At 45.1% G+C, this 72,089-nt stretch overlaps 2 protein-coding genes and 1 pseudogene across 5 annotated transcripts in view; 1 reads left to right on the top strand and 2 right to left on the bottom strand.

Moving 5' to 3' along the window:
- INTS6L (integrator complex subunit 6 like) overlaps positions 1 to 3,455 on the bottom strand; it is a 49,279-nt gene extending 45,824 nt beyond the window's left edge. For all 4 annotated transcript variants that reach the window (XM_065900339.1, XM_065900340.1, XM_065900341.1 and 1 more), the window contains exons 1-2: positions 3,345 to 3,455; positions 3,126 to 3,203 (exon numbers count right to left, since the gene is read on the bottom strand). In XM_065900339.1, coding sequence (XP_065756411.1) covers positions 3,126 to 3,203; positions 3,345 to 3,455 — 189 coding nt within the window. The remainder of the gene's footprint in view (positions 1 to 3,125; positions 3,204 to 3,344) is intronic.
- Positions 3,456 to 51,276: 47,821 nt separating this feature from the next.
- On the top strand, positions 51,277 to 52,678 carry LOC136142260 (myosin regulatory light chain 12B pseudogene; annotated as a pseudogene).
- A 16,768-nt stretch (positions 52,679 to 69,446) lies between these two features.
- LOC136142961 (small integral membrane protein 10-like protein 2A) lies at positions 69,447 to 69,680 on the bottom strand. Its single transcript, XM_065901259.1, has one exon. The coding sequence runs from the start codon at positions 69,678 to 69,680 to the stop codon at positions 69,447 to 69,449; it is 234 nt and encodes a 77-aa protein (XP_065757331.1).
- Positions 69,681 to 72,089: the final 2,409 nt, after the last annotated feature.

The raw sequence follows: 72,089 nt of genomic DNA, 5'->3' as shown, positions 1-72,089 counted from the left end.
TTAAGAAGCTACTAAGTCCTGGGTGAAATACTATATTCACATGCTCAACAGTATACTTTAGTGAAGAATTCCAGTCACAGTAACTTTTCACAACAAGATTTATTGTCAGAGCTTGTAAGTGGATATACTGGGAATAGTTCCACGCCTATTAGGAAAAAAACCTTCCAACCAAATGCACAACTCACGCCTGTTACACCACCAGCAGAACTGAATCTTCTACTAGGAAAAAAAAATCGGTTTTGCAGTGTTTAGAGTTGGATATAACCAAGACCTGAGAAATAAGTAGGCAGTTACTTTGACAAGAGATAAACAATGGCCCTCCAACTGTACAGAAATCCAAAAATACACTTCACGTTATTCTGCAGAAAAACAAGTTAACAAATAAAACCCTATCTAACATCACTTTGCTGAAAGGACCTCAGGCTCCTAGCGAAGAGTGCAGTTTCAAGTAGCAACTAAGACGCCTGCTGACAGTCAAATAAAGACCTATTTGATAATCAGTGTGACAGAAAACAGACATTTATGGCTCCCAGCTATTAGCAAGGGAAAGATTAGACTAAATTTTAAGAAAAATTCACCAAATGTTCTAAAATTTCAGACCTTCCAAAATGGCTAGATCCTAAAAGCAAAAGAACAAATAGTTACCACATGCCGAGGGGAGGGACGGGGGTGGGCAGCAGGGAGTGACCGAAAGGGACTCACAGAAAGAAAATGCTACCAAAATATGGCATATCATTAGAAATTCAGGTATAGACAGCAAAATGACAAGAACATCATTAAGATCACTGACCATTCCCTATCACGTGTAGTTATCATGTAAGATTAAAATGAAAAAACCTGAATGACTTTAGAGACGCCTAAAGACTAAAGAAGATAACTCACGATTAGCAACTGAAAGTATTATACAAGGTATCTTCCCACACCTGCCCTGCATAAGAAGAGAAATATCAAAGTCAGCTTGGAAGAGGGTTTTTTACTTTAGGAAAAAATGTAGTGTAGAAGATGGCAAGATAAAAAGAGCTGACAGATGAAATTTCCACTAAAAACAAAATTCAACTTTTCCCCTCTGTTCACAGAACTATCTGGAGCCTCTAAAATACCATGGATAAGTTACATAGCCACTAAAAATTTTAAGTATGAAGACTATGTGGCAACCGGGAATAATTCACAGGACAAAATAGGTGGAAAAGGCAGAACTCAAAGTAATATGTACATTATGATTACAATGCTAGGTAAAACGCTGTAATGATGGTTGTTAAGAAGGGGGCCAGACTTTCTTTTTCTTTTCCAAAGATTCTGTAAATATTGCCATAAAAGTTTTATAGATCAAAAATCATGTTTAAACTATGAGTCTTGGCATTCAGGAAAATGTTAAATAAGTTATTCCTTTCAAGAAAAAAAAAGGCACACTGCTTTGTAGTTTATCCTTTTAACTACTTCAAATTAAGGAGGATTTCAAATGGCCACACTACAAACGGTGGGTTCTTATCTGTATTAGTACTCAAAGGGTGTAGACTTTCATACTTAGGATGGACAAACATCTGCTTTTCTATGTGGAAAAAATGGTCACACCCTTGGAGGAAACTGACATGTTTAAAAAGCTTATGGCATTCTTAAAGATGTCTACTTGCTCCATTTTTCTAAATAGATAAATCAAAAACGGAAAACAAAGCATCAAAACCAGACCGGCTTTCAGGGGAACCTACTAATCAAACTGTTAACCGAAGCTACGAGTTACAAAAGTAAAGCCTCTGGTTTTATTTCTGAAGGAACGCTCTCTACAGCCAACTATTCAGTTTGGTAGGTTCCATTCTTTCAAACACCTCACTCGGCTAAAACGGATTACAACACATCCAGTGCCTCCCCGACCCTGTTAAGAGAATTCTGAGAAAAAGAGGGTATCTAGCGAAAGACGTCAAGGATTATGGTGATGTATTTTAAAATTTTCAATATGCAAGCAGGACTCTTATGCAGGTTGCTTTAATAGTCTGAGTTCTATTTTATCGGGCCACTGCAGGCAAAGCAGTTCTTTATCTCCTCACCATTAGGACAAGGGTAGGGAGGTGAAATGCTCCCTACTTCTCTCCTGTAGGTCAGAACCCTGTGGATCAAGTCATCGCATTTGACTATTGTAACCGCGCTCAGCGAGTCCTCCCCTTCCTTCCTTTCTTTTCCCTGGACAAATCCCTACGTGACTAACACAAACCTAATTTATGATGTCAGTAGGTAGGCCAGGTCCCTAAAAAGCTCTGTCCCCGCGGGTTCAGACTCTGCATCTCCCCGCCCCACCCTGTCGCGGCTTAGGTGGAATCGCCAATGAAACACTAACAGTAGCTAAGGTAACAGAGCCGTGCTTAACCGGACCGATGCCGGAGAAGAAGTAAAAAGAGTTTCTCCGGGCCTGAGGGTTGGGAGGCTGGCTCCGCGGACTGATTTTCCATTGGGTGGGGGTGGGTTAGAGACCACAGAAGCGCAAAAGCAGTAGTCTAATCTTTGAAGGCCGGCGGCCGGCTCTGCCACGCTCTCAGCAGGAAGGGGAGGGGAGCTGGAGGAAGAGGGGGAGGAGAAGCGGCGAAGGAAGGGGGGGGGGGAAGGAGGGGCCGGGGGCGGAGCCAGGGCTCCAGGAAAACCCGCGCGCGATCCCGCAGCACCTCGGGGCGGAGTCGCCGGCTCCGTCCGGCCCCTCGGCCTCCGCCGCGCGCGGTGCGCCCCGAAGGGGCGGGCCCGCCCGTAGCCTCCCTCCGGGTCTCGGGCCCTCCTTCCCCTCTCCTCCCTCCCCTCCCTCCTTTCCATCTCAGCAGCGCCCTCGGTCTCCCTCTCCGGCTCATACAAAAGCAAAATGTCCGCCATCTTCCGAGGCGGCTGCGCTCGTCGCCGCCACCGGCCCGGCTCTCCTGCGCTTTCTCCCCGGGGCCGCCCTTCCCCCGGCCCCCTCCCCGACCCCCGGCGCTGCGGCTCCTCGGAAGCCGCGGAGGCGCCACTCACCCCCGCCCTCGCCCCCACCTCGCCCCGCCCGCCCCGCCGGGCGACGCAGGACCGCCTCGGGCGGGGGCAGGGGGGCTCGGCTGCCCAGGCCGACCGGCTCCCGCTTCCCGCCCGGCCCACCCCCTGGATGGCCCCTTTACCTTGATGCAGTACGGGGGTTCGTCGTAGGTGACCAGCATGTACCTGTCTCCGCGGCTGGCCGGGTCCCGGGCGCGCAGCTGCGGGACGAGGGATGACGGAGGGGGCCGCGAAGGGAAGGGGGGAGGAGGGGGCGATACCAACGTTACAGAAGCACCTAAATCCACCACCACCCCCATCCCTAGGGAACTCTCCCCATCTCTCCCCTCCCCTCCCTTTACCTTCAAGAATAACTCCACAGCGCCTTTGGCAATGTCCAAATAGGAGGTGCCCAGGTCAGTGCGCTGGTTCATAGAGGCGGACGTGTCTATGAGGAACAGCAGGATGGGCATCTTCCCCCGTACCCCTGGCTCCGGTCCCCACTCTCCTGGCCCTCTTGCCCTCACTGCCGCGTTCTGCCACCCGAACCCTCAACTCTCGCAGAGCCAGGGTGCAGGGAGCAAGAGTAAGAGGGGGAGACGGGACGGGACAGATGGAACTGCTCCTGGCCTCCTCTTTCTGCAGCCCCACCTCTTCTCCCTCCAAGGGAACTTGAAAGTGTGAGCGTGTGTAGCCCTCGGGGCCCTCCCCCTTCCTCTCTTCTGCCACCACTACTGCCGCCGCCGCCGCTGCTGCCGCAGGGACTATTGCCCGAGCATCGGTCCAAGCTCACTGAAGCGCTCGCCCCAGACTGAGAGCTGTCTCTGTTCACCAACACACAACTTCTGTCCGCTCACCTACCATGGGCACCATGTGACCAGAACCCACGCCATTGGCTGCCAATTATATGTTATTTGCATATTCATTAGATGACAGGGCAAGGGGAGGGACTTGGGCGAACCCTGGGAGTTGAAGTTTGAACCCAGGCAGGGGGTAAGGGGAAATGTTAAGGACCCTCCTTTAAAGGACTTGGAAGCTGTTAGGATACATAGGGTGGTTTGGGTGGACTTTTCTCTTGCTCTTCAAAGATGATAATTCGAAAGGAAGAGTGAATTTGAGCAACAGTTGTGCAGAGGTACAGAAACAGATGCTTGGACAGGCTGTACAGAAGACGCTTTGCTAACTGCAATCGATCAATCCTGCCAGTGGCTAAGACCAAAACATTTCAGAAGCAGCAAACTTCTTTCCTGGCAAGACCTACTCGCATTCCTTCAGATCCCTCCCCACGCTTGATCAGTGTTTGTAAGTCGGTCGCTGGCCTTGCATTCCGCGTATATCTACTGAGAAAGGAAACTAAAACTTAAACACAGTTACCTAAACTGGCCTTTTGTGTGCACAAGCTTCTTCAGTTTCATTGAGCACTTTGAAGTCTTGCCCTGCCTGTGATAATTCCACCCACCGTTGTGTCTGCGCAGCCTTTACACATGGAAGGTTTGCCATTCTGGATTCTGATTCATCTCACATTTATTGAGCACCTATGAAGTGTCAGCCACCCACGTTAGTCTCATTTAGTCTTTGAAATAATTGTGGTAGGTAGCATTATGTTCAATTTTCAGTAAAGGAAAGTGCAGCTCAGGGAGATGAGGACAACACTGAGGGACGTTCTCAGGTCTGGCTCTACGGAGAGTCTCAATGAGTGGCCAACCACGCTTGGCTGACTGCTTCATGTAACTCGAATTTTAAATATGGAGGTGTGTATTCCCAGCAGTATGCTGTGCACAGCGTGGAATCCTGAACTTCAGTGAGTTTACAACTTCATTTGATATGTTCCTTGTAATATATATAAAATCCATATTCAATGACATTTTCATAAAAATAAGATTTCAGAAGAGGCCATATAGCAATGTATGAATCAGGGACAAACAAGTGGTGCAAATAAAAAGTGCAGTGGGGGAATTTCCTGGTGGTCCAGTGGTTAGGAGTCCATGCTCTCACTGCCGATGGCCCGGGTTCGATCCCTGGTCAGGGAACTAAAACCCCACAAGCCATGTGGTGTGGCAAAAAAAAAAAAAAAAAAATGCAGTGGAAGCAACGGTCCAGTGGTCTCGAAGTTCAGAAGGTTTCCTAGATGAGCCACTTAGCAGGAAGGGAGGGATTCTGGATTGAAAGGAATGGTGGGAACAAAAATTCAGCCAGAGATACTAACATGTATAGCACAATTCAGACCCATCTGGGATACAGCTGGTGGGAATTAATGGGGAAATAAGGATGAAAAAGACACATTTGTTATCTCACAGTTGCCATGAGTCAGAGGTCTGGGCATGCTGTAGCTGGAGTCTCTGCTTAGTCTCACAAGACCGCAATCAAGGTGTCAGCCAGGCTGTGTTTTCATCTGGAGGTGTGAGTGGGAGAGAACCAGATTCCAAGGTGAAGCTGAATCCTGAATGGATGTTGGCAGAATTCATTTCCTTGTGGCTGTCTGCTTGGTGGAGGCCACCCTCCGGTCCACCTGCACTTACCTCCCTCCCGTAGGTTGTTCACAGTATGATTGTCTGCTTCTTCAGGGCCATCAGGAAAATCACTCACTGCAGTCTTCTAAGATGGAGCCTTATATGATGTAACTTAATCATGAGAGTGCCATCCGTCACCTTCGCCATATTCTATTGACTAAAAGCAAGTCACAGATCTTACCCACACTCCCTCAAGGAGAGAAGATTACACAGGACATAACATCACGCAGGGGAGATCATGGAGACCATCTAAGAATTCTGCCTCGCATTAGGTGGGGATGAGATTATTACCTGGAAACAAACTTTGCCTCATTCACAGTTTTTGTTGAAGTCAACTCCAAGTCATAATATAGCACTTTCAGCCCACTGGATCACATGCATGGGGTTGATTGCTTGTTTAGACTATCCTTTGGTGAAGAAATACAAGATTTCCTATTAGGAGCTATATATGTACACACACATATATTTATAAACAAACATATTTATTTATATAATAAATATAATCAAGATATTTAATTATAAACATATAAAAAATATTTCTGTATTATGTATATGATATATTATAAATGTGTATGGACTGTGATATGCCCCAGTTCACAGTGTTTATTTCTTTGTTTGTTTATTTCTTTGAAGTATAGTTGATTTACAATGTTGTGTTAATTTCGGCTGTACAGCAAAGTGACTCAATTATACATATAAATGTTCATTTTCCTATTCTTTTCCATTATGGTTTATTGCAGGATATTGAATATAGTTCCCTGTGCTATACAGTAGGACCTTGTTGTTTATCCATTCTATGCATAATAGTTTGCATCTACTAACCCCAAACTCCCAGTCCATCCCTCTCCCATTCCCCCTCCCCTCCTTGGCAATCACAAGTCTGTTCTCTATGTCTTCACAGACAGTATTTTAAGATGACATTTTAAAATCTTCTTTACAATTTTCCCCTAACTTTTACAATGAGTATGCTTTGCTTTTATAATCAGGAAAGAGGCTATGTTAAAAATTACAAAGTATCCCAAATACAAATTACAAACTTACCAAAAGAAAAAAGAAAAAAACCCTCCAAGGTGAATACTATTGAAACAGTTTCCCAAAAAATGCTAAGGAAGCACAAACAGTCTTAGTCACCCAGTGCTCCAGTGGGACAACAGCCATGTCTTCATTATGAACTACAAAAGTGACAATATACAAAAAATAACCGGGGGGAGGGGTAAATTGGGAGATTGGGATTGACATATGCACACTATTATATATAAAATAGATAACTAATAAGAACCTACTGTATAGCACAGGGAACTCAATACTCTATAATGGCCTATATGGGAAAAGAATCTAAAAAAGAGTAGATATATGTATATGTATGACTGATTCACTTTGTTGTACACCTGAAACGAACACAGCATGGTAAATCAACTATACCCCAATAAAAAAAAATAACCATCTGGTGGATTTACGAGTTTATTCAGATTAAACCAAATTCCAAGCCCTTAGCCTGAAGCCTCTCTTCTTCACTTCCTAGGGGAAAGTAAACCCTGCATTATGCTGGGATGGGTACTTTTATGCGTTTCTTTGACACACACCAACACTAAGACCCCCAGAGCCCTTTCTACATCTTTCTCTGCTACAGAATATCAGCGCCGCCCCCCTTGTTATAGGTTGACTTGTGCTTTGGCTTTGCTGCTGTTGGAATGTAAACTCCTGGAGAGCAGGCTGAGCCTATAACCAATGCCTGGTGCCAAGTACCAGCTCAATCGTTGTTGAAAGAAACAGTTGTATGTGCTATGGCTGCCCTTCTTTCATCGTCTTCCCAGGTGCCCCTTTCCTCCGGGTGCCCGGCCCTGCCTGTCACCCCACCCCAGCAGCTCCCTGTCCCTGTGGATGCAGGGTCTTTGGGATTTGGGGCCCAGTAGGCCCCTTCAGACCAAGCCCTGGAGCTGACCGCGCCCCCGCCCCCGCCCCCGCCCCCGGGCAGAACCCCTGCAGCTTCCAACTTTCAGGCCCACTTTCGCTGCCACCTCTGGCCAGTTAACAGAATTCTTTTTTCGCCGCAGCTCTATGACCTACACCAATGTCCCTGTCTTCTTTCTGGTTTTCTCCTGCTTTTTTGAACTCCTGAGCTTTTGAAAATAGTTTCCTCTTTTCTCTTCATGTCTCTACTCTTCTTTTTGCTTTTCTTCCACTCGTAGCCTCTAAATCAATTCACTTTAATACTTCACCATAGCCCCTCATTCCAGGCCTTTCTATTGTACCTCGTGTCTGAGGTTACCAGGTATCTCTCAGGAAGGAATTCTTATCAAGCACTGCTCTCCTGGCCTTCATTCTGTTCACAACAAATGTTAGCATGCTTTGTGCATGTTTCCATTTCTTGTGGCTGGCCTTGGGGCGGTCCACCACCACACAACAGACTCTCTGTTTTGGTGAGGGCTGTTTTGATTTCTCACTCGCCAAAGATTTGTTACCTCTTGCCTTTAAGCAGGCCCTAATCGCCGCATCTTGACAAAAAGACCTTACTTAACCTGATCACTACCCCCTACCAAATTCCAAATTCCACCATCTACTCCCTCCTCAAGGCCATGCAATCTGGTTTCTCTCCCTAGCACTCTTTGGAAACTACTCTGAGGTCCCAGGGGCCAGCTCCTGGCCAAATCCAATGGTCTGTTCTATATTTTCCTTTGTCGACTGTAGAGCCATTTGTCACTAGCCTTTCTGAGCTTCCCCTGCCCCCTCCACCTTGCCTTTCATCACCTGCCACTTGTCCTGGAATCTTCCTTACCCCTTTTGGACTATTTGCTTTCAACTTCTCTGACTTAATCTCTGTCTCAGTCTTTTCCTCCCACTGGTCCCACAAAGGACTGTGTTATTTCCACAATCTTTATTCATTTAGCCATTCTTTCTTTTATTCAAACATTCCTTGGGTGGACCTTCTATATGACAGGCAATGAGAATATATTGGTGAACAAGGGACACAGCACGTTATAACAGTTTTAAGAACTTGGATTTGGGGGTTCGAATCCCAGCTCTACCGTTTACTAGCTCTGTGACCTTGGGCAAGTTACTTAACTCCGCCTCAGCTTCATCATCTGTATAATGGCGGTAACAATAGTACCTCGTAGGATTGTTATGAGGATTAAATGAATTAATATTTACAGAGATTACAGAAGTGCTTAGCACAGAGTTATCTCTGTGTAGGCATTAAATAAAAGAATAGATATAGTCCATGGCCTCATACATTACATTCTAGTGGGGAAAATAATCGAAAGTGTAGATGCAATGTTTTATTAAGTGTTATGAGAGAGGAAATGCATAGTGCTCTGGGAGCAGTGGAAGGAACGTGTATTCTAGAAGGGCTGGAAAGGTCAGGAGGACATACAGAGAAGGTTTCCTGAAGGATATGACTTGCAGGAAATGTAGGAAGTAGCCTGGTGAAGGAGGGCTCGTGGAGGTAAGGAATGGGGCAGGCGAGGAGGGAGAATGTTCTAGGCAGGCAATGGTGAGGTGGTCAGATGGTGAGAGACATTGAAAGAAAACCAATGGAAAAAAGAAAGTTCTGTATTGCTAGAGTGTAGGGGAGCGGGGTGCGGGGAGAGTAGGATGAGGAGAGAGGTGGCTAGAGATGAGCTTGCGGGGGGGGTGAGAGGAATCAGGTCATGTAAGGCCTACTAGGCCCTGCTGAGGAGTTGGGATTTTATCCGGCAATGTGGAAACTGTGGGTCCACTCGCTGACACAGGCGACAAAGGAAGAGATGCATATTTGGAGTGGGGGTGGGGTGTGTTCATTCAACAAATGTTTATTAAACATCTGCTATGTGCCGGGAGTTTTTCCAAGAGGCAGATATACATCAGTGAACAAGATAGACCCAATGGGACTTCCCTGGTGATCCAGCGATTAAGAGTCAGCGTTGCCAGTGCAGGGGACACGGCTTCCATCTCTGGTTGGGGAACAAGGATCCCACATGCCGTGCGGTGGCAAAAAAAAAAAAAAAAAAAGCCCAGTGCCCTGCACGCAAGGGCACAAGCTGGCCGAGTGGGGAGAAGCTGCCCCCCTCCGACTAGAGTCGTGAGTGCTTCATTTCTTAAGCACTATGCGCCAGGGCAGACTTCCTGCGAGGTAAGGGCTATTATTTTTCTTTCCATTTTGCCAGGGGAGGAAACTGAGGTTGCTCAGGTGGTCAGCCGCCCGATGCCGGAGCCCAAGCTTCCCTCCCCGACTCTGCAGGAGCAATACCAGAATGAGAGGGGTGTGCGGGGTGCCTGAGAGCCTGAACACATTTGAAGGAGCCCAGCATGGGAGCAGCTCGCCAGCAGGGTGCAGAGGGGCCAGAAGAGAGAAAGGAGGGTGGGAGGGAGTCCACCAGCTCCAGGCAGCACCACAGGCCTGGGAGAGCGCTCTCTTATTCCCTGACAGATTGGCCTTGGATAACCCATCCTGTGGGATTGTGTGGGACCTGGCTTTGCTGTGATCTGCCTCCTGACACCTATTGATTTGGCCTGTGCTCAGGAAGCCTGATTGGAGGAGAGCTGGTGAGGGGTGATGGCTATGGTGGGATGCCCAGAGAACTGAGGGCAGTGGCCCAGGAGGTAACCTGGGGCACCAGAGATCCAGGCATCTGCCAACCGAGGGCAGCGAATTTTCCAGTACAAGGCCTGGCACAAGGCTTTTTAGCTGCTCCCTTCTGCCCTGGGCCCAGGCACAGCAAGTGGTATGGACATTTATAGACCTGGTTACTCTGAGACGTGGCGTAGGCTAAAAATAAAAAGAGCTGATGATGAAACTTGGCCCAGGGCAGCCCCCAGACAAGCTCCCCAGCGGGTTTTGCCACTTGGATAACCTCTTGTCACCAGTCAGGGGGTAGGAGCCTCTGGGTGGCGATCGTGGAATCTCCCTCTTTTCCTTTCATATCTTCTGTGATGCCCCCCTCCTTCTATGTCACCGCCCTGAGGCCACCGCCCCATGTCCCCTGTGGTATGGGACTTCAGTGAGGAACTCACAAGGCAAGAGCATCCTCACTCCTTCTGTGGAGCTCCAGGGGGCACGTCACACACAAGGAGTAACCACAGCCAACTGGAGCCCTCCGCCCCGCCCCCATCCACCAGGCCATCAGGTACTGGGGAGTTTTCACCTTGTAGGTATAACTCAAATTCATCTCACTCCTTTTCCCTTGGTTTAGGCCCTTTGCAACTTAGTTATTAGCCCATGGCAATGACATACCTCTAGTTTCTTTTTTAACTTCTGGGGAGGATTAATGTTGCGGAAAATTCTTCAACAGCCCTTACACCAAGCTATTTCCACTCATAAAAAAGAGAAACTTTTCTATTCCCGCTAAGGCATAGATTTCATAATTCTTCCCTCTCCTTCTTAAGGCTATTTTTTTTAATCGACAGCATTTAAACCACGTTAGCGCATACCTTCTAAAATGTAACAATGGTAGAACCCTCTTTGTACTTAGGTGTAGCAAGAACCTCTACAGCTAGTTTATTTGTCATAAATCACTTAATTTGTCCCAAATACATTGACAGGTTTTCCATCCCCCCCCCACTATGTGGGGATGGAAGAGCTCTTGATAGCAGAGCTGGAGGGCTTTGCACCGTCACCTAGGAAGTCACTTACCTGGTGTTCAGTTACCCGGATATGTACTTCGGCCTGCTCTGCTTGGCACTCTGCTAAATGCCTGGGGCTAAAAGATGAGCAGGACATGGTTCCTGTGCATCTGAGCTTCTCCTCCACTGAGGGAGGCTGGTTACGTAAGCAGATACTTTCAATACAATGTGGTAAATGCTGAGCTAGAGAGATAGTTGTAACAGGGTTTTATTCAAGCCCAGAAGGGTAAACTGTAGCCAGCTAGTTATCAGGGAAAGCGTCCTGGAGGAGGTGATATCAGTGAAGAAAAGGAGAGGCAGTTGTATCCCAGGATAAAGGACTAGTATGAGCCAGGCTCTGAGGCCTTGAAACAGGTGACTGTGCCTGGTGGCCCCTGCTGGTGCCCAGCCCACGTCCCCTTTTGTGAACACAAGCTGCTGGAGGCTCACCGCTGCTCCCCCTGCTCTGGAAAATTCCCCTCAGGAGGGAGAGCTGCCTGGGCCCAGAGGTTAGGCTCCATGCCATGTGGGCAGAGCCTGCCCGCCTCCCCTCCCCCAACCTGCAGCCAATGACACAGCCCCCTTGCCTCAGAATGGGATCACCTTGTGGTGTCATTCGTGCTTCACAGCTTTAGGGATCTGGCCAAAGCTAGACTCCAAATGAGGCCACATTCTTGCTTAGCTCCATTCCCTGCACTACCCTGCTTTTCTCTCTCTCTCTCTCTCTCTCTCTCTCTCTCTCTCTCGTCCTTCTTGCTGAGAGCTCTCCTTTAGTAGGTTACAAGGACCTGGATCCTTGTCCCAGGCTCTGCTTCCAGGGAACCTGACCTAGGATAGTGTGTTTGATGAACTTCTCCAAATTTGGCATACCTGGTATTTTGACATACTTTGTATTTAAGGTGTGAGTTAACGAATAATTGGAAGATTAAATCTAAGAATTAGGCAAGAACCAGATCATAGACAACCTTGTGTGCCATATTAAAGACTTTGAGACTTTTTAATTTTATGTTGTCTTTCTATATTGAGCCTTTTATATTAAAGACTAAAATACTCTTCCTCGGGGATTTCCCTGGTGGCCCAGTGGTTAAGACTCTGCACTCCCAATGCAGGGGGCATGGGTTCGATCCCTGGTCAGGGAACTAGATCCCACATGCCACAACTAAGAGCCTGCATGGCGCAACTAAAGATCTCGTGGGCCGTAACTAAGACCTGGTGCAGCCAAATAAATAAATAAATAAATATTTAAAAACAAAAACAAACAAAAAAAGAATAAGTCTTTCCAAAAAATTAAGATAAAATACTCTTCTTTGAATCATGCTTCCCACTTTTAATGAGGTAGCCTCATCACCTTCAATGACTTATTCACTTAGGTTGAGCCATGGGGGACTACTGGGGTCCTTAGCTAAATATAAATCTCTCTGAAAGTGATAATCCATTACTTAGAGCCATTAATAGTCTAATTCACCTTAAGATATGATAGAGTGTGAGAGATTGTATTGTCCAAAGATGGCCACATCTATGTATTTATCTCACCTGCATGCTCTTATAATGTTACTAATATTCTTCCCACTGTGAGATGGGGTCTATGCCTCCTGCCTTTGAATCTGGGGATGGGAGCTGTGACTGCACTGGCCAATGGCATGCAGTGGAAGCAATGCTAGGAGATGGCCAGGGACTTCCCTGGTGGTCCAGTGGCTAAGACTCCACACTCTCAATGCAGGGGGCCTGGGTTCAATCCCTGGTCAGGGAACTGGATCCCACATGCCCCAACTAAGAATTCACATGCCACAACTAAAGATCCTGCATGCTGCAACTAAAGATTCCCTATGCCACAATGAAGATCCCGCATGCGGCAATGAAGAACCCATGTGCCGCAGCTAAGACCTGGCACATCCAAATAAATAAATAAATAAATATATATTAAGAAATGCTGGGAGATGTCCAAGGCAAGGTCATAAAAGGCAATGGCTTTCACCTGGATCGATTCTCTCTCTCTCTCTCTCTCTCTCTCTCTCTCTGTCAGGATGATTATTCTTGGAACTCAGCCACCATGTTGTGAGGAAGCCAGGCCACATGAAGAGGCCATATGTTGGTATTCTGGCAGACAGTCCCAGCTACACCCCCAGCTGACACCAGCATCAATCGTCAGACATGTGAGTGAAAGAGCCATCAGATGATTCCAGCTCCCAGCAGACATCATGGGGCAGAAACAAGTTTTCCCTACTGTGTCTAGCCTAAGATCCCAACCCCCAGCAACCATAGAGATAATGCATGATTATTGTTATTTTAAGCCGCTAAGTTTTGGAGAAATAGGTAACTAATACATCTGTCTAGACTCTGAAGTTACAATTTTCCCTTCCAAATCAGCTCCTCTAGCTTCCCTACCCAGGTTAATGGTATCTCCAAGTTCTTTCAGTGACAGAGATATTTTTAACTCACCCTCCTCTGTCCACTTACATGTAATTAGTTGTCAGGTCCTATAGATTTCCTTTCTACAGTGTCTCTGCCATCTATCCTTTTCCTCAGTACTGTCTCTCTCCAGATTAAACTAAATCCCAGCTCTCATCATTTTCATACCCCTGCTCTAAAACTGTCAACTTTCACAAAAACATACCTTCTAGATGAATTCTATAATTTCATCTGGAATATATATTCTAAATATATATATATTCTCTCTATACATATGTTTACAGAAATAATGCTTTGCTTGTTCATTGTAACAAATTCAGGTTTGTTACCATACAGACGTGTGCAAAAAAGTGAATGTTTCACTCACCAGAGGTAATTACTGTTAACATTTGCTATGTTACATTCCAGACATTTTTCTAGGTAAATGTGAGTGTTTGTGTGTATTCTAGGCATGTGTGTGTGTGTGTGTGTGTGCGTGCGTGCGTGTGAGAGAAAGAGCATGCTACGTGTTATATACACATACATGATAGATACATTTAAAAAACATTGTTTATAAAAATAGGATCACAGCACACATCTTGTTCTACAATTTTGTTTTTTACCCAACATTATTACTTCCTGGTTACCTTTTCATGACAGCACAATGCAGCTCTACTTCATTTTAAAAGTTGCACAGTATTGCACCATAATTTATTTAACCATTTCCCTATTGAAAAACATTTGGCTGTTTCTACATTTTGCTATCAAATAGTGCTGCAATGAGTATTGTTGTGCAAATATCTTTATGGACTTGTGCCATTTCCGTAGATTAGAGTCCTAGAAAATGCAGTCACTGGATCATAAGGTGTGGACAATTACGGATTGACAGGGAGCGCTAAACTGTCCCTCTCATGTGGTGGTGTCGATTTTCACCCTCATAATACTGTGTCTGTGCCCATTTTCCCACACTCCAGCCAAAACAGGCTACTATTAATCATTTTTAATTTTTGCAAAGCTAATAATAAAACGTACTTCTGCATTGTTGCTTTAATTTGTATTTATTTAATTGGCGCAGTTGAATAGTTTTTTCAGAATTTTATGAGCCACTTATATTTCCCTTTCCATGAATTGACTCATACCCTTTATCCATTTTCCTATTGAATTTTCAATATTTCTTAATACTTTCTATGTGCTTTTTATACAGTATGACTCTTAATTCTGTTGTAAATATTTAATCCGACCAGTTGATATGTGTTTTGTGTGTGTGTTTAACATCTTTATTGGAGTATAATTGCTTTATAACGGTGTGTTAGTTTCTGCTTTATAACAAAGTGAATCAGCTATACATATACATATGTCCCCATATCTCTTCCCTCTTGCATCTCCCTCCCTCCCACCCTCCCTATCCCACCCCTCTAGGTGGTCACAAACCACCTACCTGATCGCCCTGTGCTATGTGGCTGCTTCCCACTAGCTATCTATTTTACGTTTGGTAGTGTATATATGTCCATGCCACTCTCTCACTTTGTCACAGCTTACCCTTCCCCCTCCCCGTATCCTCAAGTCCATTCTCTGGTAGGTCTGTGTCTTTATTCCCGTCTTACGCCTAGGTTCTTCATGACATTTTTTTCCTTAGATTCCATATATATATGTTAGCATATGGTATTTGTCTTTCTCTTTCTGACTTACTTCACTCTGTGTGACAGACTCTAGGTCCATCCACCTCACTACAAATAACTCAATTTCGTTTCTTTTTATGGCTGAGTAATATTCCATTGTATATATGTGCCACATCTTCTTTAGCCATTCATCCGATGATGGACACTTAGGTTGCTTCCATCTCCTGGCTATTGTAAATAGAGCTGCAATGAACATTTTGGTACATGACTCTTTTTGAATGATGGTTTTCTCAGGGTATATGCCCAGTAGTGGGTTTGCTGGGCCGTATGGTAGTTCTATTTGTAGTTTTTTAAGGAACCTCCATACTGTTCTCCATAGTGGCTGTACCAATTCACATTCCCACCAGCAGTGCAAGAATGTTCCCTTTTCTCCACACCCGATATATGTGTTTCAACTTTGTTCATGGTGTCTGTTAAAAGTTTTAACTTTTCTTCTGTCAAGTTTGATTGATGTATTCTTTTTTTTTTTTTTTTTTTTTTTTGATTGATGTATTCTTTATGGCTTCAGGGTTTGTTGTGTTTTAAGAAGCTCTCTCCAATCCATGATTATAAAAAAATGTTCTCTATTTTCTCCTAGTACATTCATGGTTTTATTTTTCAAATGTTTAGATCTTTATTCCAAAGGCCAAAAAAAATCACATTAGCAACAAAATGGATTATAACTTCAGTCTCTCAAAATGGTACTGATTAAGCAAATTATGGTGTATACATACATACTGGACAGCTATTAAGATTGATAAGGTAGATAAATCCTTAAAAAGTTGTTTACCAGGACTTCCCTGGTGGCACAGTGGTTAAGAATCCCCCTGCCAATAGGGGGGGGACACAGGTTCGAGCCCTGGTCTGGGAAGATCCCACATGCCGCGGAGCAACTAAGCCCGTGTGCCACAACTACTGAGCCCACGTGCCACAACTACTGAAGCCCACGTGCCTAAAGCCCGTGCTCCGCGACAAGAGAAGCCACCGTGATGAGAAGCCCGCGCACCGCAACGAAGAGTAGGCCCTGCTCACCGCAACTAGAGAAAAGCCCGCATGCAGGAACAAAGACCCAATGCAGCCAAAAATAAATTAATTAATTTTTAAAAAGTTGTTTACCAAATTAAGGGAAAAAGACAGAAGGCATAGTATGATTCCACATTTATGTATATGCATAAAATGTCTGGAAGTACATATACCACAGCTTTAATAGTTCTTTCTGTGAAGTAGGCAAGTCTATGGAGAACTTTAATTTTTTTCTTTATAGTTAAAAATTTTGTTCTATTATTGTCAGAAAAGGGAGAGATTTTTTCACTTAGAAAAACACTGCATGAATGATGTGAGTGTTAGAAACGTGCTACACATGGATAAAAGAAAAAAGGAACACGATGGAGGAAACAATGAGAAAGCAGTTAGAAAACTACGGTTGACATCAATTCACATCTGTTAACTGTGGGAGCTGACTACAGAGACATAATTAGACTTAACATCAAATGGACTTTACAAATACACAGACCATTTCCCATTGTTTAACGTAGCTCAAATATAAGAACACTTCCTTGCTCTTTGGCAAACATCTGTGGTAAATCAAAATTCTGATTAAATTAACACTATTCAAATAAGCTGCTGAAACAAGGAGACATGTCAGAAAATAACATAATTTTCAATTAAAAGAGAAAAAACCTTTAATGGCTCCCCATCACTTAAGACTGTATTTCCCAAACTTGTTTGAACATCAAAATCATTCTGGGTATTGTTGATAGATTTTCAGGCACCACCCCAGACCTGAATCTAATTATGACCCAGAATCTAAATCTTCATTGAAGGGGTCTGGGATTCTGTAGTTTTAACAAGCTCTCAGATAATTCTTCTAATCAGACATATTCAGAAAACTAAATTTGTGATCTACAGAAATAAACACAAACCCTTTACCTGGACACTTAAAATCTCTGTAACTCCTGTCAGCATTTGCAACTTCATGTGAAGTATAATGCTGCCAATTGTTGGAATGTGTTAGGTGTTACCCAGGAAGAATGTTTTTTAATTGAGATATAATTCACATACCATACAATTAATCTTTTTAAAAAGTACAATTCAGTGGCAGTTAGCATATTCACAAGATTGTGCAACCATCACCACTCTCTAATTCCAAAACATTTCATCATCCCCAAAAGGAAACCCCATGGCCATTAGCAGTCACTCCCCATTTTCTCCCAATCCCACCAGCTCTGACATCCACTAGTCTAAGTTCTGGCTCTATGGATTTGCCCATTCTGGATCTTTCCTATAAGTGGAATCATACAGTATGTGGCCCTTTGTATCTGACTTTTTTCACTTTACATAATATTTTCAAGATTCATCCATGTTGTAGCATCTATCAGTACCTCATTCCTTTTCATGGCTGAATATTATTCCACTGTATGGATATAACACATTTTAATTACCAGTTGATGCATATGTGGGTTATTTCCACTTTGGGGCTATTATGAATAATGCTGCTGTGAACATTCACGTCTGGGAAGCTTTTAAAACTACCAGATTCCCAGTTCTCACCTCAGACCAATGGAATAAAAGTATCTGAGGGGTGGGGGGTAGGTGATGACTGGACATGCTTTTTTTGAAAATTAAGTTTACCAGGTGATTCTAATGGGCATCCAGAATGGAGAATAATCAGGCTAGATATCCCTAAGGGAGTGGTCTTAAAATGTGGTCCCTGAACCAGCAGTATTGGCTAGGACTTGTTAGAAATACAAATTTCCAAGCCCCACCCCACACCTCCCCTATCAGAATATTCTGAGAGATGCAGGCAGAAAACTGTGCTTTAATAAGCCCTCCAGGCAATTCTGATGCACACTCAAGTGTGAGAACCACTGTGCATCCAACTGCCATCTTAAAATACCCCAAATTCTGAATTTCAAAACACATTTCCAGAAAGATGGAGTAGATGTGCTTTCACCTCTTCCTCCCACGAAGTACAGTTTAAAACTCTGGACATTTTTAATAAAAACAAACCCAAGAAGACACTGAAAGGTGGAGAGAAAAAGGCAGAAGGAGTAGGAACCTGGAGGATGCAAGGCTCTAAACAATGGTGAATTGTCTTGGTTTTCTTTTTGCCTCCTAGATCCCAGGATGGGTACACAGGCAGAAAAGGCAAAGACAGAAAAGCCCCAAGGAAAGCCTGCTCTCTCCAGCCAAAGGACAAGGAGAGGGGCAGCCTAGCAAGACAGAAACCTTTCAGACAATGAACGCTCTACTGCAGCCAAACCCCACAGAAAAGACTGTGGCCCCAATCCACCCATGCTAGTGAAGGCCTAGTGTGGAACCTAGACTTCCACCCTCCACAGCCTGTAACAAGGCTCCTGACCCCCCTTTAGGGTGAAGTCAGAGGAAGCCTAGTGAAGAGTCCGAGAGGCAGAACTAGCATCCCTGCAAAACAGTAATGAGGAGCCACCCTAGGTGTCAATGCAGGCCAAGTGGAGAACCTGGACTTCTACCTTCATCTGTAGGTAAAGAGGCCGTGTCTGCCCTTCCCCTGCCAGAACAGTGTCAGAAGAAACTAGCTAAAATGGAAGGCTTAAATAAGAGCCAGAGTCTCACAGCATAATACAAAAATGTCCATTAAAAAAATCACTTGTCATACAAAGAATCAGGAAGCTCTCCCATAATGGAAAAAGACAATCAGTGGATGCCAACACCAAGATGACAGAGATGTTAGAATTAGCCAGCAAAGCTTTTAAAGGAGTCATCATAAAAATGCTTCAAGTAGCAATTATGGACACATTTGAAACAAAAATAAGAAAATCCCAGAAAAGAAATGAAAGAAGTTTAAAAAAAAAGAATTGAAATTTTAGAATTGAAAAATACAAAAATAAAAAATGCAATTGATGGCCAATCAGCAGCATGGACAGGATAGAGGAAAGAAGCATTGAAGTTGAAAATAGAGCAATAAAAATTTCCTTTTATAAAAACTCTTATAATGGAGACATTTGGACTATAACAAAAGATCTAACATTTATGTCAATAGAGTCCCAACAGAGAAGAAGGAGGAGCTGAAAAAATATTTTAAAAAATAATGCCAAAAAATTTTGGCAAAAGAAACAAACTTACAACTCCAAGAAGCTGCACAAACCTCAAACAGGATAAATCCAAAGAAATTCAGGCCAAGATAAATCACAATAAAAACTAAATACAAAAGGAAAATTTTGAAATCAAACAGGGAGAAATGACACCTTACCAACAGGGGAAAACTAATTCAAATAACAGCAGACTTCTCATCAGAAACCATGGCGGGCAGAAGGAAGTGACAACATTTTCAAGTGCTGAAAGAAAAGAACTGGCAGTCCAAAATTCTGTTTTCAGCAAAAATATCTTCCAGGAATGAAGGTGAAATCAAGACGGTCTCAGATGAAGATAAACTAAGAGAATATGATGCCAGTGGGAAAGAATGTTTACAGAAACTTTTATAAACAGACAGGAAATAATAAAAGGAGTCTCAGATTATCAGGAAGGGAGAAAAACAGAATGAACAAAAAATATGGTAAATACAATAGACTTTTGTCTCCTTTGGAGTTTTCTAAATTATGTCTGATGTTTGAAGCAAAAACTACAACACTACCTTGACCTGGTTGTCAATTATTTGAGACAATTATATTACAGTTGGGGGAAATGAAAGGGACATAAAGGGAGATGAAGTTTCTACACTCACCTGAACTGGTAAAATGATGATACCAGTAGACTGTGATAAACTACGTATGCATAATAAAATACCTAGAGCAGCCACTAGAAAAGCTGTACAAAGAGATACACTAAAAACACTATCGATAACTCAAAATAGAATTCTAATAAATGTTTTAAAAACCACAGGAAGGCAGGAACAATGAAACAGAGAAAAGTAGCAGGAATAGAGGATCATTACATGATAAAAGAGCCAATCCCAACTGTGTATGCACCAAATGGCAGAGCTGAGAAATTTGTAAAGCAGAAAAAGAATAAAACTGAAAGGCAAAAATAGACAGATTCACAGTTATGGTTGAAATTTCAACACTCTCTCAACAATTTATAGAACCACCAGGCAGAAAATCTGCAAAGATACAGAAGAACTCAACACTATCAACCAAAAGGGTCTAATCAACATTTAGAGCCTACTCCATCCAACAACAGCAGAATGCATCTACTTTTCAAGCGCCCATAGAACATAATAACAAGATAGACCATACTCTGGGCCCTAAGGCAAACCTCAATAAATGTAAAAGAACTGAAGGCAAATAGAGTTTGATTTCTGATCACAATGGGATCAAACTAGAAATTAATAAGTGAAAGATAACAGGAAGGTTTTTAAACACTGGGAAACTATAGAACACACTTCTAAATAAATTCATAGATCAAAGAAGTTGTTTCAAGGGAAATTTAAAAATACATTGAACCAAATTAAAATGATAATACAACATACAATTTTTGAGACCATGCTAAAGCAGTGTTAAAGGGCCACTAAGGTTATGGCACTAAATGCTTATGTTAGAAAAAAAGAAAAGTATCAAATTAGTAATCCAAGCTCCTATTTTAAGAACCCAGAAAAAGAAGAGCAAAATAAACCCAAAGCAAGAATGATGGAAATAATAAAGAGCACAAATCAGTGACATTGAAAATGGAAAAAACATTACAGAAAATCAATGAAAAGAGAAGCTGGTTCTTTTAAAGAGTATATAAAATTTAAAAACCTCTAGCAAGAATGAAGAAGAAGCGAGATGACACAAATGACTAATATCAGGAATGAAACAGGGAATATCACTACAGACTCTGTAGCCATTAAAAGGATAATAACAGAATACTACAAACAACTCTACACACGTAAATTTGAGAACTTAGATAAAATGGACCAATTGCTTGGAAAGCACAAACTGCCAAAACTCACCCAATATGAAACAGATAATTTGAATAGCACGATAACAATGAAGGAAATTGATTCTGTAATTTTAAGTCTCCCTTAAAAGACATCTCCTGGCCCAGATGGTCTCACTCAAGAATTTTACCAAACATTTAACGAACAATTAACGCTAATAATCCACCACATCTTCCAGAAAATAGAAGAGGGGAACACTTTTTCAACTCATTTTATGAGGCCAGTTTTACCCTGATATCAAAACCAGACAAAGAGGTTGCAAAAACAAAAACAAAAATTATAGACCAATAGCCTTCACGAACTTAGATGAAAAAAAATACTTAAGAAAATATTAGCAAATAGAATCCAGAGATATAACAAGTCTATACCTTAACCAAATGACTTTTTTTCCAGAGATGGGTCAGTAGTTTTAAAAAATGAATCAATGTAATCCACTATAATAACTGGATAAAGAAGAAAAATCACATGATCATATCAATCGATGCAGACAAAATTTGACAAAATCCAACAACTATTTATGATTTTTAAAAAACTATCGGAAAATAGAAATAGAGGGTAACTTCCTCAACTTGATAAAGAATATCTGCAAAAGTCTTCAGCTAACATCATGCTTCATGGGGAAAGAATAAATACTTTCTCCCTAAGATGGGGAACAAGGCAAGGATGTCTGCTTTTACTGTGGCTATTCAACATAGTACTGGAAGTTCTCTACAAAGTAATAAGGCAAGAAAAGGAACAAGTCATATAGATCAGAAAGGAAGAGGTAAAACTGTCACTATTTGCAGATGATATAATTGTCTATGTAGAAAATCCCAAGGAATCTACCACAAAACTCTTAGAACTGATAAGTAAGTTCATCAAGTTCCCAGGATACAAGATAGAATATAAATTAATTGCATTTCTGTATACTAGCAATGAATATGTAGGCACCAAAATTAAAAATACAATACCATTTATAATTGCTCAAAAATGAAATAATTAAGTGTAAATCTAACAAAGCATGTAAAGGACTATGATTTGTATGCTGACAACTACATAAGACTGATCAAGAAATCAAAGACTACCTAAATAAATATAGAGAGTATTGTGTTCATGGATTGGAAGACTCAGCATAGCAAATACTTCAGTTCTCCTCAAATTGATGTACAGCTTTAACACGATTCAAAATCTTAGCAAGATTTCTGGCAAATATAAACAAGATTATTCTAGAATTTTTATGGGGGCTTCCCTGGTGGCACAGTGGTTAAGAATCCGCCTACCAATGCAGGGGACACGGGTTCAAGCCCTGGTCTGGGAAGATCCCACACGCTGCGGAGCAACTTAGCCCAGGCGCCACAACTACTGAGCCTGCGCTCTAGAGCCTGTGAGCCTCAACTACTGAAGTCTGCATGCCTAGAGCCCGTGCTCCACAACAAGAGAAGCCACTGCAATGAGAAGCCCGTGCACTGCAACGGAGAGTAGCCCCTGCTCACCACAACGAGAGAAAGCCCACGTGCAGCAACAAATACCCAACTCAGCCAAAAATAAAAAAGAAAATATCAGTAAATTGAACTTCATCAAAAAGCAAAAAGAAGTTTGCTGTGTGAAAGACCTTGGGAAGAAGATGAAAAGACTAGCTACAGACTGAAAGAAAATACTTGTAAACCACACATCTGACAAAGGACTAGTGTCTAGCATATATAAAGAACTTTCAAAACTCAACAGTAAAAAAGCAAGTAATTCAATTAGAAAATGGGCAAAACACATGAACAGACATTTCACTGAAGAGGATACAAAGATGGAAAATAAGCAAATAAAAAGATACTCAATATCATTAGCCATTAGGGAAATATAAATTATAGCAACAATGAAATCTCGCCTATCAGATTGGCTAAATTTGAAACAACAAAAAAGTAACAATACCAAACAATGGCCAGGATGCAGAGAAACTGAATCACTTACATATTGTGGATGAGAATGTGAAGTGGCATAGCCACTCTGAAAAATAGTTGGGAAATTTCTTAAAAACTCATCATAGGGCTTCCCTGGTGGCACAGTGGTTAAGAATCCACCTGCCAATGCAGAGGACACGGGTTCAAGCCCTGGCCAGGGAAGATCCCACATGCCGCGGAGCAACAAAGCCTGTGCGCCACAACTACTGAGCCCACGCGCCACAACTACTGAGCCCGCACGCCTAGAGCCCATGCTCCACAACAAGAGAAGCCACCGCAATGAGAAGCCCACGCACCGCAGCGAAGAGTAGCCCCTGCTCGCCGCAACCAGAGAAAGCCAGCGCACAACAGCAAAGACCCAACGCAGCCAAAAATAAAGACTTTAAAAAAACCTCATCATATTACCCATGATAACTGCCACTCGGGTATTTATCCCAGAGAAATGAAAACTCCACCCTTAAAACCTGACACTACTGAGACCCAATGCACCAGACCAGAAAAGGGGGCTGGTGAGGGTGTCTGGGCCTCCCTGTTCCAGCCCTATTTTGACCTATTAAAGTTTTCCCCATCTTTAAAATATTTGAATATCAGCAATTTAATATTTTTCTACCTAAATATCTCTGTATGTCATCTCTGTTACTGTACCTTGACTTTCAGCTATCCACACCCAGCTTTCCTCTCCTCTACTAGGTTGTGAGGTCCTTAATGTACTCTTTCTTTCTGTAATCCACACCACCACCTAGAACAGGGCTTTGCACCCACTGTTGGTGGGAGTGGTCAGTCTCTAAGACCCAAGGTTCTCGGACTGTCGTGTGCCTAAGAGCCATGGAGAATGCTTGTTTCAATGCAGGCGCATGGGCTTCATCTCAGACTCTGGGTGTAGAATCGAGAAGTCTGCATTTCACAAGCTCCCCAGCACATTCAGGCACTCAGAGTACTGCACATGGAGAACTTCCGGTTAGGGTTAAGTGTTCAGGCAAGGCAGAGGGCTTGTTAAAATCACAGATACCCAAGCTTTATTATGTCTTGCAGTATTCTTTCTAATGAAGTATCTCAACCTTGGCTACACATTAGAATCACCTTGGGGATTTAAAAAAGTCTACATGCCCAGACCACACCCCAGAACAATTAGAACAATGTCTGAGCCCAGGATGTCAGTATTTTCAAGAGCTCTCTAAACAGTTTTGTTGTTCATTCATGGTTGGGAAACACAGTGAAAATAGGAAGGGCAATGACCTGGTCAGGATTCACTCTAAAACAGTGAGAAGGCAGAAAGAAGCAACGTGATCAGGTGAGGGTCGTACTTGTTGGTCCTTGCTTGGCTTCTAATTACAAGGGTGGAGATGCAGTAGGAAGAGCCACTGTTACAGCCCAAGCGCATTGTATTAGACAGTCATTTGCTCACTACAATGTGAACTCCGTGAGGGCAGGGACTATCTATCTTGTTCTCTGTTGTATCCCCAGCACCCAGTGCTAATTATGTGTTTGTATCATCAACTAAAGAATAAGCCCCATTTTAGGATCATCTGCCCCAGAATCACCTGAGAAATCACCCCAGAATCACTCATTGAAACAACAGATACCCTGCCCTATCGCACTACCGCTTTTCTTTCTATTCTGTCCAGAGTAGTTCTACTGATATTCCCATGTCTTTTTCACTAATCCAGTCTTCATAGCATCCTCCAAAGTACTCCATTATGAAACCCTTTCAAAGTAGTTCGCAGGATGAAAGCATCCATTCATTCACCAAATATTTCTTGATGAATAAGCCCTCGACCCTGAAGAAACAGCATTCTAGTAGGGAATACACACACCAAACAAATGAACACACTAATAAATATATACCTATAAATCATGAGAAGTTCCATGAAAGAAAAGAATGTGATGTGCTGTAAGGATGAATAACAGGAGACACTAACAGATTGAAGACTCAGGGAAGGCCTCTCTGAGGAAGCAGCATTCCAGCAGATTTGGAAAATGTCTGAGAGTTAGTCAGTTGAAGAGTGGCAGAGGAGGGCTACCCTGGTGGTGCAGTGGTTGAGAGTCCGCCTGCCAATGCAGAGGACACGAGTTCAAGCCACGGTCCGCGAAGATCCCACATGCCGCAGAGCGGCTGGGCCCGTGAGCCATGGCCGCTGAGCCTGCGCGTCCGGAGCCCGTGCTCCACAACGGGAGAGGCCACAACAGTGAGAGGCCCACGTACCGCAAAAAAAAAAAAAAAAGTGGCCAGGCATTTGTCCTCAGGAGTGTGTGGGCTGCTCTGTCACTGGGACAGCAGCAGCGGGACAACCCCATCCCGGAGAGCTTCGAGGGCTCGGGCTCCCCTGGTGGGAGATGAGACAGGACAGGCTAGGGACCGCAGCCACCCCGTGCAGCTCTGAGACCCTAAGGAGCGAGCTTCACCTTCCGCGCAGCTTGTCCACGGCCGCGTGCATTTCTTACCTTATTCTAGGGCTTTCGTCTCCGTTTCCCGGCTAGAGGAGAAGCCGCCGCCGCTGCACCCACAGCTGCGCCACGTCAGCCACAGACGCTTCCCAGAAGCCCCTGCGCTTCCGGCCGCCTTGACCCTCGACCCCCAAGGCCAAAGGTGAAGGCGGACTTGCCTGACCTCTGACCTCTGACCCCACATCACAGTGACAGAACACCCAAGAAAGGAGCGGAGGGAGGTGTGAGGCCAGTTTCCTTCATTTTCCCTCCAGATGCCCAGCGCTGGGCTCAGAGCCCCTGGAGAACTCTGGGGACGGGAAGCAGGGACTCTGCAGGGCCACTTAGGAGCAGAGAGAGGAAGCGAGAGGGTTAACTCTTATATAGGAACAGAAAGGCTATTTCCTAGAGTCGGTATATCCTTAGCGGAGTGGGAAACTAAAACAGAACTCGGGGCTTCCCTGGTGGCGCAGTGGTTGAGAGTCTGCCTGCTGATGCAGGGGACGCAGGTTCGTGCCCCGGTCCGGGAAGATCCCACATGCCGCGGAGCGGCTGGGCCCGTGAGCCATGGCCGCTGAGCCTGCGCGTCCGGAGCCTGTGCCCCGCAATAAGAGAGGCCGCGACAGTGACAGTGAGAGGCCCGCGCACCGCGATGAAGAGTGGCTCCCGCTCACCGCAACTAGAGAAAGCCCTCGCACAGAAACGAAGACCCAACACAGCCAAAAATAAATAAATAAAAAATCACAGCCAAATTGGGAATGATAAGCATTATCAGGTGTGACCTGTAGGCCTTGGCAAAGCAAACTTCGAAAAAAAGAGTGGCAGAGGAGAGCTTTCTAGGCAGATCAAATAGCCAACGTGGCTGTCCAGTGTCAAGGAAGAACTTGGTGCTTTTGAACTGAAAGAAGGCTGGAACACAGTAACACGTGGCGGAGCAGCTAATGAGGAGTGCAGTGGGGGACAGTTCATGCAGGGCTTTGTGGGAGAGAGGAAGGAGCCTGGTTTCTTCCTGAATGTGGTGGGAAGCCAGTGTAAGGTTGGCGTGGGGGAAGTGCGTGATCTGATTCACACAGCTGCTGTCTAGGCCAAAATTGTAGCAGGGCAGGATGGGAAGCAGGGGATTCCCATGGGAGGCTCTTAGTGTACCCTGGTGGAGTAGCAGAGGAGGGGAGAAATAGATGATTTGGGATGTTTTTGCTGGAAAAATGAGTCTTTTCCCCCACTCTAGCCCTCTCTGTACTCTAAAAAGGAGAAGTCGTATAAAGCTCCCTGTTAGGACACAGGGGCACGTACCCGTAAGGCTAGACATGCCAACACACAAGAACAGACCACAAGACGCGACAGCTTTGCTTCAACCATTTCAGTTGGAAAGAAACCAGCATCTTAGGTGAAATCAATGACAGATTCTTTCAAAGCATTACTGGTCCATTGGTTGGTTACCTTATTTTTATTTTTTTATTGAGGTATAATTTAATTCTGTTAAAGGCACAGACCTTGAGTGTACAGTTTTATGATCTTTGAGAAATGTAAAAATCCATGTTACTATTACCCAAGTAACCCCAGAAAGTCCCCTTGTGCCTCCTTCCAGGCAATCCCTACTGCCTTGTAGGTACCCACTGTCCTGAATCATGTCCCCATCAGTTATTTCTGCCCGTTTTTTACCTTTATATAAGTGGAATCATACTGTATATATTCTTTTGTGTCTGGCTTTTTTCTCTCATCACAATGTTGTGGAGAGTCATCCTTTCTGTTGCTGAATAGCTTTCCATCGTATGAATACACTACAGTTTGTTCACCCATCATCCTGTTAATGAAAATTTGAATGGTTTCTCATTAGTTAACTTTCAGTCTGTCTCCAGTTTCATTAGTAGACCAAGGTCCAGCTTCAATTCATTTTTCACTTTTTAGCCTTATCTCATCATTTTCTACTTCAAATTCCACCTCTTATTACCCTTCTATTTATCAATTCCTTTCCATAAAATCTTTTAACCTTTTCTATGGGGATGCCCTTCTGTTTTTATCTCAGACAATTCCAGTTACACTCACACATATGAGTGAGAATACTCATATTCTCACTCCAGTTGTATCTATCCCTACAAAACAGATGACAAAAGTCAGCTAGATTCTTATTTAGAATATGTTTCCTTATGGAAAAATGATTCCTAGATGTGATGGTAATCCAGGTAGGTGATAAAGGCTGTGTCTCATTTGTGATTTTAATTTCATAGAGAGTATATGTTTTTCTCAAAACTGGTAAAATGAATTGCTTTAAAACCTTACATTTCCCAAAACTAAAAACATGAGGGAGAAAAGTGACATTGTTTTGCATTTTTAAAAATCTCTTTAATGTCTGGTATAATAAAAGACAGCTAGATTCACATATCTGCTCTGTGTTGAGTCGGTTGTCATATGTTGTTTTGGTTACAGTATGTGAAAAAAATCAGGACTTATATAGATACAAAGCTGGGAAAAAAAGGAGGGTGTTAATAACTTTCTCAGATAATTATGGATATTCTTTGATACTACATCACGTGCCATGTATTCTGATAGCTCTGGGAACTTTGGAAGATTGGAGTGGTGGGGCTGGCGTAATCCAATTGTGGAGGCGTTGAAGGAGCTCTGTACCTTCCTACAGATGCTAACCCAGGCTTCAACCAGAGCAGGGTTTCTCAGCCTCGCCTCTCTTGATATTTCGCACCGGATCATTCTTTGTTGTGTGTGGGCGGGAGGCGTACTATGCATTGTACGATGTTTAGCAGCATCCCTGGCCTTTACCAGGTAGATATCACCTCCCCCAACACGTGACAACCAAAGATGTCTCCAGACATGGCCAGATATCGCCTGGTGGGGCGAAGTCACCCCTGATCAAGAACCACCGGACAGGGCTTCCCTGGTGGCGCAGTGGTTGAGAGTCCGCCTGCCGATGCAGGGGACACGGGTTCGTGCCCCGGTCCGGGAAGATCCCACATGCCGCGGAGCGGCTGGGCCCATGAGCCATGGCCGCTGAGCCTGCGCGTCCGGAAGCCTGTGCTCTGCAATGGGAGAGGCTACAACAGTAAGAGGCCCGCGTATTGAAAAAAAAAAAAAAAAAAGAACCACTGGACAGACACTCCAGAAAGAACCTTTTGGCTGGACTGAACAATTGAGGATGAAAGTTGTATTATAAGGAATATGTATTTGTAGGTAACTTTACTTAAATTTCTCAGTTGAAGATACAAATGACAACAACTATCATTTACTAAGCCCTATCAGGCGCTTTGTAAACATGAACTACTTCATCCTCACAGTAACACTAGGAGGTAGGTATTAATATTCCCATTTTACAGATGAGGAAATAAAAACTCAGAAAAGTTAAGTCATGTGCCTAAGAGAGGAGCAGAGCTGGGATTAGTATCTTCATCTAATTGACTCCTAAGCTATGCTTTATACACCATAGTATTAGTTTTGTTAGAAATGTAGTGTCCTCCGCAGTATATTAATACTGGCACATATTGTATAATCCTGTCTGATGACCTTACTGGGATCATAGAATCATGCATGATTTTAAATGGGAAATAGAATAGAGGGTGACTTCTTGACCTAGTACCTGGAATAGCTTTGGGATAAACGTAATTGAAGCATTACTTTGATGGATTACAGAGACTTCTGAGGTGAGGTAAGATCAAAGAGATGCGAATAAGGCCTCGAGGCACCAAATTACCCATCTCGTTGGTTCTAGAAGCCATGGCGATAATGAATCAAGCAGTCTTGTGAAGATGTTGGCAGGACTCTTTCTGATACCTTTGATTATCTCCCTCAAGGGGGAACAATACCACCTCTGATTGACCCCAGGCCTGGCTGTTAAGCCCTTTGCTTTAGTTGAGGAGAAAAATGTTCGGGGGTATGTAGACCACGCACTCTAACCTCTAATGCAGTGTTCTCCCAAGTGCCCATCACAACCCTTTCGGGGTCAGGAAATCATTTGAAAACCAATAGAGGAGACCAGAGTAGCAAGTATCAAAAGGCCTCACACACTATAAGCAGGACCGGTGACAGAGTTGGCAGAGCAAAATGGAAATGTGGGACTGCCTTATCAAAAAGCAGATAAAAAGTATTGTTAAAGTTGTTCAAATATAAGCATTTTTCCTTTCTTCCACAACCTCCCACTTCACTTGTCATAGTATTTTTTCATGTGCTATTGATTGTCATCCTAAGTTAAAAAAGATGTTTTTCATTATTAATGGGAATTTTCCCTTACATCTTTTTGTCTTGCAATGCCAGTTTAAAACGCAAATGTCAGTACTCTGTAATGACCTATATTGGAAAAGAGTTTTTTAAAGTGTGGATATACATATATGCATAACTGATTCACTTTGCTGTACACCTGAAACTAACACAACATTTTACATCAACTGTACTCCAAGAAAAATTAAAAAATAAAATAAACGCAAATGTAAGAGCATCTAACTTATATGCAAAATCACCAAAATTACATAATTCTACAGCTCATACATGCATATATATTATGTAGGTCGTTCTTACCAGAGCAATGGGCTGGCTCTGCACAAAACTAATTCAACTGTTTTTTTCTTTTTTAACATCCTTACTGGAGTATAATTGCTTTACAATGGTGTGCTAGTTTCTGCTTTATAACAAAGTGAATCAGTTATACATATACATATGTTCCCATATCTCTTCCCTCTTACGTCTCCCTCCCACCCTCCCTATCCCACCCCTCTAGGTGGTCACAAAGCACTGAGCTGATCTCCCTGTGCTATGCGGCTGCTTCCCACTAGCTAGCTATTTTACGTTTGGTAGTGTATGTATGTCCATGCCTCTCTCTCGCTTTGTCCCTTCCCCCTCCCCGTATCTTCAAGTCCATTCTCTAGTAAGTCTGTGTCTTTATTCCCTTCTTGCCCCTAGGTTCTTCATGACCATTTTTTTTTAGATTCCATATATATGTGTTAGCATACAGTATTTGTTTTTCTCTTTCTGACTTACTTCACTCTGCACTTCTTCGCACACAAGACTTCTACCCACACCCTCCCTTCAGCTGACTGATGAGTAAGGGACAATGAGAGGGAAAGCCTTGCCTTATCGTCCGCTTTCCTTCTCTGTCATCATTTCCAGCATAAGAGGTTAGCTAATATAGGAAAGTAACACAATAGGATGTGATACGGTTCCTCGGCCTTCATGTTTCTCAGAACTCGATTGCATGCCTTCTGCGCTGGAAACAAGTTTCCTCTCCAGCGAGAGGAAAGGAGGGCCTCTTTGGTTTGTCACTACCACTACTCCCCCACCTCAGCCCCACCTTCCTCAGCACACTCACCTTGTCCTTGCTTTCAGCCCTGCTGAACTCCCAAGCGTCGCAGGCCAGGGCAGTTCCCTGATTACAGGGCATCAAAAACACTACGTGCCAGTGGGCCAGCAAGAGGTGGCAGCACCCACACATACCGCCTGAATGGCGTCTGCTCGCAGCCATGCTCTGCTCTTCCACCTGACTTCACTTGCAAAGCACAAGTTCAAAAATCAAATTATTCAGAATTTCAAGACAGTGACAGCAGGACATTAAATCAAATGTGGGCCCGAGCACGGACTCCTGTGCTACCTTAGAGGTCACATGCCTAGGCAGCCGGCCCTGATCAAAAAGTATTGTCTGTGCATAGAAAACAAACTTATGGTGACCAAAGGGGGAGGGGGGTATAAATTAGGAGCTTGGGATTAACATATACACACTACTATATATAAAATAGATAAGCAACAGGGCCTACTGTATAGCATAGGGAACTATACTCAGTATTCTGTAATAACCTATATGGGAAAAGAATCTGAAAAAGAATGGGTATATGTATAACTGATTCACTTTGCTGTACACCTGAAACTAACATGACACTGTAAATCAACTATACTTCAAAAAAAAGGAGGTATTGTCTCTGATATTTTATTCCAGGTGTGTGAGTGAGTGTGTGCTATGTGTGTACTGGGATTGCCATCAAAGTTTGAGAGCCCCTACTTTTCCCCTTCCCCCCCTCTACTAGGGGCTGGAGATTTTTCTGGGGGGGTGTGGTAAAGTGATTTTAGTTAGAAGAGGACTGGGGACTGCTCTTCAGTGTGGAGCAAGTTCTCTCCACGTTATCCCTCAACCCAGGGGTGTCCCCATCCCCCGGACCACAGACTGGTGCCAGTCCGTGGTCTGTTAGGAACCGGGCTGCACAGCAGGAGGTGGGCAGCAGGCGAGTGAGCGAAGCTCTGTCTGTATTTACAGCCATTCCCCATCGCTCGCATTACCGCCTGAGCTCCGCCTCCTGCCAGATCAGCAGCTGCATTAGATTCTCATAGGAGCGCGAACCCTACTGTGAACTGCGCATGCGAGGGATCTAGGTTGCGCGCTCCTTGTGAGAATCTAATGCCTGATGATCTGACGTGGAGCTCAGGCAGTGATGCTAGTGCTGGGGAGCGGCTGCAAATACAGATTAGCATCAGCAGATAGGTTTGTCTGCACAGAGACCATAATAAATCCATTGCTTATAGACTCATACCAAAACCCTATCAGTGAGTGACGAGTGAAAACAAGCTCAGGGCGCCCACTGATTCTGCATTATGGTGAGTTGTATAATTATTTCGTTATGCATTACAATGTAATAATAATAGAAATAAAGTGCGCAATAAACGTAATGCGCTTGAATCATCCCGAAACCATCCCCCCACCCCCGATCCGTGGAAAAATTGTCTTCCACAAAGCAGGTCATTGGTGCCAAAAAGGTTGGGGACCACTGCCCTAACCCCTGCATCTTCTGGGCTGTTATGACATGACAGACCAGGGTCACCTCCTGTTATGAGCAGGCACCTTTGACCTTGCCCAAAGAGGAAAGCAGGGTGGACCAAGGAGAAAAAAGTAGGCCTACCTTAGTTCTGCTGAGGCCTGCTTCTGACCTAAGTTCCTTAAGCTCAAGGGGCAAAAGGGCTCTTTTCACCTCACACGTAATGCAGGTCAGTTTAGCAGGATACGTAACTACTTAGTGATTCAGTACTAAGTAGGCTCTTTCCTGGACCATCTTTGTGACTATATCTTACCCTTGGGAATCTGTGGGGTTGGGCAGTAAGATGGGCTTCAAGGATCCACAGAACTTTAACCTTACCTGCCTTTTCCACTCTTAACATAATAGGCCTTGATGTTCGTTTCACTTTTCACATTGTAGAGATTCTACAAGTTTCACAGAGAATTGAGAAAATACAGAAAATTATACAGAAGAAAACAAAAATTGCTTATCACCTGTCATTCCATCATAATTGCTATGAACATTTTTTATATTTTCTGCCATTCATTTTCTGTGTGTATACACTACAATGAAAGACAATGGATCATATTGTGTATAGAGGTTGAAATCTATTTTTTTTCACTTAATATCATGAGGTTCAGTCTTTCTGTCCCTTAATGCTGCACATGTACCAAAAAAAACCTCTCTCTCTCTCTCTCTTTCTCTCTCCTGCTGTCATCTATAAAGACATCATTTCTTTAGATGCATTAAGATCATTGATTCAGCTAAAGTTTAAGCAGTTTTTCTTTGTAATTAGGAAGCATTTTTTCCCCTACCTGTTAGTTTCCCTCTCAGAGGAGATCCTTATTCCAAATTTCATCAAGGGTGAAGATTCTCCCTTGGATCTAGAATCGGACTTCTACACTAAGTTCAACTTTTTATCAAAAGAATATATCTCTTTATGACAAGTTTATAAGTACCAACATTTTAAATGCAATGCCCATTAACTCTGGTAACCAAATATAAAACCCTGTCTATGTACATCTTTTTCTTTAAATAACTTGGCAGCCCTTTGTCCTTTCTTGCCTTTAAAACCTGACCTGGACAATAAGAATTTCTCTTCTCCTTAGTCCCACCTGTACTTCCCTAGGCCTCCTGTCTACTCCCCAACTGGGAAGGCAGGGACAGTGCTTAATTGATGTAGAACTGTGGTTTTTAAAAAATTTAAACAGCTGAATTATAATAGTAATGATAAGAAGTAACTACTCCTTTCCCCCAAAATCTGATTTTTGAAACACATTTATACAGAAGAAAAGCAGTTTCAAAATACATGCAACAGAGTTTCTTCTCACTGTTAGAGGCTTTGGCTGACTCCACAGTTCTTGAACTGAGTTTCCTCCCCTCATCCACCCCTTTCCCCCACTTCTAAGGATCATTACCCAGTTTCTTCCTGAGAGTCAACACTAGTCAGAAGCTCAGGATGATCAGGCCCTGGTGTAGCCCATTATATCCAAACAAGGCAAGAGTATTTGGAGAGGACTTCTAAGGAAATGCCTCTGACCATATTGTTATCACAAGAACATTCTAGAATACATGAGAAATAATGGTGGCAACTATCCAAGGATCTCATACCTCTAGTTATCTTGAGTTTGCAGAGTATGAAAATCACAGAATGTCAAGCTATGCAAATCATCCCATCCTACTACTTCATTTTGGAGACACGGAAACAGATCCAGGAAGTGAAGGAACAGATTTGAACGTCACATATGTAGTTAGTGGCAGATCTGGAGCTAAAAGGCCAGGTTACCTAACCCTGAGTTCAGAACTTTCATCTCTGCCAAACTATCTTAAACTGGGATTTGCCCGACTTGCAGAAAGATTTTAGGCTCTGATGAACAGCAGTGTGCTGAATGGTACGAGCCAACGGAGAATACCGCCACCTGCTGGCAGCAGGTATGAATTCGCCGGGTGGTTATTAAAAGGGAAATTCATTCGTTTATTCATTCAATTCCGTAAATATTTGCTATCAGCCTGGCATGTGCAAGCAATATGCTGTGCACTATGGGGTTTAACTTCATCGGGCTGACCTTTTTAAGGGAGGTCATCACAAAAAAACCACTCTGTAAGATAGTGTAAGTGCATACCATGAAAGCAGTGCAGTTACAGCTATGCAAGAGTTTGGGGGAAGACAGTTTAATGCTTTCTGATGGGGATCTGGGAAGGGCAGCGTATGGAGAAAGGATGGGTGAACTTGGCTTTGAGCTACAAATAGTTTAGGGTTTGTTGAAAGGGAGCTGAGGCAGAAAATTCAATCCTAGATCTGGCTGGAGATCTAAAGCCTGAACTCTTAAACATTATGCTGTATAAGCCCTTTGACTGGGTTGGGAATTTAGGGTTGGGAAATGGCATAGGGCTTTGAATGCCGTGTTAAATGATTTGGATTTAGTCTGTAGGCAACTGGTAGCCATGGAAGGTTTTAAGGAAGGTAGTCTCATGTGAACTGTGCTCTCATCCCCCAAAGTGTTAAGTGCTTAGAACATTAGGCCGTGAGAGCAGATCAAAGACAACAGCGCAAAGGCCTGGGTTCCATCAGAAGCTCTGATGCCTGGTAATTATGCTGCAGCTTTAATTGCTCAGAGCCTTTTGCTAAACTCTACTCTGTCACACATGACTGGTCAAGTTAAGTGCTGTCAAATCTGCTCCCTGATCTATAGAGTAAACCAGGATTTTCTCAGAAGTTAGGTTTTATTCAAAGAATGCTATTATATGTTTTCTCAGAGGAAGTTTTTACATTGTCTTTTAAATTAGAAAAAAAATAATGTCATTTCCTGATTCCAAAATCATTACAGAGCCATACAAGTATTCTAGAAAGCGAAAGTATCCCATAGTCCCAGCACTACAAAGATTACGACTGTTGAGTTGGTATTTATTCTTCCAAACATTTTTCTTGTATGTATAATAGCATTTTTTAAGACAAAACAATTTTTTAAACAACCTATTCATACTATTTTTAAATTTTTATTTATTATTTGTTTATTTATTTATTTATTTTTGGCTGCATTGGGTCTTCGTTGCTGCGTGCGGGCTTTCTCTAGTTGCGGTGAGCGGGGGCTACTCTTCATTTCGGTGTCCGGGCTTCTCATTGCGGTGGCTTCTCTTGTTGCGGAGCACGGGCTCTAGGCGCACGGGCTCAGTAGTCGTGGCACGCAGGCCCTAGAGCGCATGGGCTTCAGTAGTTGCAGCATGCCGGCTCAGTAGTTGTTGCTCGCGGCTCTAGAGCTCAGGCTCAGTAGTTGTGGCGCATGGGTTTAGTTGCTCCGCGGCATGTGGGATATTCCTGGACCAAGGCTTGATCCCATGTCCCCAGCATTGGTAGGCAGATTCTAAACCAGGGAAGTCCCATACTATTTTTAAACTTTCTTTCTTCACTGATCTGTACAACATGAACATTTTTCCGTATTAGTACATTAGATCTATCTAGGTGTTTTTTTTTAATGCACTGTTGTATATTTTCTCAGTTTCTTTAATAGACATTTGGGTTGTTTTTCTCTTATGAACAATACTGCCATAAACATCCTTGTACATAAATCTTTGCACATTTGTGGCGACGTCTCTATAGGATAAATTTCTAGCACTTGAAATGGTGGATCACCGGGTCTGAAATTTACCTTTTAATAGATACTATCAAGTTGCCCTTTGAAAATGTTATACCAATTTTCACTTTCAGCAAGAGTGTGCTAGCTTTTCCACATCCTCTTTAATATTATCAAACTTTTAAACCTTTCCTACTATGATGGACAAAAAATGATATCTTATTGTTCCAACAATCAATGCATATATGGTAAGCATCCATATTTAGAGTGAATTAGGAACCTAGTGTTAACTGGTCTCTATCATTCTTCCATATAAGTTGCAAATGTCTTCAGAAAGTTCTGAGGGCCATTTTGCAGGAGCTGCCATGTTAGGTACCCACTCTGGGAGCACACACCAGACATATGCCTTGTACATATTACTTCATAGAGTTTGTGTATAGGAAATATAGGTAAAAATGGATAAAAGTGTAACATAGGTTACACACTAGCCTGATCCAAGGAAACAGCTGAATTGCCCGTCAAAAGCCATAGATGAAGAAGATCTTCATCAGGCAATAAATACCTAGCGAGTGCAGAGCATCTGTCCTGGGTCTGCAGCTTACCTCTTTGTCTTGCTTCATTCACACCATGGACAAATTGCATTTTCCAAATGGTGACAACAACTTCACTAATACTGCGGCTCAAGTAATGTATCACTTTGCCAAATGGCCTAGCATTGTTGGCTCAAACCCAAGAGCAGATGATGGCATAGATTCCAGCTAGGAAAAGTAACAACTGTAACAAAACCATCTAAGCCCAAACATTTGGGTACTTGGCTCTCTGAAAACAATAAGCCAACAGACCCACTTAGCACACAATAATCCTAAGTAATATGCTTAGGAGAAGTCTCGCCCTCACCTAGCTGGTGTTAGTCGAGCTGGTTCTCTTCTTCTGAGCACTCTGGAAGGTTCCACTTCTCCATGCCCTTTTGCTGTTGGGAGGGACCATGTCACTCACTCTGGCCAATGACTTGTGAGATGAAGTGACATATTTCATGACATATTTCAATTTTCGGTGTGAGCCCTTCCACTTTCTCTTCTGCCTCCCACAGTGATCGTGGAAGCGTAGGTAAAGACACAGGTGTCACAAAATCAGAGCAGCAGGTATCACTGAGTCACCACATGGGGGAAAGCTGCTCCAGAGTGTCTGTCACCTGGACTGGCAATGGACTTTGTGAGGGCAAGAAATTAAATTTTATCGACGTCAGCCACTGAGATTTTAGCGTTGTTCGTTACCAAGGCATAACTAATACAGCATCCCTTGGCCAAAATGAATGTTATATGGCCTATCGGCTGAAGAGGCTGATGTCCAACTAAGAATTAATTCCTAAGTGATTCCTGTGTGCCCAGGAGAGGGCTAGGTGCACGCACAGTGCAAAGATGTCTGAAACATATTCAAACTCACTGCCTCTGGCGTCTTCTTTGATTGCCTAGCCCCCATCCCCCTGGCTACCCAGTGGACAGGACTGAATGCTTCCTCCTGTGTGCTCTCATAACCCTTTCTCCTCGCCCTCACTCTCAACCCTGCAGCCAGGCTGAACTACTTACTGGCAGTTCTGGGAACAGGTCAGGATCTCTCTCCAGGCCTTTGTCAATGCTACTTTTTCTTCTGGGGATGCCTTTTCCCCTTTCCAGCTCCTTGCCTGGTGAGCTCTCACTCATCCTTCATGCCTCCAGAACTTGGGTCCTTCCCTGCTCTCCCAAGCCTGGGTTAGGGCCCTCTCCTCTGGGCTCCCACAGCTCCTTGGACCTCCCTCATCACACCACCCATCACGCTGCAATCTGATTGCCCGGTTAGCTGTCTGTCACCTCCACCAGATGGCTAGGGACCATCTTGTTCAACTTTGTGATCTAGAAGCTGATTGAGATTCTGGCACGGAGCAGGCCTCCAATATGTTTTTGAATGAAACAAATACAACATCTCATTGTAATATGACAACCTGTGAATGAATGTGCTTGCCGGGTTCATGGGACACTGATGGGACAGACCTGATCAGAGTAGAAGAGGCGTGTTAGGAGTCTGGGAAGTGAGAGTAGGTGGAGGCCGAGGTGAGGCCTGATGGGGGAAGGTCTGGATAGGCTAACAGGTAAGTTTTCGTTTTTCAAAGCAAATATATATATATATATATATATATATATATATGTATATATTTTATATTGGAGTATAGCTGATTAACAATGACGTGATAGTTTCAGGCGCACAGCAAAGTGACTCAGCCATGCATATACATGTATCCATTCTGCCCTAGACTCCCCTCCCATCCAGGCTGCCACGTAACATTGAGCAGAGTTCCCACTAACAGGTAAGTTTAGACTTTCTGCTATTGGAAATCAGGGGAGCCATTGAAAAGTTTAGCTCAGAGGAGTAAGTGTCACGTGTGGATATTTAAGGATTATTACTCGGGTATCTGGTATGTGGGATGGATTGAAGCGGGGAGCCATTGTGGTTATCCAGGCCACCCAGTGATCCAGCAGGCAGGAGAAAATGGGAACCCGGGCTGTGGTGGAGGCGGTGGGACTGGAGAAGAATAGATGGTGACAGAACATTTTAAGTCCCCATCACCAGGAGCCTCAGAAAATCACCTCACAATGCCATCTCTGATCATTGCGGTCTGTTTTTCAAATCCAGAAAAAGTCAAGTTCAAATGCATGCCAAGATTGTTTTAAAGGGAAAAGGAGTCACAGAGCACGATGATTGACAGTGGATGCTGAAGAGCGGCTGCCAGAGAAGCTGGTCTCTCAGCACTTTACAACCTCACTTAGGGAGCCTCAGGTAAGTTTGATTTTTCTACGTCAGACACTTATTTTTTTCTCCCAGCACTCCCTGTACATAAGTCCCAGCATGGGGGGCTCCCAAGGCCACTTCCCCAACTGACCTTAAGGTGGGGATGACTTTGCTAACTTGAGGTACATTGTGTGTGTGTGTGTGGCAGCAGTAGCAGCAGTAGCTCTGTCACAGCAATAGCATCTAGAAATGCAAGGCTGTTATAGGTACGGTCCTTCACTTGATAGATATGCTGATCTAACTTGTTGCTTCACACACACACGCACGCACACACACACACACATTGGTGCACATGCACCTGCACACCCCTAAATAGAAAGAGTGGATGAATTGAATGAGTCAGCCCAAATTAGAGAAGTATGCCATACATTAGAGAAATAGGGGAGTTCTGGTTTCTCCACAAAAATTAATGACCGTAAGTCCTAGAGCAATGATATTCAAAATAAGCTAAAAAGAGGCATGCAGAATGGACATATAAACATTGATAGGAATATAAAACAGCACAGTCAATTGACGCGTAGACATAATTTTCTCGTTCAATATTGTATGGAATTGATTAGGGTGCAGTGTTTAAGAGAACAGACCATAGTCAGACCTGGTTCAAGTGCCAGCCACCACTCACTAGCTGTGTGTACTTTAACCTCTCTGTGCCTCAGTTTCCTCAGACATCAAGTAGGGTAATGATAATACTAATTCCATAGGTTTCTCATGAAGATTGAAATAATATACACAAACAGGCTGATACGTGATGATGCTCAATGCACGAGCCATTGTTTTGTTTTTGAAGTATAGTTAATTTACAATGTTGTATTAGTTTCAGGTGTACAGCAAAGTGATTCAGATATATATATATATATATATTCTTTTTCAGATTCTTTTCCATTATAGCTTATTACAAGATATTGAATATAGTTCCCTGCGCTATACAGCTGGTCCTTGTTTATCTATTTTATATATAATAGTGTGTGTCTGTTAAACCCAAATTCCCAGTTTATCCCTCCCTCTTTCCCCTTTGGTAATCATAAGTTTGTTTTCTATATCTGTCAGTCTATTTCCATTTTGTAAATAGGTCCATTTGTATCATTGTTTTAGATTCCACGTATAAGTGATATAACATGATATCTGTCTTTCTCTGTCTGGCTTACTTCACTTAGTATGATAATCTCTAGGTCCATCCATGTTGCTGCAAATGGCATTATTTCATTCTCTTTATGGCTGAGTAATATTCCACTGTGTGTGTGTGTGTGCGTTTTATATATATATATATATATATATATATGTATATATATATATATTCCACATATTCTTTATCCATTCATCTGTCAATGGACATTTGGCTTACTTCCATGTCTTGGCTATTGTACATAGTCATAATAGCTATTGTTCTTTAAATGCAAATGGAAGATTGCATGTTCCTTATTGGTGGTAGTATTTTCTCAAGTGGCCAGATGGCCAACCATCACAGTGGAGTTAGAGGACAGTGATGGACATGATTAAGGCAAGAAGCCAGAGCCTTCATCGCACTCACCTATGATTTCTATAATTGATCAGTACTGGCTGACTTTCTATTTATAACAACTTAGTGTACTTTGAAAAAGCTATGCGTATTTTAAAGCTCCTGTGAACCTGAATATGAAATTTTGTTCAAAAGGCTTTTCTCTCTTAATAATCCATCTTCTTGTCCTAGTCCAAGACTTAGAATACCTAAGAGGCTGCCATTAAAAGAGTCATTCATTTTTACTGTCATGTGGTTCTAAGAGTGTGGACTCTGAAACCAGACTACCTGGACTCAAACACTGGAGGTACTACGTGATAGTTATGTTTTCTTAGGCAATTTATTTAACCTCTGTGTGCCTTGATTTCCTCATCTGTAAAATGGCCACAATAATTGTACCTCCCTCACAAGATTCTGCTGAGGATTAAATGAGATCATCTCTATGCTACTTTTGATTATTACCTTTCTATTTACATATACTGTCTCCCCAACTAGGTTGTAGCACATATCACTGAGGGCAGGAACTGTGTGCTATTCATTTTTGGAGTCGATGTCCAGTAGACATTTGTTGTTGATTATGAGGAAACCTGAAGTAATATTTTTCTTTAGTACTTCAATTTTGAAAGACAGATCTCTGCAACTGACATGAGATGGGTGTTAGTTGACACTTTCGATTTAGACTGAAAGTAGGTCAATGAAATGGGTCACCTGCCACCCTTGCTTTATAAAACAAAACCAGACACTCCTCATACAATAATGAGTGTCTTAACTACACGTATAAGCCAGTGTACGGCGTGAAGTTTTCGTCTTCATTTTGAAGAAACTCCAAAAGGTGAAAGTGCTTTTAGCAAAGTAAAGGATTTCTGCTGTGGGTATGGTATTGTACAGGACTTGTAGGTTTGCTTCCTAAAGAAAGTGTCTTTTTTGGAGAGCATGTAATTGGCTACAGATGGATCCATCTTGATTTGTTGCCTAGTGACGGCCAAAGGAAGTCACCCTCCGGTGAACTGAAAGTCTGTTTGCCATTACAGTTTCACACAAAATGCCCTTGTAGCAATGTTTGGTGAAAGCGAGAGAGTGATCATTTGATCCCAAAATGGTTACCTTGGGGAGGCTACATTCTGAACCCCTGGCTTTCTCTGGGGTGCCCTAGGACCACCAGCAAGATTTGGGCTGAGATAAGAAAGAGTCCAGTGGCTCCAGTGAAGCCCCCTAGTTACCTGGTATCACCCTCTATAAATCTGGGTTTTTCAGAAACTCTGGGGCAACTGATTATTCTGTACATCCCCTCAAAACGTCCTAACTGCTTCAGGGGTCTGAACTCAATTAGCATCTACTCTCTACTCAACTCTGATCCTTCGGGCTCTTTGACTCCCTTACTCTCCATATAGCTAGTATTAGCTTGCTAGGGCTCCTATAACAAGTACCACAAACTGGATGGCTTAAAATAACAGAAATTTATTGTCTCACACTTCCAGAAGCTAGAAGTCTGAAATTCAAGTGTTGGCAGGGTCGTGCTCCTTCTGAAACCTCTAAGGGATTCCTTCCTTCCCTCTTACTACCTTCTGGTGGCTTGCCAGCAATCTTTGGCAATTCCTTGGATTGTAGATGCATCACTCCAATCCTCTTTCTTCACATGATGTTCTTCCTGTGTCTACATTTTGTCTTTCTTCTATACGTGCCTGTCTCTGTGTCCAAACTTCCCCATTTTATAAGGACGTATAAAGTCATATTGGACTAGAGCCCATACCAATGACCTCATTTTAACTGGATTACCTCTATAAAGATCCTAGTTCCAAATAAGGTCACACTCTGAGGCACTGGAGATTAGGACTTCAGCATCTTTAAAAAATAATTAATTAATTAATTTTTAAATTTTTGGCTGCGTTGGGTCTTCATTGCTGCACGCGGGCTTTCTCTGCTTGCGGTGAGCAGGGGCTACTCTTCGTTGTGGTGTGCAGGCTTCTCATCGCAGTGGCTTCTCTTGTTGCGGAGCGTGGGCTCTAGGCACGGGCTTCGGTAGTTGTGGCATGTGGGTTCAGTAGTTGTGGCACGCGAGCTCTAGAGCGCAGGCTCAGTAGTTGTGGTGCAAGGGCTTCATTGCTCCGTGGCATACGGGATCTTCCCAGGCCAGGGCTTGAACCCGTGTCCCCTGCATTGGCAGGCGAATTTTTAACCATTGCGCCACCAGGGAAGCCCCTAGCCGTATCTTTTTTGGAGTGGACACAATTCAACACATAACATACGTGTATGTTGTTGTTGTTTTGGTTTGGTTTTTAATCTCAGCAGATCTCAGTCCTCTGACGCTTCCATGTTGTCATAGTCAATTAACCTCTGTCTTCAATTCCTTCCCGATCCAGAACAGACTGTGGTACATAATTCAATGACTCCGTATCCTCTTATATTTTCATCCCACTTCCCCAGAAGAACTCCAATCCTGGATCAATCCAACTGCACCTGCCTTCCTTCTGCTTTCTTACTGGAGGGCTGCTGAGTGCTGCAAGAGGAAACCCTGCCACCATGTGGATGGGTGCTGGCCGCTACGAATTCCTGGTCACCACCCCGAACTCAGTCCTGGATGCCATCTAGCAGTCTTCTCTGTATCCCAAGCCAGCAGTCTCAGTCTCTCTCTGTATTAGTCAGGCTTCTCCAGAGAACAAAACCAATAGGATATATCTCTATGTAAACATATGTCTACCTATCTCTCAGGATTCTGAGGAATTAGTTCACACGATTGCGAGGGCTGGCGAGTCTGAAATCTGCAGGGCAGGCCAGCAAGCTGGGGACCCAGGGAAGAGTTGATGTTGCAGCTTGAGTCCACAGCCTCAGTTCCTTTAAGTTGACAGAATTCCTTCTTCCTCAGAGGATCTCAGTCTTTTGCTCTTAAGGTCTTCAACTGATGAGGCCCACCCATTTTATGGAGGGTAACCCACTTTACTCAAAGTGTACTAACTTAAAAGTTAATCTCATCTGAAAAATACCTTCCCAGCAACATCTAGACTAGCGTTTGACCAAATATCACCATAGTGTGGCCCACCCAAGTTGACACATCAAATTAACCATCACATTTTTCCATGTCCCACTTTTAACCCTCAGTAAAAGATGCTTCTTACTCTTCAGGGAAAATGGATGTTTTAAAGCAGGAAGCCCCTCAGCTTTCTACCTTCAAGCCACTAAAACCCCACTCATTTCAGCAGCCAGCCTTGCCTCCTCTCTTTTTGTCACAGAGGAAGAGGGGTCACTCTTTCTGAGCCCAGTCTCTCCACCTGGGCTTTGGGTTTTGATTACTACTGCATTTTCAGGACCTATATAGTGTGAGGGAAATTGTAGCCCCTCAAACATTTGAAGGAATCCTCTCCTGACCCCTTTCCTCCATTCCTCCCTTGTACTCTCTATTTTCAACCCCTTCTCTACCCTTTAATGTTTCTCATCAACATTTAAACAAATTCAAGTCTTTCCCATTAAAATAACACCAACATAATCAGCACCCTCGACTCTGTCCGTCTTTAGCTATTGCCCTTTCTTCCTCCTTCAAGGTCATGCTTCTCCAAAGAATTGTCTATATTTTCTGCCTTCACATCTTACTCTCCTATGTACTCCTCAACTACTGCAATCCGGCTTCTACCCCCATCATTCAATTGATAACAGTCTTGACAAAATGGTCTTTTTCTTTCTGGTCATCTCCCTAGTATTGGATATTGTTGATTGCTGTCCTCCTCTCCCCCGCCCTCAAAATTATCCTTCACGCATGACTTCTTATTTAGCCTGAACTGCAAGGTCCAACCCTTCAATTACTTTCTTGCTAATATCACTTTCTGGCCCCCTTTACCCTTCAGTCCTACATACTTGGAAGAACTCCATCACACTTCTTTTACTGAAAGACCTCGTTGTTTCTCCATGGTGTTCATTCTTCCTCACTGCAAAGTGAGTAATAAACCCAACTCATCTGACTGCAGGTGTGCTCCTGGTGCCCATTGCCTGAAGGGCATGACACTTTCAAGTTACCCAAATATTGGGGCATAAGAAGCGCTGATAGGCATCAGAAAGACTAAAAATGAAGTATGGAAAATTTTCACTCCTCCATCCCCATCTCACAAGCCAGCATTACTTGACACCCATTCAGCTGAATTTACCACAAGAACACAGCAATTAGGTTTTGCTGTCACAGGCAACTAAAGTGTTCCTATGCAGAAATTGGTCCCTAGGAGTAAGGCCTGGAAAAGAAACAAGCCAAATAATGTGGAATTGTCTAAGGCAAGGTTGGGTGAATGGCAGTGAGAAGCCCTCTATCTTGAGTTGGGAAATGGGCAGACCAGTTATATGGCCTCAAAGTGGTCATTTTTTGTGAACTGTGTGCCTAGTAAGGCTAGGGCCTTATGGGATTTTGTAGAGGATCGAGATACTGGTGTTGATTTAGTTGCTCCTTGTGGCATTCAGAAAGGTTCTACAAGCAAGAGACAAATTTTGGGTGGTGAAACTGATCCATCTGAAAGCAGAGAGGGAAGAAAACACAGCTCTCCTAATAGAAGCCCTGTAGCCTACACTCCAAGATGGCTGAGTGATGACTATCGTACAAGGTGAACAAAGCCCAATTATTTGCCCCAAGGTGAAGTAGGACCAGTGAAGGCAGAGACCTCGGGGGAGCCAGAGCCTGATTGTCTCAGTCTTTCCCAAACACCTGGGAAAGATAGGCCTGGGAAAGATACCAATTATCCTCACGGGGCCTCTCCATCCCAGGGTATTTTTGTGAACTGTCCTAAAGCAGAAACCAAGGAGGTCATTAAACTCAGAGACAAGGGAATGGGCTTAGCCAACACAGATTGATGCTAAGAGACAAAACCACCCAGTCTGGAATCTAGTGCTTGGTAACTGTCTGCTTTTGTCATCAGTCTATAGAATTGATCAGAAGCAAAGAGATGCCTAACCTCCTCAGTTGACAAAGGGGTCATCTTGCTGGAGAAACCTCTAGCTTCACCATCAAGGACGTGTGAGTGCTTACCCCACCACGCACATAGCTTACCACCTGGAAGTGGGTGCTGCATCCCAGAAGGGGACTGCTTCCCCATGCCTTCCTCAGATGTGGCCACGACAAAAAATGGACAAGGTTGCTCTTCCCAGAGAGCAGAAACCAGGAGCAGCAGAAAGGTCGCCTAAGAAACTCACGCCTTTGCCAGAGTGGGGAGGCCCTTCTTCTCTTGTCCAGCGGAATGTGAGATATGTGAGAATTTGGGGACCACCGAGGGTGATTTCTCCCCGCCCCCTTTCTAAATGGATATTGTATTGCAGGTATTCTGGTATCTTATTCTCATCTTGTATTGTGACTGTTAGTGACGGTTAATGTTATCCTTTAACTGTAGGTCTTTGAATTATGAGGTGCCGCATCCAGAAAGGATCAAGAAGGAGGATAATCACCCCGAGGTACTGCACTTGAAGCTCGATGTAAAACAAGGATGAGACTTTGGGCTGTCTCCTTTGAGAGGGGGGTGAGTGCCTTTGGCATAACGCATGTGACATAGTGACATTATGATAAGGAGCATTTTTGCAAGTAAATGAATGGAAAGAAGAGTGTGCATGTGGGTGCTATTCAGCTGCTGGGGGCTGGGGGAAGGGGGGAGAGGTTAGACGACAGTGAACATCAGTTGTTTTACAGACTTTATGCATCATTTTCCCATATTCTAGTAGGATCAATGTCACCTTGCTGACAATCTGTGCACGACGAATTTCCAATCATTTGGATCATTTCCCAAGGATAGTGTCCGAAATTGGAATTTCAGAAGGTACAAATAGTTTCACGGCTCTTACTAAATGTTTGAAAACTGCTTCCAAAAAGAGTTAGAGCAATTGACATTCCTACCAGTAACATAGGAGAGTGTTCCTATATATTTCATCAACTACTTCTGAAATTTAATGCTCCACAAATATAGCCTTGAGCTTTGAGGGAATAGGCAAGCCTCTATGGTTATCCTCTACATAGATTGACTAAGAATCATCCCTCCAAGTTTATTTGTGATCCATGTGATAAAGCTGCACACCCAAAGAGAATCTTCTTGTAGTTTCCCTCTGATCAATTCTGCTGCCACCAGAGGGATTAATGCACGTAGTTCTCTTCAGACAGCGATTTTCTGGCTGCAGCTCAGAGCATCATTCCACTTCCTGCCTTTTCCTCCTGGCATCTCATTCAAAGCCGAACACTCTAAGATAGCAATTGAGACATCAAAATCTACTCTAGTGTGGTGTGAGGCATCTCAGGGTCCCAGGTAGGTACTCTATGTAGGTGATCACCTTAGTCACGTCTTATTTGGTTCAAATTAGCTTCTAAGTCAGGCTTTTCCAAGTTTTGGAAACCTAAACAGAATTTTAAACCCGAAACTCAAAACGATACATGCTTGTGAGTGTCATTAGTCCAAAATTCACAGTCTGCAGAGAAGAAAATACAATCTCCAAAGTTTAAGGGTCTTGCCCAAGTGCACACAGTTAGCCAAGGACTGAGATTTCTGGACTTGTGATGCCACTAGAAACTGGGACTATGGTGGTTCTTAACATGGCAGTCATTGCTCATTGCCTGGTCCTCACATCCGGAAACATCCAGCTTCCCTCTCCTCTAGGCTCCACAGCTTGGCTAAGACTGGGGCTACTCTCAAAGCTGGGACAGATTTTTCTCCCTGAAGACCCTTTCAGTTCAGGAGCTTGCAAATACCATTCTGTCATTGTTATGTTTTCCCTCCTCCAGCCCTCCCCTCAGGGCTTCCATCCTCTGCCCGGATATAGTGTCAAGGAAACTGCAGGTACAGGGATAACCCCAGACTCAGAGCTGTCTTTGAAGAATCGGCGGGGGTGGGGGGGGGAGGGAAGTGGGGGGGAAGGAATGCCTTTCATCAGTCTGTTACTTCTAGTCTCAATCCAGGAAACCCTTAGATCAGTGGATCTTATATTTCTCTTGGCCACAGGCCACCTTAGGAAACTGATGAAAGCAACAGACACTCTCTCAAATTCACATAGCACAAAATTATACCTACAATTTCAGGGCCATCAAAGACCATCTGATTCCCATCCAAGGTCAACGGGTAATGGTAAGAGATTCGATCACAGTGGTTACATCCTAGTTTTCAGCAGAGATACTTTCTAATAATCATGGGGAGAATTTGAACCCTGCAGGTTACTTCCTTGTCTCAAACAAAACATGGATAATTGTTGTGTCTGGAGTGGAAGGTGGGGGACATTTTTCATGGCAGGTTTTTTTCCTAGGCTCATTCACAAGGATGGCCTCCTAGAGAACTGTAGGGATGTTATCACAGTAGGTGGCTACCCGAAGTCTTCCTGCTAATTAATGTACCTCTCGGGCACGGGATACATTATCCTGCACTGACAAAAATAGTTTCAGTCTCCAGGAGGGGCTTTAACATTGGGAACAAAAAGCTGCTTATAATTGCTTTGGGTTAGCTTTTAAGATTATAGCAGAGTTAACACATAGTTATTTTTGCAGAGTAGTAAAGTAAGCTTGCCAGATAAAGTCCTGTACCATAGTCTCTCCCCACTTGCTATGGTTATGTCCCTGAAAACCATCATGGTAAGAGAATTTACAGTTGATGAACTTAGAACCTTACATGGAAAGTAGAATCAGGAACCGAAAGTCAAATCTGTGTCTATAAAAGCTCTTAGAAACATTTTTTTTGGCTTTCACTAAAATGAAATGTTAAAGATGGCACATCAAATAAAAAGAACGTCAATGTTTTATATAGGTTTTAATTTAGAAAGAGCCATGAAGAGTTCTGTACAATTTCCATCTACCATTCCTTGATCATTACAGCATTTTTAGGAACCCTCTCTTCCTCTGTTTTATCTTTATTACTGTTGTTTATTTTTAAAGTAGCACTCTTGTCACAATTTAATTGTATAGAAGTGCTATAAAGTAAAAAAGCAAAAGTCTCTCAAATCTCACTCCCCAGTCATAGATAATCACTATTAATGGAAGGACATTTGGGCTGTTTCCATTTGGGCTTTTTTTGGTTCATTTTTCAGGTTGATGGTTGAGGCTGCTGGATTTTAAGGGTCCCGTGAAGCTGGGGAGAAGGGGATGGGAATAGTTCAAGTTAAAAAGCCATAAAGCCAGCTGTTCTCACTGTTCTTATGAGATTCAGCAGTTTTGCTTGAATAGAAGCATGTCAGAGTGTTGCAAGCCTTTGGTTAATTTCCAGAGTTCTGAACAAGTGGATACTGACAAGTTCTGCCAGCGTTTCTTTGCTTTTATGGAGGAGCAGGTTTATGGACATCCTCACCCTGCCTTTCCGGACTTCCCATCACTGTCCAGGCCTTTTTAATTTCTCTCTTTTTACAAAAGTATGGAGGGCTTCCCTGGTGGCGCAGTGGTTGAGAGTCCGCCTGCTGATGCAGGGGAGACGGGTTCGTGCCCAGGTCCGGGAAGATCCCACATGCCACGGAGCGGCTGGGCCCGTGAGCCATGGCCGCTGAGCCTGCGCGTCCGGAGCCTGTTGCTCCGCAAGGGGAGAGGCCACAACGGTGAGAGGCCCGCGTACCGCAAAAAAAAAAAAAAAAGTACGGAGGCCACTTGGCAAGGAACTGTGGCAAGCCTCTAGAACCTGAGAGCGACCCCCAGCTGACAGCCAGCAAGAAAGTCATAAAACCACAAAGAAAGGAATTCTGTTAACAACCAGGGATCTTGGAAGAGGACCCTGAGCCTCAGATGAAAATAGCAGTCTGGTTTCAACCCAGAGCGGAGGACCCAGCTAACCTGTTCCCAGACTCCTGACTCTTGCCCTACTTCTCCTTGGCCTGCCCCTTTCCCTGTCAAGGCCCCAGTTCAGAGTGGACACTCTTCCTCTAGGACAATTAAGGGGCTTGCACTAATGGAGTTAGTTTTCACAAATATCTTCTAGGATCCACAGAAACCAGAAGTCTTTCATTCCTGGTAGTTGTTGGAAAGTGGCCAGGTGGTAAGGAAAGAATTTATTTTTAATATTTTATTTTTTAAAGTTTATTTTTTTAATTTTTATTTATTGTTCTTGGCTGCATTGGGTCTTCGTTGCTGTGTGCGGGCTTCTCATTGCGGTGGCTTCTCTTGTTGTGGAGCATGGGCTCTAGGCGCGCAGGCTTCAGTAGTTGTGGCTCGTGGGCTCAGTAGTTGTGGCTCACGGGCTCTAGAGCACAGGCTCAGTAGTTGTGGCGCACGGACTTAGTTGCTCCACAGGATGTGGGATCTTCCCAGACCAGGGTTCGAACCCATGTACCGTGCATTGGCAGGTGGATTCTTAACCGCTGCGCCACCAGGGAAGTCCAAGTCATGCATTTTACATTCATGGGTACTGTACATGAGACAGCATCAGGCTGGCCAGGAAAGGTATAGAAAAAGCACCCATGAACATTCCAGTTTTCCAGCCTTTTTTCTTACTCCCACAACCGGACACGTGCATGGACTTGAGCTTTGGAAATGTTCACAGCAGTTGTTTAACATATCAGTAAATCTTTCATCTTCAGCAAGTCATGTCCAGAAAAGCTCTAAGTCATTTCAAAATGTAGGGTGCTTCTCCCCTGATCCATACCCACATCCTTTTCATGCTGAGAAAAATATACCTTAGTACTACGCAGAAGGCTCCCCTGCCCTCCCAACCTTTCCTTCTACTCGGTGGGCAAAGCCATCATTACTCAGATGTTTAGTTTTCATTGAATAAAGCCCAGGAGGAAGGAAGAAGTCCTGGGATTTGTTTCCTTCCCTCCTCATCGCCATCTGCTGGTAGATTGTTGCATTTCAGATGTGCATGCAGAGTCCAATTAAATAAATAGTGCCAGCCTACTTACTGCTGGTCACAAGGTGCCAAGGCTCTGCAGAGGAATCCATTCCTGCAGTCCTGGGCCAGGACACACCACAAGCACCATGAAACCCTACTCCTTGTTTCACCCAGGCCAGGGTGGCCGAGGACAAGGGCTACATCAAGCATTCCCAGCCTCAGTGAGAGTGGTTTTGGGATCAGGAATTAAGAAACTAAGGCTTGGGACTTCCCTGGCGGTCCAGCGGTTAGGACTCCATGTTTTCACTACCGTGGCCCTGGGTTCAATCCCTGGTCAGGGAACTAAGATCGCACAAGCCGTGAAAAAAAAAAAAAAGAAACTAAGGCTTTCTATTTAAGAATGTTCTGGTGTATCCAGATATAGAGAACAAACTAGTGGTTACCAGTGGGGAGGGGCGGGGAAGAGGCAAGATAGGGGTAGGGGATTAAGAGGTACAACTACTATGTATAAAATAAATAAGCAACAAGGATATATTATACAGCACAAGGAACATAGCCAATATTTTATAATAATGCTAGATGGAGTACAATCTATAAAAATATTGAATCACTATGTCGTACATCTGAAACTAATACTGTAAATCAACAATACTTAAATTTAAAAATTAAAAATAAAATTATTTTATTAGGTATAATTTTTAAAAAGAGTATTTCGGTGCATCTGTTATATTTTAAAATGGTCTTTAGAAGGAACAAGGCTGAAATGTTTATTGTATGTGGCAGCTGCCCTGCCTGACAGCAGAAGCAGAAGCAATTGGTGATCACGTCCAAAGATGTGGACAGCGGTCCCCATATCGTTCATGCCAGTCCTTGCCAGAAACTGGAATCCTAGCCTTGAATTCCCACCAGCTTAGGGACATCACAGTGCCAAATGCCTACCCTCCTAGACCTTTTCCTATCAGGCTGTCAGACTCCAAAGACAGTTTCTAGCAAGGACCAGGGTGAGGAATGTGTCAGGAGAGAGGGATAGTGGGGACCAGGTTTGACCCCAGTTCTTTTATCTATCTATTTATTTATTTATTTTTGGCTGTGTTGGGTCTTCGTTGCTGCGCATGGGCTTTTCTCTAGTTGAGGCGAGCGGGGGCTACCCTTCATTGCGGTGCGAGGGCTTCTCATTGCAGTGGCTTCTTCTGTTGCGGAGCACAGGCTCTAGGCACGCGGGCTTCAGTAGTTGTGGCTTGCGGGCTTAGTTGCTCTGCGGCATGTGGGATCTTCCTGGACCAGGGATCGAACCCGTGTCCCCTGAACTGGCAGGCAGATTCTTATCCACTGTGCCACCAGGGAAGCCCCTTGACCCCAGTTCTGGAGCACCTTGATGTTAGGTAAGGGAGCAAGTCATGGATTTAGATGCAAGGACATGAGACAGGGGCTTGGTCCCAGAAACAAAGCATGAACTTGTCCCCTGGGACCAGAGGGGAATCTGCCATAGGTTGCAATTGACAAGAATAGCGCAGAAATGGCTGAGCTGAAAGTCAGGCAACCTGGCTGCTAACCTTGGCTCTCCCACCCACTAGCCGTGTGGCTTTGTGCACATCGTGAGCCTTCCTTAGTTCATTTGTAAGATATAGCTCACTTAGCCTCTCCAGCCTCAAGCTACCACGGAGTTGTGCTTCTCAAACTCTAATGTGCACTGGAATCACTGGGCACATTGTGAAAGTGCAAGTCCTGATTCAGTTGGTCTGGGGTGGAGGCCTCAGCGTCACAAGCCTCCAGGTGATGCTCGTGCCGCTGGTCCCTGACCCACACTTTGAGTAGCAAGTAAGCATAGATTACAGAAGTGGCTCAAGGGCTCTCACTGCTGGTGTGGACGGAAGGCCAGAGGCAGGACTCTAGTCACCCCACACCCTAGCTTCAGCCAGAGCACCTCACCTTTGGTTTACGTATTAGGGTTCCACCTAAGATTTTATTTGAAAAATAAAAGGAGTCAGTTTGTTTATTTTTTTAAGAGCTTGACAACCATTGAATAGCAGCCCTTTGCGGGGATAGGATAGTTTAACCTATTTTTATTATAGAAGATTTCAAACATACAACAAATTCAAAAGAAAAGTCTAAGAAACTCGCAGGTACCCATTACTAAGATTCAACAAGTACCGCAATTTGTCAATCTCGTTTCATATCCAACTGACAGGAACTTAAAAAAAACAGGGCACAGGGCAGCTCTTGTGTCTGGCCATGGGCTCTGTTGAAGAGACTTCTACAGTGGCTGACTGGGATATTCATTCATGCTTTAATGGGACTGAGTTTGGACAAGATTAACTGCAACTTCTGAAGGACCGATTCCCAGAGTTAAACAGCCACCACATAGAGCAAAATGGCAAAGACTAAGACCACCAAGAAATGTCCTCAATTCGCCACCTCCAATGTGTTTGCCATATTTGACCAACGACAGATTCAAGTGTTCAAAGAGGCCTCCAATGTAATTGATCAGAACAGAGATGGTTTCATCAAGGAAAACTTGTGTGATGTGCTTGTTTCTCCAGGGAAGAATCCAGCTGATGCATACCTCAATGCCATGATGAATGAGGTCCCAGGGCCCATAAATTTCACCTTGCTCCTCCCGGTGTTTGGTGAGAAGTTAAATGGTGCAGATCCAGAAGAACGCTCTAGCTTGCTTTGATAAAGAAGCAGTAGGCACCATTCAGGAGGATTATCCAAGAGAGATCTGACGACAATGGGAGATCAGTTGGTAGATGAAGAAGTGGATGAGCTGTTCAGAGACAACTGACAAAAAGGGAAACTTTCATTTAACTGAGTTCACGTGCATTCTTAAACTTGGAGCAAAAGGCAAAGAAGACATTGAAAGAACTTTAGCTAAAAACTTCCAACTACTGGGACTTCCCTGGTGGTCCAGTGGGTAAGACTCCATGATCCCAAAGCAGGGGGCCCGGGTTCGATCCCTGGTCGGGGAACTAGATCCTACATGTCGCAACTAAGAAGCCCGCGTGCTGCAACTAAGATCCTGCATGCCACAATGAAGACCCGGAGGAGCCTAAATAAATAAATGGTTTTAAAAAATTAAAAAACAAAAAACCAAAAAACTTCCAGGGACTTCCCTTGTGGTCCAGGGGTTCAGACTTTGCCTTCCAATGCAGGGGGTACATGTTTGATCCCTGGTTAGGGAGCTAAGATCCTACATGCCTTGGGACCACAAAACCAAAAAAACATAAAACAGAAGCAATGTTGTAACAAATTCCATAAAAGCCTTTAAAAATGGTCCACATCAAAAAAATCTTTAAAAAACAAAAAACAAAAAACCAACTTCCACTTACTTTTTAAAAAAAATGTTTTTATTAGACTATAGTTAATTTACAATGTTGTGTTAGTTTCTGGTGTACAGCAAAGTGATTCAGTTATACATATATGTATATATGTATAAATACGCATATATTTATTCTTTTTAATTACACTTTATTACAAGATATTGAATATAGTTCCCTGTGCTATACAGTAGGATCTTGTTGTTTATCTATTTTATATATAGTAGTTTGTCTTACTCTTTTTTAAAATTGAAGTATAGTTGATATACACTATTATATGTTACAGGTGTACAATATAGTGATTTACAAGTTTTAAAGGTTATACTCCATTTACTGTTATAAAATATTTGCTATATTCCCTGTATTGTTACATGTATCCTTGTAGCTTATTTTATGTGTCTTATGCTTTTTTATTTCCCAGCCTCATAGAACCTGTTGAATGCAACTTAGTTTCACAGCTCCCTCCCACCCCACTTTTTTTTGATATATTTATTCCAGACCTTTCTGCCACTTAGCATTTGTATAATCAGACTGGAAATGGGGATGAGGTTGTAAATTGTATTGAAAAAGAGATTGTGAATAAAAATTGACATGTGAACCTCCAGGAAAATATATCCATATCTCTGGCTTTGCTAGATTTTTATAGTTTTGTATAATTAAAATGATATTTTGAAATAAAGATTATTCTGACTGAAATGGAATCTAATGGCAAGTTAAACAAATGAGTGAGTGGTGGTTTGGGGATAGTTCTTTTTTCAGTTTGCAATGTCATATAATTCAGGTTTCATGGTAAACTTGATTTTTCTCGTATGCGGGACAGTGTCCTTCAAGACTCTTAAGTACACTTTAACATTATTATGCAGTAAAAACTAGTTATGTGTTTGGTTTTTTTTATGCTTCTGGTAAGTTAAGATGTTTAAACTACTGAATGACACATGTAGAATGTATCTGGGAGAACATTAAACATTTTATTGATCTAAGATTCTAAGATGAGGCAAAATTCCATAGAATAGTTATGACTGAGCATTTACTGTGTCTGAGGCATTTCACATATACGATTTTCACCGAATCCTCCCAACATGACAGTTGGAATTCCAACCTAGGGCACCTCACCCCAGAGCTTACAGTGCTGGAACCACTAGGTTGTCTCTATGAAAACCCGCAAATGCCTAAAAGAATCAAGACATTTCCATTACATTATAACATAATTCTGTAGTCACTATCGAAATTTAAAATAATTGGGGTAATTGATTATGTGAATAGAATTTCAAAAAATTCTATCCCAGGTTTAAAAAAACTACAGAAGACAAAGATGATAAGCAATACTATTGTCTGTCTGAAGGCAGTTCATGTAGTGTAGACTCTAGGGAAGGCGAAGGACTGAAAAACATGGAAACAAGGCTGCTATGAGCTCATTTTAAATTCTCAAGGCCCAGCAATTTGACAAACAGGAGAGAACAATTTTAAAAAGGAAAATATCCACTGAAAGAAGTTTTTCAACACTGTTCAACACCTATTCCCTCTCCTAAAAGCATATTGGAATTTTGTCTCCTTAAAATCAATGCATTTACATATTGTTTAATATTTGTGCTTTATAGCTGGGTGCAGTAGGCAGATCTCTGTTGACTTGCTATCACTTAAAAGAATTTTTTTTTCTTGGCTTCCTTTCCCCACAGACATAGAAAACAAACTTATGGCTACCAAAGGGGAAAGGAGCGGGGGGCGGAGTGAATTAGGAGTTTGGGATTAACAAACAAGGATTTACTGTACAGTGCTTTGCAGTTCATAAGAGCTTTCACATTTATTATCTAATCCTCACAGCCCACAGGGTAAGTAGAGGAGTATAAGTCAAGTTGAAGTCTCAAAAAGTCAAAGCACTTATCTAAGGTTTCTCAAGTACAAGAGTTCACATCCGGCTCCCTTTTCCACTTACAAGCGTAAAGTCACCGTGAAGTGTCACAAAACCGGGTGGAAAATCACTGTATGTTTAGGGAAAGGGGAAAAGGTGGTGGGATTATCTTGATCATCATTAAACCACTGTTTCTCAGGCACCGTTTAAGTGTTGGGGACAGCTGGGGGGCAGGACAGACAAGGACGCTGCCCTCCTGGGATACACGCTCTCTAGTGAGAGCCAGATGATCAATAACTCATCTCAAATAAGTCCTGTGCGACAAAGAACTGAGCAAATGAAGCAGAGGGTAGTCAGGAAGGGCCTCTTTGAGATGTCATGTTAAGCTGAGGTCTGAATGACAAGAAGGAGGTCCCATGAGATGATCGGGGTTCAAAAGGGACAGCTCCTCCCAAGGCACATGCGGCAGGAGCATTGGGGGAGCACGAGAGAACACAAGGATGGTGTTTGCTGCGTAGTTTAAGTGTGGAATCCTAGGGCTTTAGGCAGGGAAGAAACGTGATTCACGTTTTAAAAAACTCAACCTTGCTGCTGTGTAGAGGGGCAAAAGGCTTCCAGGTAGGAGGAGGCTGTCGCCATCATCCAGGCAAGACATGAGGACAGCTTGGACCCGGAAAATGATTGAGGATGTGGCTATAAAATGCCTCTCCTTGTCTAACCTACTTCCTCCCCTCCAACTACCATCTTTCTGGCATAATTTTAATACATTTATTCTATTGCTCTTCTTGAAGCCAGATTTAAAAGATTGTGGTGGGGGGGGAAGCTTTCAAGGTTAAAAAAAAAACTTGGTTGTTCCTTGAATGCCTTATGTTTATCTGACACAAGCTGCTCTGTTTCATCTATATTGTCTATAAAGAGCGTTGTAGAATCCAGTACTATGAGGTGCGTAGGCCAGAACCTTGTTCCTCTTCAGGGTCCAATAAATATTATTTTTTTAACATCTTTATTGGAGTATAATTGCTTTACGTTGTTGTCTAAGTTTCTGCTGTATAACAAAGTGAATCAGCTATACATATATACATATATCTCCATATCTCCTCCCTCTTGCGTCTCCCTCCCACCCTCCCTATCCCACCCCTCTAGGTGGTCACAATACTATTAGCGATGACGATGAAACCAAACCAGACTTTTTGTTAAATCTGTTTGGTTGATTTGTTTGTTTGTTGCCTTCTGTTTAAAGCAACTACAAGCGAACCTGAAGACTATCTTTGGTTTCTGAAATGCTGGGGTTCAAAATTCTTCGCACTACCAACAAGCTCCAGAGCCTCACTGGCTGGACTGAATGGACAACTGGGCCCGGTTTGGAGCGACCTCGGGAAGCAGGGACAGGGAACTGCACAAAGCATTACAAGGCCGGCTTCTCCCTGACAAGGTGAAGTCACAAGAAGGACGGAGTGGGGACAGGAATGTGGCCGGGCTCTTGTCCTTCAGTTGTCCTCCCAGAGGCTCTGGCGAGGAGAGACAGCCCTAAGAGGCGGTGCGAGGTTAAAGGTTCCGGCGAACTAGGCCTCTGGACGTTTCCAGCAAAGCTGGGAGGCAGCAGAGGCAGGCTGTGAGCTTCAGGGAGGCTCACCGCGGATTTCAGCGGTAGTACCGCCATCAAAGTCACAGGGTGGCTTTGTCTTTTCCAAATCCGGGGAAATGTTGATGGATAGAATCGCCTGTGTTTCCCGTTTTCTTTTTCTCCCTTTGGAGCTCGGCTACCCCTCTGTGTGGCTGAGGGCGAGCAGAGGAGAACTGGGGGAACTAGGCGCGGACCGGGCGCAAGGAGACCTTTGATTCCGGGCGGTGCGCGGCGGCGCCGCCCCTGCGGCCGGGTTCCCACGGCAGCCGCCACCCACCCAGTCCTTCCCACGAGCCAGGCCCTCCCCACGCTCGCGGCCGCCTAGGACCCCGCGACAGCCCGCCAGCTGGGTGCTGCCCACGCCAATTGGACCGGTCACGGCGCTGCGGCTCAGAGAGGCCAGGGCCATCCCGCCGCCCTGATTAAGTGGTAGAGCTGCTGTGTCCAACGACAGTTTGCGCCCTTGACCCTGACGCAGTGCTGCCTTTTGACGTCCTGAGACTGAGCAGCTCGTCCGACCAGCTCCGAATCAGGCTGATCACTAATAATGGCGAGTCCTCGTGTTCGAACCGCTCCCACGTGTCAGCCACCGTGCTCGGTGTTCACTGACTGACGTGCGTTAGTTCACCGATTCCTCAGAGAACCTGGGAATTACTAATCATCTCGCAGATGAAGGAAGCGAAGCGCAGAGAGCCTGAAGGACCTGGCCAAAGTGACTCCGCTCGTAACCTGAAGACGCCGGGTTCGAGCCCAGCTGGTTTCCCCCTCCCAAGCCTGCTCCACCCGCCGTGCGTCTGGTTTAAAGATGGGACGGCCCATCTCCAGTACTGATGGTGTTCTGAAAAGTCCCTGGTGACTTACTGGGATGCCCTGCCCGCCGGATGCATCTGCAAGTCTTGTTGTAGCGTGCATGGAAATCGGGAGCACGTAATCAGTTCATAGGTTCTTATTTGCCCAAGATCTTGCACCTCGTATAACTCGAAAACCTATATATCTCGTCCTCATGGTTTGTGCATTTACAGAAAGCGAATTCTGCCAAAGCTGGGTGAAAGCTCCACGCTCCAGCCCGAAGCTGGCCGGCGCTAGTGGAGCAGCGCCATCTCCTGGTGGATTCCGTGAACTACATCAGAAACCGCTGGAGGGTGTCGTGTTGCCAAGGCCTTCAGACACGGGGACAGCACCCGTGCACAGCCAGTTTTGATAAGGGAAAGAGAAGAAAGAGAAGAGAGGTTTTGGAACACAGGAAGGGAGTGGAGGGAGTGGGTGTCAATGTGAGGTTGTAGAGCCTCTGCTTTAGCCATTCCGCTGTGATCCCCAGGGTGATAGAATCTAACTTTTTATTAAAATTGGCATCGGGGAAAGGGCACCCAGCAGTGCAATACTGAACTGCAGTAATTCGCAGGTGGCATGTATTATGGTTTTATCTCATATGTATGTCATGATATCGAGTTAATTTTTGTATATGATGTGAGTTAAGAGTCATGTTTTGCACGTGGCAGCAAAGATCCCACGTGCTACAACTAAGACCCAGCACAGCAAAATAAATGCATAAATAAATTTTAAAAAAATTTTAAGTCAAGTTTGGTTTTAAAGATGTGCTTTTCCAATGTTTCCAGTACTTTGTTGAAAATGTTATCTTTTTCTCCATTGTATTGCCTTGGCATCTCAGTCAAAAGTCAATTGTCCCTATAGTTGTGAGTATATTCTGAACTCTCTGTTCTGTTCCATTGATCTCTAAATCTATCTTAATGCCAATACCACACTGCCTGGATTATTGTTGTTCTATACTAAGTCCTGAAATGTAGTGTAAGTCCTGCATCTTTGTCCTTTTTCAAAATTTTTTGGCTGTCCTTAGCCTTTTGCATTTCTATAGAAATGTTGGAATCACTTTGTCAATTTCTTTTAAAAGTCCTACTGTGATTTTATTGGGAATGCATTGAATCTATAGATCAGTTTGGTAGAGCTGACATCCAGCAACACTGAGTTTTCAAGTCTGTGAGCATGGTATATCACTCCATTTATTTATGTATGTATTATTTAATTTCTTCTGTAGTTTTCAGTGTACAGGTCTTGCAGACCTTTTGTCAAATTTATCCCTAAATACTTAATATTTCTGCAAAGAAGACGTATAAATGGCCACCAAGCAAATGAACAGATGCTCCACATCATTAACCCTAGGGAAATGCAAATGAGAATTACAATGAGATACTACTTCACACATACTAGGATAGCCATAAATTAAAAAAAGAAAAAGAACAACTGTTAGAGAGCATGTGGAACCATCATACATTACTGAGTGAGACTGTAAATGGCGCAGCTTCTATGTAAAACAGTTTGGTGGTTTCTCAATAAGTTAAATATAGAACTACCAAGTGATCCAGCAATTCCACTCCTAGATGTGGACCCCCAAAATTGAAATCAGGTGTTTAAACAAACTTGTACTTGAATGTCCATAGTAGGACTATTCACAATGGCCAAAAGGTGGAAGCAACACAAATGTCCATCAACATATGAATGGATAAACGTCATATATCCATAAAATGGAATATTATTCAGCCATAAAAGGAAAAAGGTACTGATAATACAATAATGTGAATGAACTGCCAAAATATTATCCTAAGTTAAAGAAGCCAGATATAAAAGGTCACATATCGTATGATTCCATTTTTTTGAAATATCCATGAAAAGCATATAGATAGAGACAGAAAGCATATTTGTGTTTGCCGAGGGCTGGGGTAGGGAGGGAATGGAGACTGACCACTTAATGGGCATGGTGTTCTCATTTGGGGTGATGAAAATGTTCTAGAACTAGATAATGGTGATGGTTACACAACATTATGAATGTACTTCATGCCACTGAATTCTATACTTTAAAACGGTTAAAATGGCAACATTTGTTATATGTATTTTGCCACAATAAAAGACCCAATTGATCATAAATTTAAGGATTTATGTTCCAATCTGTTCCACTGATCTACTCACTTATCCTTCCACCAGTACCACACTGTCTTAATTACTGTGGCTTTATAAGTTTCGAAATAGGTATGGTAAGTCCTTCAACTGTTTTCCTTTTTCAGAATGTTTTGGCTGTTTAAGGTAATATAAATGTATATTCCACACACATTTTAAGATCTGCTTGTCAATTTCTACAGGAAAGTCAGCTGAGATTTTGATAGATATTGTGTTCAATCTACAGATAAATCTAGGGAAGGTTGACATATTGACAATATTGAGTCTCCCAATCTATGAACTATCCCTATTTATTAAGAACTTCTTTAAATTTTCTCAGCAATGTTTTGTAATTTGTAGTAACTTTTAGTATGCAGGTTTTGTACATATTTTATCAGATTTATCCCTAAGTGTTTTATTCTATTTTAAAGGCTATTGTGAATCAAATTGTTTTCTTAATTTCGTTTTTGGAGTTTTGTTACTAGTATATACAAACACAATTGATATTTTGATGTTGATATTGTGTCCCATGGCCTTGCTAAATTTGTCTGTGGGTCTACTAGCTGTTTTGTGTGTGTGCATTTCTTGGGATTTTCTCCATATAGGATCACCTGTGAATAAATACAGTTTTATTTCTTCCTTTCCAATCAGGATGGCTTTATTTCAGTGAGGTAGGGGGCTTATTCCACTGGCTAGAACCTCCAGTACAATGTTGAATAGAAATGGCAAAAGTGAACACCCTGCATTGTTCCCAGTACTAGGGAAAATACTCATTCTTTCACCATTAAGTATTATGCACACTGAGGTTTTTGTAGATACTATTTGCTGGGATGAATGAGTTCCTATTATTCAAAATTTGTTAAAGGTTTTTAAAATGAGGGACTTCCCTGGTGGCACAGTGGTTACGACTCCATGCTCTCAATGCAGGGGGCCTGCGTTCGATCCCTGGCCAGGGAACTGGATCCCACATGCATGCTGCAACTAAGAGTTCACATGCCACACCTAAGGAGACCGCCTGCCACAACTAAGGAGCCAATGAGCCGCAACTAAGACCCGGCACAACCAAATAAATAAATAAATAAGTAAAACATCTTCCCAGCAATCAATAAAAAACGTTAAAAATTTATTTAAAAAAAGTTTTTAAAATCATGAATGGGGGGACTTCCCTGGTGGTCCAGTGGGTAAGACTCTGCGCTCCCAATGCAGGGGGCCTGGGTTCGAGCCCTGGTTGGGGAACTAGATCCTGCATGACTGCTGCAACAAAGAAGTCTGCATGCTGCAACAAAGAAGTCTGCATGCCGCAACGAAGATCTCGCAGGCCGCAACTAAGACCCGGCGCAGCCTAAATAAATAAATAAATATTTTTTAAAAAATCATGAATGGGTGTTGGATTTCATCAAATCCATTTTTTAAACCTATTTCAATGATCATGTGTTATCCCTTTGTTCTATTAATATGGAGTATAACATTAATTAGTTTTCTGATGTTAAACCAACTTTGCATTCCTGGTATAAATGCCACTTGGTCATGGTATGTATGTCTAGGGGGTTTGGACCAGGCCTTTCCGGGTCTCCCTACTTCCCATTCACAGAGGATGTGATCCATGAAGCAGAAAAAAGAGAATCATAATGAGGAGGGTGCCGATCCCCCAGCTTCTTCTAGGGCTGTATCTCTGATCAAAAAGCCACACCTTCCATGCCAGTCTCCCATCCTCCCAAGGACCCCACAGAGGAGCCCCTCATCCCCTTGAAGCACACGCAGGGCATAGACCCCAGCCCATTTCCCTATGGCCACCAAATTGGCGCCCTCACCAATGATGGGAGGAGCCAGGATGTCCCCGCCCACCTCCTCTTAGCGGCCACAGGAGCCCACCCGCTGCACCCTCATTGGCTGGACGGCCACGGAGGTGGACCCTGCACATTGCACACCCAGGGACTGGAGCATGGGGCTCGTGTCACCTCCTAGGGTGGCAGTAGGGTCCCTTGGGGACACCGAGGCTGAGGACAGACAGCAGGAGGCTCAGGCCCCGAGAGGTCGCTGTGACCAGAGGGCATCCGCGAGGCAGCGGCGTCAGCCTCGTGCATCATCTCGTGTGGCGCGTGCCCGAGCTGCGGTGACCACGCTCAGGCCTCTGACCAGGGCGGTGCCCGTTTTCCGGAGGAGGGGGACCCTGCGGAGGGGGAGTGCCCCGGGCAGCCAGCGCTCCCACCAGGTACCTCTCAGTCCCCTTGTCCCCCCACAGCACCCTCGCAGAGAAGGCCCATGGGGGCGCTTCCCGACCCTGCATTTCCCCAGCTGCTCCTGCAGCAGATGACTTTCCAGATTTCCCCTACGGTGCATCACCCTGAGCTAAGGGTGAATTTGATTTTTTTTCACAAACGCCTGTGTATTTGAAGCCAAGTGGAAGAACCATGGATCTGTCCCCAGTCAGAGGGCAGGGGCCACGTTGAACTTGCTCACCTTTGTGCCCTAAAAACCTGCCCCAGAGTCTGGCACTGAAGGGATGACTTGGGGGACACTGAGAAAGCGTCATTTTGTTGGTGGGAATCCATTAAACTGAGAAAGTTTGCTGGGGAAGGTGGCATCCGTGCTGATTGCATTAATTCTATTGTTTGTTGAGTATCTGTCTGTGCCCTGGCAGGAGAGGGAAGTGAGCACCCGACTTCACCCTGAACCACAGGCAGGCTGGCCTCAGCACCAGGACAACTCCATGTCCCTAGGTTCTAGGTTTTAAAAACAGAACAGCCATATGGTCCAGGAATTCCACTTCCGGGTATATATTTAAAGGAAATGAAAACAGGAAGTCAAAAAGATATCTGAACTCCCATGTTTATTGCAACATTATACACAATAGCCAAGATATGGAAACAATCTAAGTATCCATCAGTGGGGAGTTCGCTGGTGGCCTAGTGGTTAGCATACTGGGCTTTCACTACCATGGCCCGGGTTCAATCCCTGGTTGGGGAAGTGAGATCCCACAAGCCACGTGGTGTGGCCATTAAAAATAAAAAAGGTTAATTATCCATCAGTGGATGAATGGATAAAGAAGATGTGAGATACACACACACACACACACACACACACACACAAAGGAATATTATTCAGTAGTGGAAAAAGAAGGAAGTCCTTCCAATTGTGACAACATGGATGGACCTTGAGGGCATTACGCTAAGTGAGACAAGAACAACAGAAAAAGACAAATACTATATGATGTTACATTATGTAGAATCCAAGAAAGCCAAACAGAGAGTAGAATGATGGTTAGCAGGGGCTGGGAGGTGGGAAAATCAAGGATCAGTTATTTAAGGATACACACTTCCAACAAGTAGATGAATAAGTTCTGGAGATCTAATGCACAGCATACTGATTATAGTCAACAATATTGTATTATAAACTTCAAAGCTGCTAAGAGACTAGATCTTAATGATTCATACTACAAAAAAGAAATGATAATTATGTGATGTGATGGAGGTGTGAGCTAACACTACTGGTGGTAATCAAATTGCAATATATAAATGTACCAAACCAACATGTGTACACCTTAAAGGTACACAATTTATATGTCAATTATATCTCAATAAAAAATTACTCCCTACAATCGAAAAGAAAACTACAAACGGCCAATGGACATATGAAAAAAATGTAATCTTGATACGTATTGAAAGGCATGCAAAATAAAATATCAAAATAAACAATTTGGCTTATCCAATTGAGAGATTCAAAACCTGTCTTGAGACTTCGCTACAGGCAAAGGTGAGGAGCAGAAAGAAAGGAACCACGACTTTATCCCAGGACAACTGGAGAGTGGATTTAATTCTAGCCGTGAACTGGGGATGATGGGAAAGGAAGAGTTTGAGGGAAATGATGAGTTAAATGAAAGATTACACTGATCTTGAGGAGAGAGAAATGCACCCAGCTTGAGGCAGGAAAGGCAGTAACAGATTTTGAAACGTGTTGTGACCCACAATTGCCACCCTCGTCTGACAACAGTGTCACTCCCGAGTGGCATGAGCACAGTAACGTGGCACCGCTGCTCTGGAGGGTGTCAGACCCCTAAGGCGTGCCTACCCTGTGGCCCACGTGCAGGAGTGTATGGTAAGAGATCGACCATGACTGCAGCACAGCATTTATCCACAAGGACACCTGTCACCGCGTCATCAGTAAAACCCAATAAAAACCACAAAAGCAAACCAAAGCCAACAACAAGCTCAAACTCAACCCCCCAAACAAACAACAACAAAGGAAAACAAGCAAGAGGCAGTGCGAAATACATGATGAGAGCTTCATACCAGAGATACTCTGTGGCTTTGGAAGCAGAAGCGTACTTAATCACACAGGAAGGTGAGCAGGAAGTATTTATGTCATAACGTGACAAAAGTCATATGTTCCTAATTTTACGTATATAAAGGACATGCACACAAAGTGAAAATTCATCCGAAACTGGGCAGTTTCCCTCGGGGTGGGCTGGGCTGGGACTCTGTATGCCGTTTCTCTCTCTCGTGTTCTGACTGTATTGGGTTCTGACTGGCCCTCCTGGAACTGCCCTCTCAGCTGCTCTTTCGCCCTCCCCTGACTCAGTTGCTTGGATCCCAGTCAGTCTGCAGAGGTGGGAGGTTCGCAAGAAGACAGGTGGCCCCACCTCAGCGTGGCCCCAGCTGCTCCAATGGGGAGCTCCACGTTGCTAAGGCTCCCAGCTCCGCCCCCAAGCCCTGGGTTTCTTGTCTGTCCCCTGGCCCCTACCCAGAAAGACCAGGGTCGCCTTCAGACTGTGTCTTTGCACCACCCCTCCAGCCTAATTCCCTGCCCCTGCAAGAGGCACTGGGGCCTCAGGAAAGCAGCTTCTGCTTGGGCTTCTAGTTCAGACTGGGCTCCGAGACTCAGTTTCTCCAAAAAATGGGGATAACGGTGGTGCTGGTTTGCAAACTGGTCCTGTACACAGAAGGCAAGGAGAGACCTAGAAAGAAGCAGACCACTCCAGATTGGGAAGGGGGCACGGTTACTAAGCAAATGGACTTACAGATGAGGCTTGGCTTGAGTGCACAAGACAAGCAGATCTCCCCACCCACCTGCCAGAATCTTAAAAGTTTGTACAGAGGTCTTAATGGAATTCAGTCACGTATTCAGTCCAGATAGTCCCAGAGACGCCTTAGTCTCTCAAGGCCGCGTCCTCAAAAGGGCTCTGGCTGTGGGAACAGTGGGCAGAACATGCATCCCAAGGAGTGGGGAAGGGTGAGGAGCCACCGACGGCCTGAGGCCAGCTCGAGGTTCAACCTCAGTGACATCCTAGTGGTGACCTCCTCCAGAAGGTGGCCATGGGGATAAAGAGGTTAAGGCATGGTGCCTGGAGCTCGGCAGGCTCTCATCACCTGTCAGTTTGTTTCCTTTCCTCATGGTGACAGGGCTGCTCTGGCTGAGACCTGGGGCCATTTGTTGAAGAGACATCCTCATACCGAAGGCCCACAGCACCCTGAAGGTTCCTTCCTGAAAATGCACGAGTGCCCGTGGCTGGCCTGGGGCTCCGCTGTGGTCAGTGGAAGAGCTGGGCTCAGCACACAGGTCTCTGGTCTCCTAGGCACCCCTCTTAACCAGAGTGTGATGTGCCAGCCTGCCTGCCTCCCTCGCGGGGGAATACGGTCCTCCCTCATCACGGTCCCTTGGCCCCTGGGTGCTGGATCCTCTCTCCCATCTGGCTGTGCCAGGCTACCTGGTCCCTGAAGTGGGTGCAGAACCATCAGGGACTGAACAGGAACATCTGGACCAAGGGACGGGAAGCTCGGGGCTCTGGCTGGGACTGGGGTCTACCCCTCTCTCCTAGGGTGGCGGATGCTGGAAGGGGCCCTCTTGTCAAGTTACACTGACCCCTGCGGAGCTCTTGGCGACAGGTGTCTTACCCCAGGCTGTGCTCCTCGTGTGACCACACCCCGAGTCCTCAGGAAACCCCTCTCCTGGGTCCTATGGGGCTGCATTCCTCCGAGGCGGGTGCTGCCCTCCCCTGCAGGTGCCCCTCCCCCAGCCCTCTGTCCTCGGCCCACCCTTCCCCTGCAGCAGCCTCAGAGCCCCCGCCCCGGCTTCTCTGCCCGGACAGCTTGCGTCTAAGGTGGGAGTAAGGGAGGCAGGTTTCCAGTCCCAGAGGTTGATCTCCAAAACTCAGGCACCACCTGGCCAGCTGGGAGGTGATGGAGACCCTGCCACCTGCGGCTGCGGAAGGGCCTTCGGGGACACAAAATGATCTGCAGACAGTCCATTCCACCTCACCTACCGCAGCCCACCCTCCGGGTTCAGCTGAATTACGCGCCTTCTAACACCAGCCTCTAAGATGAAGAAAAGGCCTAGGCGTTAGTTGATTCAAATAAAGTTTGTGAATGGGACAAAGTGCCACCTCTTGGGCCAGGCCTGTGCTGCTGCCTTCCCCTCACGGGAGCAGTGGTCCGGGTCAGCTCGGGTCTCGCCACATCTTCTAACCGGGCACCAGCCCCGCCCTCAGCCCCGCCCCCTTAGAGTCCTCGGGGTGCTCCCCTCCCCCAGCTCCCGGCCACCAGAGTGGGGTGAGCTCGCCGCCCCTCTCTCCTCCGAGGCGGCAGAAACAGGAGGCCTCCAGGTTTTATTAGATTGAACTCAAAGGACTTTCTTCTTAACTGAGACAGACAACAAGATTTGACAACACCCGAGACAAGAACATTTCTCTGACCAGACGCTGCTGCCCGGTGCAGAGTACATCACACACAGGAAAGTGGAAGTTGTCTTATTCAAGTCGGTGTCTGATTTTGTAAAAGCTCCACTGCCTGAGAAACAGACGGCAAATAAATAAAGTGCTCTGAGAGCCCGTCAAGCAGCAAGGGCCCAGTGGGGGAGACGAGGAAGAGGTGGGAAAGCAGAAGCAGCTAAGGACTCAGGGCCAGAACCATAAGAACAGCCGTGGCAGGAGCACATGCTAAGGACGCGTCCCCAGCCCCTCCCACGGCCAGCCCCTCAGAGCGCAGACAGCCCCAGCCAGGGCCACCGCCGTGCCCCTCCCACGATGGGTGGGAGGGGGTCTCTGAGCCCGGGCCCCGGGGCCTCCAGCGCGCATTCTCCCTGTTGGGAAGCAGCCCCAAGCAGCTCCGGCTGAGCCCGGAGCCCAGGGAGGACAGGGCACCCTGCACAGCTCACCCTGCTCAACAGCTCCACGCCCACTGCAACGCACAGCCACTCGTGTGTGTGCACAAGCACTCACACACACGCTCACACCCGCACGTTCACTCACACGCGCTCACACCCGCACACACTCATACATGCGCACTCACGCACGGGCACCCACGCGGTCAGTGAAGAGCCTCCCCTGTGCCATTCTCAGGCCCTCTCAGGCTGGCCCTGCAAGAGGCTGGAGCTGGGGATCGAGCCACCCGGAGAGTGAGAGCTGGGCTTGAAAGGGGCACGTCTGCGAATCAGCCCCAAAGAGGCCCCTCGTCCTCTGCTCTCCTCCCATGCAGCCCCGTGGCACAGTCTCTCAGAGGCTGTCCCCAGAGCTCCGGGGATGCAGTCCGCAGGCTGGCAGGCTCCCAGAAGTGGCCCTGGGTGGGCACAGTTGGGCTGGAGGAGGGCCACCAGGACCAGGGCTCCCGGGTGACTTGGCACAAGGAAGGAAGCCATCAGGCCCCGTCAGTGGGCATCTGTGGGGGGGGCACGTGGTGGCCGCGGTGCAGCCTCCGGCCCCGGGGTGAGGCAGGCAGAGATCCTCACCTGGGACCCGGGCTCCAGCTGGGCAGCTGAGGAGGGCACACGGTGTGAGGCTCGGCCGCTCTGTCCTGGGGGCAACCAGGCTGCTGGGGTGCTCAGCCCCAGGAAGTCTGAGTGCATCGACCATGAGCAACCACCGCCCGAGCAGACGTGGGAGCGGTGCGGGCTGAGGGCCAGGCTCTCTCCTGCCTCCCCTCTGCACCGCTCCTGGGGCGCCAGGCAGCAGCGCAGCCAAGGCCTCCAGGACCAATGCAGGCCCATCCAGAGGAGACTCTCCCGTGCGATGCTGGGCCCAGGGGCCAGCCTGGGGACAGAGACATGGGGTCAGGCGTGGGTCTCAGCCCCACCCACCCACCACTGTCCCTTCCCCTCCTGGTGACACGGTCCCCAGGAGCCACCCATCCTCCCGTCCTGCCACCCAAACTGAGAGGGTTGTGCCACTCAACACTGAGGAGCCCTTGGTCCAGCCTTGGGTGGGATTTGCGGCAGGGTGGGGAGGTCCGGCTCTGTGGGTGAGGACCTTGCTCCCCAGGGGTGCTGGGACTCATCTCTCCCGTGCCCATCTCAGCTCAGACTGTCCCCCGGTCTTCCCTGTGACTTCCCATACACTCCACTTTCCCTACCATGGGCCCCTCTGTCTCTAGGTCCCCTGGGAGCCTCTGCTCCCTTCCCCCATCCCACGGTGCTAGGTCTTCCAGAAGAAGGTGGGAGAGTGCAGGCCCAGAGGCAGATTCGGCTCCACCACTTCTTACCTGTGTGACAAGGGCAAAGCGCTCCCCTCTCAGAGCCCCAGTAGGTGGGGAGGACAGAGCTCCCCCAGAGTGTCGCTAGGTCTGTCCTTCCTTCCCCACGCCAGAACCGCACCACTGGGCCACCCCACCTCTCGGGGTCTCTGCCTGGTCCCTTCCTGTCCTCGTGGGTCAGGCCCTTCTCTAGGCTGCTCCCCAGGCACCTCTAGGGTCAGGGTCAGGGTTAGGGTTAGGGACTCTCTTGACAAGACCAGAGAAGGGGCAGGTCACTTCCTATAACACCAGTTCCTGAGACAAAGAAAGAGGTGGGGACTTGAGAGCTGCCTCCCCACCCAGAGAGGTCCCTGTCTCGCCAAGTGTCACCTCCTCTACAAGCCCCTTCTCCATCTCCCCTCCATCCCAGCCTGAGAGCTGCCCTCCGCTCAAGGAGATCCCCACTTTCCCAAATCCTCTGGGACACGGGGGCTGCTGGAGGCCGTCCAGGGCTGTGGCACCGGGAGGGCACAGGGAGGAGCTGGAGGGAGCATGGCTGAGATGGCGGGAGGGCCGGGGAGGAATGCACCTTTCCTGCTCTTCCGTGGCCGCAGATGGGGAGCTTTGGAGGATGCCCCAGGAGAGCGGAGAGGGGAGCAACAGGGCCAGCAGCAGCAGGCAGAGAGCAGTCCCCCGGCCGCAGAGACCAGGCAGGGGGCCGGTTTGCAAAGCGCTGAGAAACAGATAGACCTGGGCTTTGGCCAAGAACACAGCCACCCTTCCAGGCTGCCCCCCAGCGTGTAGAGGACAAGGGTAGCAGCATCTTTTCTCCTCTAGGGCCTTCCCTGGGCCTCCCCTGGGCCTCCCTGAGCCCATTTCCCTCCACTCCCCCGTGTTCAGGTGACACCACTGGGGCTGTGGCCGGGAGGTGATGGGCTGACCCTCCAAGATGCCGAGGCCGCCGCCTCTCACCCCCATCTTGGAAATATGACAAGGGACTCCGGAGGGCATGCGCCTGCCCTGCCTTGCCTGCTCGCGGCTCGGCAGCTTTCCGGGCTGGCTTTCTCGGGCCCCTTCCACGTCTCCCCGAAACCACCGAGGGGCCCGGACATCTACATGTCATGGCAACCGCCTCCCTCCAGCCCGAAGTCCAACCTCTGGCCTCCTACCTCTTTGGTCAGGGCCATTCACGTTCCTGCTGCAGAATTTCTTCCTTCTGCTCCCCACTTCGCCCAAGGTGAGGCAACAGGTCGGCCGCACTCAAGTAATGTTCTCGAGTTCGATGGAAAGGGCCCGTTTCGCGAGTTTCTGTGCAGTTCGTCACCGGCCGCGACGTGGGTGACCAGAGCCGGGGCTTGGGGCTCGGTGGCCGTGACCTCCGCCGAGGTCTAGGGTCCGGGGGCCCGGGCCGCCCCTTCTCCTTCCCCCGCCGCGTCCCGGCGGCCCTGGGCCCCGCGGAGCTTCATGCCGGCGCCCCTGCCGTCGCGGCCGCGCGGTGGTTGCGGGCGCTCACTCGATCCGCACCTGCAGGCGGACGTTGAGCATCACCGAGGCCACGATGTAGAAGTAGGGGAAGTTCATGCGCAGCCGCCAGGCCAGGTCGAAGAAGGTGATCAGCGTGCGCGTGAGCCCCTTGCAGAAGGCGCCGTACGAGCCGCGGGCCGCAGCCGAGCGAGACAGCCGCACAGCCAGGCCCGACATGGCAGCCGCCGCAGCCGCAGACAGGGCCGCCGACGCCGCCATGGGTTCGGTCCGGCGCACACCCCGCCGACTGACCGCAGTGGGAGCGGATGGGCAGGTGGACGTGAGGCCTGGAGGCAACAGCCCGCCCCGCCCGCTCCGCCGTCTCCCGAGGCAGCAGCAGCCACAGCCACAGACAGCTCCACCCCCTCGCCTGCTCCCTGAGTGGCGGCCGCCAGCTTAACCCCGCCCCTAGCGTGGCCGTGCCCCTTTCAGGGGCTACAGACTGGCCGCCGCGGACTCAGCCCCACCCACGGGACACGCCCCGCCGGCAAGCCCCGCCTCCTCTCCGACTCCCGAGAACAGAGCCAGAGGGCCAGAGCGCGTTGTAAGGCGCTGCTGCCCTGGGATCCTTTTGCAGAATGCGCTAGAGCAGAGGAGTAGAGGCCGTGAGGGTCTGGACCGCTGGGCTGATTCTGCACAGAAGGCTCACCCTGAACCCTCTGCCCTGTTTACACCATCTCCTCTCCCTCCCTGTCTCCACAGAAAACCGGGCCAGCCAACCCACTTGTACTTTTCTAAGAATTCACATGTTTATGGTAACTCTGCACTATGGAGTTTCACCAAACCCACACGCGCATTTTTTTCCTTTCGGGTATATTGGCTGGTCATGTGTATTTCTTTATTCGTGAATTACTCCATTGCCTCGTTTTCCTTACCTTCCACTCCGTAGTGATTTCTAAGCACTCCTCTTAGTCTATCTTTGCCCTGGATACCGCACAAGGTCCTCTCAGGTATTAATCTGCTCTCATTCATTGCCTTTTTCTTGCTGTTGGGCTTTAAAGCCTTTTCGTGGTTTCGTCTAATCTTTTTCTAAACCACATCCAATCCAAACTCCATCACGTTTTCAAGACTATTGAAATGCGCATGCTTCATTATAGTCAGGACTTTTAAAAAGCTGTCTGCATGAAGCTGATTCACGAAGACCTCATCCCAATTTTCACAAGGAGGGCTGGCCTAAATTAATACCTTAATAGTCCCTCTCAAAATGCCTGTTCACCATCACACTGAATATCTCTGTAACCTCTGTATAAGTGTTTAAGGAACCCAGCAGATTCATATACACTGAGCAAATGTCTACCTGCATGATCAAGGAAGAAAAGTAAGTTTGAGAGGCACTAGGTTATTGGATTGCATCATGATTTTATCAACAATATAACCATGCATGGATATGAATGCATAAAAAACACCAGGGCAGATATATATCAAATTACGGAACATTGTTTACTCTGGTTAAGGCAGTAGGAAGGAGGACATACTTTTTATTCTCCATGTATATGTATGTATATCCATATGTATATCTATAAGTATTACTTGTATAATGCAATAAAAATTATTTGAAAAAGAAGGGGCACAGGAATATAGACTTATGCTTTATAGAAACCCTTTGTTCCAGACTGGATCCAGCGTCATTCATTTGCAGAACCTGTTCCCTCCAATCATTTCTGAAACCTCTCCTTGGCCTCATCTCATTTATTTTTAACATTTTATTTTGAAATAATTATAGACTCACAGGAAGCTGCACAAATAGAACAAAAAAGACATTGTGCCTTTCACCCAGCTTCCCCAATGGTGGCATTTTCTATAGACAGAGTATAATATCAAAACCAGGAAACTGACACTGGTATATTACTCTTGACTAGACTACAGGCCTAATTCAGTTTTCACCATTTTTCTAACCTGCATTAATTTGTGTGTGTGTGTGTGTGTGTGTGCATGTATAGCTCTAGCAATTTTATCCCATGTCAGGATTCATGTAACCACTACTACAATCAAGATACAAAAATATTCCATCACCACAAAAGAACTGCTTTGGGCTACCTCTTTGTACTTACTCAGCAACCCTGTAGATATTCTGTTAGAGTTACATCTATCTCATTTCCTTTAGAGTGGCTGTAAGTGGTACTGTGTGTTTAATTTTGGTTTCCACATGTTCATTGTTAGTATATAAAACTGCAATTGATTTTTTAATTAAAGCTTTTCTTTTGAGATAATTGTAGATTTACATACAATTGCAAGAAAAAATAGAGAGTTCCCATGTACATTTTACCCAGTTTTCCACAGTGGTAGCATCTTTCAAAACTTCAGTACTGTACAATATCAAAATCAGGATATTGACACAAATCTATCTATCTTGTTCAGATTTCCCCAATTTACTCTGTGTGTGTGTGTGTGTGTGTGTGTGTGTGTTTAGTTCTATGCAATTTTATCACGTGTGGATTCATGCATCCACCATCATACTCAAGATATAGAACAGTTTCATAACTGTCAGGATCCCTTGTGTTGCCCTTTTTTGGCCACACCCACTTCCTTCCTGCCCTTCCTCCTTAATGCCTGGCAATCACTAATCTGTTGTCTATTTCTATAATTTTGTCTTTTTGAGAATGTTATACAAATGGACTCATACAGTAT

Source organism: Phocoena phocoena, chromosome X, assembly GCF_963924675.1.
Source record: "Phocoena phocoena chromosome X, mPhoPho1.1, whole genome shotgun sequence".
Taxonomy (NCBI): domain Eukaryota; kingdom Metazoa; phylum Chordata; class Mammalia; order Artiodactyla; family Phocoenidae; genus Phocoena; species Phocoena phocoena.
Note: the sequence above shows the minus strand (reverse complement) of the source record. Positions and strands in the feature narration are given on the sequence as shown.

Excerpts from the sequence above, each read along its gene's own strand:
- LOC136142961 (XM_065901259.1), bottom strand. The coding sequence starts at position 69,680 with ATGGCGGCGTCGGCGGCCCTGTCTGCGGCTGCGGCGGCTGCCATGTCG.